The following is a 72,089-nucleotide window of genomic DNA, read 5'->3' on the forward strand; positions in this document are numbered from 1 at the left end:
GTGATTTACTCAGAGGTTAGTGATTTACTCAGAAGGTAATGATTCACTCAGAGGGTTGTGTTTCACTAAGATGGTAGTCATTCACTCAGAGGGTGGTGATTTACTCAGAGGGTAGTGATTCAATCAGAGGGTAGTGACTTACTCAGAGGGTAGTGATTCACTCAGAGGGTAGTGATTCACTCAGAGGGTGATGATTCAATCAGAGTGTCGTGATTTACTCAGAGGGTGGTGATTCACTCAGATGGTAGTGATGCACTCAGAGGGTAGTGATTCACTCAAAGGGTGGTGATGCACTCAGCGGGTAGTGATTCACTCAGAGGATAGTGATTCATTCAGAGGGTGGTGATTCACTCAGAGGGTGCTGATTCACTCAGAGGGTGGTGATTCATTCAGAGGGTGGTGATTCGCTCAGAGGGTAGTGATTCACTCAGAGAATGGTGATTCACTCAGAGGGTGGTGATTCAGTCAGAGGGTAGTGATTTACTCAGAGGGTGCTGATTCACTCAGAGGGTAGTGATTCACTCAGAGGGTGGTGATCTACTCAGAGAGTCGTGATTCACTCAGAGGGTGGTGATTTGCTCAGAAGCTAGTGATTCACTCAGAGGGTAGTGATTCACTCAGAATGTAGTGATTCACTCAGAGGGTAGTGCTTCACTCAGAGAGTGGTGATTTACTCAGAGGTTAGTGATTTACTCAGAAGGTAATGATTCACTCAGAGGGTTGTGTTTCACTAAGATGGTAGTCATTCACTCAGAGGGTGGTGATTTACTCAGAGGGTAGTGATTCAATCAGAGGGTAGTGACTTACTCAGAGGGTAGTGATTCACTCAGAGGGTAGTGATTTACTCAGAGGGTAGTGATTTACTCGGAGGGCGGTGATTTACTCAGATGGTAGTGATTCACTCAGGGAGGATAGAGTTTTACTCAGAGGGAAAGTGATTTACTTGGAGGGTGGTGATGCACTAAGAGGGTAGTGAGTCACTCAGAGGGTGATGGTCACTCAGAGCGTAGTGATTCACACAAACCGTAGTGATTCACTCAGAGGGTAGTGAGTCACTCACAGGGTGGTGATTCACTCAGAGCGTAGTGATTCACTCAGTCCGTAATGATTCACTCAGAGGGTGGTGATTCACTCAGACGGTAGTGATTCACTCAGAGGGTGCTGATTTACTCAGAGGGTGGTGATTCACTAAGAGGGTAGTGATTCACTCAGCAGGTAGTGATTCACTCACAGGGTAGTGATTCACTCACAGGGTAGTGATTCACTCACAGGGTGCTGATTCACTCACAGGGTGCTGATTCACTCAGAGGGTAGTGATTTACTCGGAGGGTGTTGATTTACTCAGAGGGAAGTGATTCACTCAGAGGGTAGTCATTTACTCAGAGGGTAGTGATTCACTCAGAGGGTAGTGATTTACTCGGAGTGTGGTGTTTTAATCAGAGGGCGGTGATTTACTCAGAGGGTAGTGATTCATTCAGGGAGGATAGCGATTTACTCAGAGAGTGGTGATCACTCAGAGCGTAGTGATTCACTCAGAGGGTGGTGATTCACTCAGAGGGTGGTGATTCACTCAGAAGGTAGTGATTCACTCAGAAGGTAGTGATTCACTCAGAGGGTAGTGATTCACTCAGAGGGTAGTGATTTACTCGGAGTGTGGTGTTTTAATCAGAGGGCGGTGATTCACTAAGAGGGTAGTGATTCACTCAGAGGATAGTGAGTCACTCAGAGGGTGGTGATCACTCAGAGCGTAGTGATTCACACAGACAGTAGTGATTCACTCAGAGGGTGGTGATTCACTCAGAGTGTAGTGATTCACTCAGAAGGTAGTGATTCACTCAGAGGATAGTGAGTCAGTCAGAGGGTGGTGATCACTCAGAGCGTAGTGATTCACACAGACAGTACTGATTCACTCAGAGGGTGGTGATTCACTCAGAGGGTAGTGATTCACTCAGAGGGTAGTCATTTACTCAGAGGGTAGTGATTCACTCAGAGGGTAGTGATTTACTCGGAGTGTGGTGATTTAATCAGAGGGCGGTGATTTACTCAGAGGGTAGTGATTCACTCAGGGAGGATAGCGATTCACTCAGGGAGGATAGCGATTTACTCAGAGAGTGGTGATTCACTGAGAGATTGGTGCTTCACTCAGAGGGTAGTGTTTCACGCAGACGGTAGTGATTCACTCAGAGGGTGGTTATTCACTCAGAGTTTAGTGATTCACTCTGAGGGTAGTGCTTCACTCAGAGGGTGGTGATTTACTCAGCGGGTAGTGATTCACTCAGAGAGTGGTGATTCACTCAGAGGGTGTTGATTCACTCAGAGGGTAGTGATTCACTCAGAGGATGCTGATTTACTCAGAGGGTGGTGATTCACTCAGAGGGTGCTGATTTACTCAGAGGGTGGTGATTCACTAAGAGGGTAGTGATTCACTCAGAGGATAGTGAGTCACTCAGAGGGTGGTGATCACTCAGAGCGTAGTGATTCACTCAGAGCATAGTGAGTCACTCAGAGGGTGGTGATTCACTCAGACCGTAGTGATTCACTCAGAGCGTATTGAGTCACTCAGAGGGTGGTGATTCACTCAGACCGTAGTGATTCACTCAGAGGTTAGTGATTCACTCAGTGGGTAGTGATTCACTCAGTGGGTAGTGATTCACTCAGACGGTCGTGATTCACTCAGAGGGTGGTGATTCACTCAGAGGGTAGTGATTCACTCAGAGAATGCTGATTCACTCAGAGTGTGGTGATTCACTCAGAGGGTGGTGATTCACTCAGAGGGTAGTTATTTACTCAGAGGGTGGTGATTCACTAAGTGATTAGTGATTCACTCAGAGCGTAGTGAGTCACTCAGAGGGTGGTGATTCAGTCAGAGCGCAGTGATTCACTCAGAGGGTAGTGATTCACTCAGAGGATGGTGATTCACTCAGAGGGTAGTGATTCACTTAGAGGGTAGTTATTTACTCAGAGGGTGGTGATTCACGAAGAGATTAGTGACTCACTCAGAGCGTAGTGAGTCACTCAGAGGGTGGTGATCACTCAGAGCGTAGTGATGCACACAGACAGTAGTGATTCACTCAGAGGGTGGTGATTCACTCAGAGGGTAGTGATTCACTCAGACGGTAGTGATTCACTCAGAGGGTGGTGATTCACTCAGAGGATGGTGATTTACTCAGAGTGTGGTGATTCACTCAGAGAGTGGTGATTCACTCAGAGGGTGGTGAATCACTCAGAGGGTAGTGATTTACTCGGAGGGTGGTGATTCACTCAGCGGGTAGTGATTCACTCACAGGGTAGTGATTCACTCACAGGGTGCTGATTCACTCAGAGGGTAGTGATTCACTCAGAGGGTAGTGATTCACTCAGATGGTGGTGATTTACTCAGTGGGTGGTGATTCACTAAGAGGGTAGTGATTCACTCAGACGTTGGTGATTTACTCGGAGGGTAGTGATTCACTCAGAGGGTAGTGATTTACTCGGAGTGTGGTGATTTAATCAGAGGGTGGTGATTTACTCAGAGGGTAGTGATTCACGCAGGGCGGATAGCGATTTACTCAGAGAGTGGTGATTCACTCAGAAATTGGTGATTCACTCAGAGGGTAGTGATTCACTCAGAGGGTGGTGATTCACTCAGAAGTTAGTGATTCACACAGAGGTTGGTGATTCACTCAGAAGTGAAGTGATTTACTTGGAGGGTAGTGATTCACTCAGAGGGTAGTGATTCATTCAGACGGTACTGATTCACTCAGAGGATGGTGATGCACTCAGAGGGTAGTGATTCACTTAGAGGGTAGTTATTTACTCAGAGGGTGGTGATTCACTGAGAGATTAGTGATTCACTCAGAGCGTAGTGAGTCACTCAGAGGGTGGTGATCACTCAGAGCGTAGTGATGCACACAGACAGTAGTGACTCACTCAGAGGGTGGTGATTCACTCAGAGGGTAGTGATTCACTCAGACGGTAGTGATTCACTCAGAGGGTGGTGATTCACTCAGAGGATGGTGATTCACTCAGAGTGTGGTGATTCAATCAGAGGGTCGTGATTCACTCAGAGGGTGGTGATTTACTCAGTGGGTGGTGATTCACTAAGAGGGTAGTGATTCACTCAGAGGTTAGTGATTTACTCGGAGGGTAGTGATTCACTCGGAGGGTAGTGATTCACTCAGATGGTAGTCATTCACAGAGGGTGGTGATTCACTCAGTGGGTAGTGATTCACTCAGAGGGTGGTGATTCACTCAGAGGGTAGTGATTCACTCAGAGGGTAGTGATTTACTTGGAGGGTGGTGATTTACTCAGAGGGTAGTGATTCACTCAAGGGTAGTGATTTACTCAGAGGGTAGTGATTCACTCAGTGGGTAGTGATTCACTCAGACGGTCGTGATTCACTCAGGGGTGGTGATTCACTCAGAGGGTAGTGATTCACTCAGAGCGTAGTGAGTCACTCAGAGGGTGGTGATTCACTCAGAGCGCAGTGATTCACTCAGAGGGTAGTGATTCACTCAGAGGATGGTGATTCACTCAGAGGGTAGTGATTCACTTAGAGGGTAGTTATTTACTCAGAGGGTGGTGATTCACGAAGAGATTAGTGACTCACTCAGAGCGTAGTGAGTCACTCAGAGGGTGGTGATCACTCAGAGCGTAGTGATGCACACAGACAGTAGTGATTCACTCAGAGGGTGGTGATTCACTCAGAGGGTAGTGATTCACTCAGACGGTAGTGATTCACTCAGAGGGTGGTGATTCACTCAGAGGATGGTGATTTACTCAGAGTGTGGTGATTCACTCAGAGGGTGGTGATTCACTCAGAGGGTGGTGAATCACTCAGAGGGTAGTGATTTACTCGGAGGGTGGTGATTCACTCAGCGGGTAGTGATTCACTCACAGGGTAGTGATTCACTCACAGGGTGCTGATTCACTCAGAGGGTAGTGATTCACTCAGAGGGTAGTGATTCACTCAGAGGGTGGTGATTTACTCAGTGGGTGGTGATTCACTAAGAGGGTAGTGATTAACTCAGACGTTGGTGATTTACTCGGAGGGTAGTGATTCACTCAGAGGGTAGTGATTTACTCGGAGTGTGGTGATTTAATCAGAGGGTGGTGATTTACTCAGAGGGTAGTGATTCACGCAGGGCGGATAGCGATTTACTCAGAGAGTGGTGATTCACTCAGAAATTGGTGATTCACTCAGAGGGTAGTGATTCACTCAGAGGGTGGTGATTCACTCAGAAGTTAGTGATTCACACAGAGGTTGGTGATTCACTCAGAGTGAAGTGATTTACTTGGAGGGTAGTGATTCACTCAGAGGGTAGTGATTCATTCAGACGGTACTGATTCACTCAGAGGATGGTGATGCACTCAGAGGGTAGTGATTCACTTAGAGGGTAGTTATTTACTCAGAGGGTGGTGATTCACTGAGAGATTAGTGATTCACTCAGAGCGTAGTGAGTCACTCAGAGGGTGGTGATCACTCAGAGCGTAGTGATGCACACAGACAGTAGTGACTCACTCAGAGGGTGGTGATTCACTCAGAGGGTAGTGATTCACTCAGACGGTAGTGATTCACTCAGAGGGTGGTGATTCACTCAGAGGATGGTGATTCACTCAGAGTGTGGTGATTCAATCAGAGGGTCGTGATTCACTCAGAGGGTGGTGATTTACTCAGTGGGTGGTGATTCACTAAGAGGGTAGTGATTCACTCAGAGGTTAGTGATTTACTCGGAGGGTAGTGATTCACTCGGAGGGTAGTGATTCACTCAGATGGTAGTCATTCACTCAGAGGGTGGTGATTCACTCAGTGGGTAGTGATTCACTCAGAGGGTGGTGATTCACTCAGAGGGTAGTGATTCACTCAGAGGGTAGTGATTTACTTGGAGGGTGGTGATTTACTCAGAGGGTGGTGAATCACTCAGAGGGTAGTGATTTACTCGGAGGGTGGTGATTCACTCAGCGGGTAGTGATTCACTCACAGGGTAGTGATTCACTCACAGGGTGCTGATTCACTCAGAGGGTAGTGATTCACTCAGAGGGTAGTGATTCACTCAGAGGGTGGTGATTTACTCAGTGGGTGGTGATTCACTAAGAGGATAGTGATTCACTCAGACGTTGGTGATTTACTCGGAGGGTAGTGATTCACTCAGAGGGTAGTGATTTACTCGGAGTGTGGTGATTTAATCAGACGGTGGTGATTTACTCAGAGGGTAGTGATTCACGCAGGGCGGATAGCGATTTACTCAGAGAGTGGTGATTCACTCAGAAATTGGTGATTCACTCAGAGGGTAGTGATTCACTCAGAGGGTGGTGATTCACTCAGAAGTTAGTGATTCACACAGAGGTTGGTGATTCACTCAGAAGTGAAGTGATTTACTTGGAGGGTAGTGATTCACTCAGAGGGTAGTGATTCATTCAGACGGTACTGATTCACTCAGAGGATGGTGATGCACTCAGAGGGTAGTGATTCACTTAGAGGGTAGTTATTTACTCAGAGGGTGGTGATTCACTGAGAGATTAGTGATTCACTCAGAGCGTAGTGAGTCACTCAGAGGGTGGTGATCACTCAGAGCGTAGTGATGCACACAGACAGTAGTGACTCACTCAGAGGGTGGTGATTCACTCAGAGGGTAGTGATTCACTCAGACGGTAGTGATTCACTCAGAGGGTGGTGATTCACTCAGAGGATGGTGATTCACTCAGAGTGTGGTGATTCAATCAGAGGGTCGTGATTCACTCAGAGGGTGGTGATTTACTCAGTGGGTGGTGATTCACTAAGAGGGTAGTGATTCACTCAGAGGTTAGTGATTTACTCGGAGGGTAGTGATTCACTCGGAGGGTAGTGATTCACTCAGATGGTAGTCATTCACAGAGGGTGGTGATTCACTCAGTGGGTAGTGATTCACTCAGAGGGTGGTGATTCACTCAGAGGGTAGTGATTCACTCAGAGGGTAGTGATTTACTTGGAGGGTGGTGATTTACTCAGAGGGTAGTGATTCACTCAAGGGTAGTGATTTACTCAGAGGGTAGTGATTCACTCAGTGGGTAGTGATTCACTCAGACGGTCGTGATTCACTCAGGGGTGGTGATTCACTCAGAAGGTAGTGATTCACTCAGAGCGTAGTGAGTCACTCAGAGGGTGGTGATTCACTCAGAGCGCAGTGATTCACTCAGAGGGTAGTGATTCACTCAGAGGATGGTGATTCACTCAGAGGGTAGTGATTCACTTAGAGGGTAGTTATTTACTCAGCGGGTGGTGATTCACGAAGAGATTAGTGACTCACTCAGAGCGTAGTGAGTCACTCAGAGGGTGGTGATCACTCAGAGCGTAGTGATGCACACAGACAGTAGTGATTCACTCAGAGGGTGGTGATTCACTCAGGGATATTACTGATTTACTCAGAGGGAGGTGATTCACTCAGAGGGTGGTGATTCACTCAGAGGGTAGTGATTCACTGAGAGGGCAGTGATTCACTCAGAGGTTAGTGATTCACTCAGAGGGTGGTGAATCTCTCAGAGGGTAATGATTCACTCAGAGGGCAGTGATTTACTCGGAAGGTGGTGATTTACTCAGATGGTAGTGATTCACTCAGAGGGTAGCGAGTTACTCAGAGGGTAGTGATTCACTCAGAGGGTAGTGATTCACTCAGAGGGTGATGATTCAATCAGAGTGTCGTGATTTACTCAGAGGGTGGTGATTCACTCAGATGGTAGTGATGCACTCAGAGGGTAGTGATTCACTCAAAGGGTGGTGATGCACTCAGCGGGTAGTGATTCACTCAGAGGATAGTGATTCATTCAGAGGGTGGTGATTCACTCAGAGGGTGCTGATTCACTCAGAGGGTGGTGATTCATTCAGAGGGTGGTGATTCGCTCAGAGGGTAGTGATTCACTCAGAGAATGGTGATTCACTCAGAGGGTGGTGATTCAGTCAGAGGGTAGTGATTTACTCAGAGGGTGCTGATTCACTCAGAGGGTAGTGATTCACTCAGAGGGTGGTGATCTACTCAGAGAGTCGTGATTCACTCAGAGGGTGGTGATTTGCTCAGAAGCTAGTGATTCACTCAGAGGGTAGTGATTCACTCAGAATGTAGTGATTCACTCAGAGGGTAGTGCTTCACTCAGAGAGTGGTGATTTACTCAGAGGTTAGTGATTTACTCAGAAGGTAATGATTCACTCAGAGGGTTGTGTTTCACTAAGATGGTAGTCATTCACTCAGAGGGTGGTGATTTACTCAGAGGGTAGTGATTCAATCAGAGGGTAGTGACTTACTCAGAGGGTAGTGATTCACTCAGAGGGTAGTGATTCACTCAGAGCGTGATGATTCAATCAGAGTGTCGTGATTTACTCAGAGGGTGGTGATTCACTCAGATGGTAGTGATGCACTCAGAGGGTAGTGATTCACTCAAAGGGTGGTGATGCACTCAGCGGGTAGTGATTCACTCAGAGGATAGTGATTCATTCAGAGGGTGGTGATTCACTCAGAGGGTGCTGATTCACTCAGAGGGTGGTGATTCATTCAGAGGGTGGTGATTCGCTCAGAGGGTAGTGATTCACTCAGAGAATGGTGATTCACTCAGAGGGTGGTGATTCAGTCAGAGGGTAGTGATTTACTCAGAGGGTGCTGATTCACTCAGAGGGTAGTGATTCACTCAGAGGGTGGTGATCTACTCAGAGAGTCGTGATTCACTCAGAGGGTGGTGATTTGCTCAGAAGCTAGTGATTCACTCAGAGGGTAGTGATTCACTCAGAATGTAGTGATTCACTCAGAGGGTAGTGCTTCACTCAGAGAGTGGTTATTTACTCAGAGGTTAGTGATTTACTCAGAAGGTAATGATTCACTCAGAGAGTTGTGTTTCACTAAGATGGTAGTCATTCACTCAGAGGGTGGTGATTTACTCAGAGGGTAGTGATTCAATCAGAGGGTAGTGACTTACTCAGAGGGTAGTGATTCACTCAGAGGGTAGTGATTTACTCAGAGGGTAGTGATTTACTCGGAGGGCGGTGATTTACTCAGATGGTAGTGATTCACTCAGGGAGGATAGAGTTTTACTCAGAGGGAAAGTGATTTACTTGGAGGGTGGTGATGCACTAAGAGGGTAGTGAGTCACTCAGAGGGTGATGGTCACTCAGAGCGTAGTGATTCACACAAACCGTAGTGATTCACTCAGAGGGTAGTGAGTCACTCACAGGGTGGTGATTCACTCAGAGCGTAGTGATTCACTCAGTCCGTAATGATTCACTCAGAGGGTGGTGATTCACTCAGACGGTAGTGATTCACTCAGAGGGTGCTGATTTACTCAGAGGGTGGTGATTCACTAAGAGGGTTGTGATTCACTCAGCAGGTAGTGATTCACTCACAGGGTAGTGATTCACTCACAGGGTAGTGATTCACTCACAGGGTGCTGATTCACTCACAGGGTGCTGATTCACTCAGAGGGTAGTGATTTACTCGGAGGGTGTTGATTTACTCAGAGGGAAGTGATTCACTCAGAGGGTAGTCATTTACTCAGAGGGTAGTGATTCACTCAGAGGGTAGTGATTTACTCGGAGTGTGGTGTTTTAATCAGAGGGCGGTGATTTACTCAGAGGGTAGTGATTCATTCAGGGAGGATAGCGATTTACTCAGAGAGTGGTGATCACTCAGAGCGTAGTGATTCACTCAGAGGGTGGTGATTCACTCAGAGGGTGGTGATTCACTCAGAAGGTAGTGATTCACTCAGAAGGTAGTGATTCACTCAGAGGGTAGTGATTCACTCAGAGGGTAGTGATTTACTCGGAGTGTGGTGTTTTAATCAGAGGGCGGTGATTCACTAAGAGGGTAGTGATTCACTCAGAGGATAGTGAGTCACTCAGAGGGTGGTGATCACTCAGAGCGTAGTGATTCACACAGACAGTAGTGATTCACTCAGAGGGTGGTGATTCACTCAGAGTGTAGTGATTCACTCAGAAGGTAGTGATTCACTCAGAGGATAGTGAGTCAGTCAGAGGGTGGTGATCACTCAGAGCGTAGTGATTCACACAGACAGTAGTGATTCACTCAGAGGGTGGTGATTCACTCAGAGGGTAGTGATTCACTCAGAGGGTAGTCATTTACTCAGAGGGTAGTGATTCACTCAGAGGGTAGTGATTTACTCGGAGTGTGGTGATTTAATCAGAGGGCGGTGATTTACTCAGAGGGTAGTGATTCACTCAGGGAGGATAGCGATTCACTCAGGGAGGATAGCGATTTACTCAGAGAGTGGTGATTCACTGAGAGATTGGTGCTTCACTCAGAGGGTAGTGTTTCACGCAGACGGTAGTGATTCACTCAGAGGGTGGTTATTCACTCAGAGTTTAGTGATTCACTCTGAGGGTAGTGCTTCACTCAGAGGGTGGTGATTTACTCAGCGGGTAGTGATTCACTCAGAGAGTGGTGATTCACTCAGAGGGTGTTGATTCACTCAGAGGGTAGTGATTCACTCAGAGGATGCTGATTTACTCAGAGGGTGGTGATTCACTCAGAGGGTGCTGATTTACTCAGAGGGTGGTGATTCACTAAGAGGGTAGTGATTCACTCAGAGGATAGTGAGTCACTCAGAGGGTGGTGATCACTCAGAGCGTAGTGATTCACTCAGAGCATAGTGAGTCACTCAGAGGGTGGTGATTCACTCAGACCGTAGTGATTCACTCAGAGCGTATTGAGTCACTCAGAGGGTGGTGATTCACTCAGACCGTAGTGATTCACTCAGAGGTTAGTGATTCACTCAGTGGGTAGTGATTCACTCAGTGGGTAGTGATTCACTCAGACGGTCGTGATTCACTCAGAGGGTGGTGATTCACTCAGAGGGTAGTGATTCACTCAGAGAATGCTGATTCACTCAGAGTGTGGTGATTCACTCAGAGGGTGGTGATTCACTCAGAGGGTAGTTATTTACTCAGAGGGTGGTGATTCACTAAGTGATTAGTGATTCACTCAGAGCGTAGTGAGTCACTCAGAGGGTGGTGATTCAGTCAGAGCGCAGTGATTCACTCAGAGGGTAGTGATTCACTCAGAGGATGGTGATTCACTCAGAGGGTAGTGATTCACTTAGAGGGTAGTTATTTACTCAGAGGGTGGTGATTCACGAAGAGATTAGTGACTCACTCAGAGCGTAGTGAGTCACTCAGAGGGTGGTGATCACTCAGAGCGTAGTGATGCACACAGACAGTAGTGATTCACTCAGAGGGTGGTGATTCACTCAGAGGGTAGTGATTCACTCAGACGGTAGTGATTCACTCAGAGGGTGGTGATTCACTCAGAGGATGGTGATTTACTCAGAGTGTGGTGATTCACTCAGAGAGTGGTGATTCGCTCAGAGGGTGGTGAATCACTCAGAGGGTAGTGATTTACTCGGAGGGTGGTGATTCACTCAGCGGGTAGTGATTCACTCACAGGGTAGTGATTCACTCACAGGGTGCTGATTCACTCAGAGGGTAGTGATTCACTCAGAGTGTAGTGATTCACTCAGAGGGTGGTGATTTACTCAGTGGGTGGTGATTCACTAAGAGGGTAGTGATTCACTCAGACGTTGGTGATTTACTCGGAGGGTAGTGATTCACTCAGAGGGTAGTGATTTACTCGGAGTGTGGTGATTTAATCAGAGGGTGGTGATTTACTCAGAGGGTAGTGATTCACGCAGGGCGGATAGCGATTTACTCAGAGAGTGGTGATTCACTCAGAAATTGGTGATTCACTCAGAGGGTAGTGATTCACTCAGAGGGTGGTGATTCACTCAGAAGTTAGTGATTCACACAGAGGTTGGTGATTCACTCAGAAGTGAAGTGATTTACTTGGAGGGTAGTGATTCACTCAGAGGGTAGTGATTCATTCAGACGGTACTGATTCACTCAGAGGATGGTGATGCACTCAGAGGGTAGTGATTCACTTAGAGGGTAGTTATTTACTCAGAGGGTGGTGATTCACTGAGAGATTAGTGATTCACTCAGAGCGTAGTGAGTCACTCAGAGGGTGGTGATCACTCAGAGCGTAGTGATGCACACAGACAGTAGTGACTCACTCAGAGGGTGGTGATTCACTCAGAGGGTAGTGATTCACTCAGACGGTAGTGATTCACTCAGAGGGTGGTGATTCACTCAGAGGATGGTGATTCACTCAGAGTGTGGTGATTCAATCAGAGGGTCGTGATTCACTCAGAGGGTGGTGATTTACTCAGTGGGTGGTGATTCACTAAGAGGGTAGTGATTCACTCAGAGGTTAGTGATTTACTCGGAGGGTAGTGATTCACTCGGAGGGTAGTGATTCACTCAGATGGTAGTCATTCACAGAGGGTGGTGATTCACTCAGTGGGTAGTGATTCACTCAGAGGGTGGTGATTCACTCAGAGGGTAGTGATTCACTCAGAGGGTAGTGATTTACTTGGAGGGTGGTGATTTACTCAGAGGGTAGTGATTCACTCAAGGGTAGTGATTTACTCAGAGGGTAGTGATTCACTCAGTGGGTAGTGATTCACTCAGACGGTCGTGATTCACTCAGGGGTGGTGATTCACTCAGAGGGTAGTGATTCACTCAGAGCGTAGTGAGTCACTCAGAGGGTGGTGATTCACTCAGAGCGCAGTGATTCACTCAGAGGGTAGTGATTCACTCAGAGGATGGTGATTCACTCAGAGGGTAGTGATTCACTTAGAGGGTAGTTATTTACTCAGAGGGTGGTGATTCACGAAGAGATTAGTGACTCACTCAGAGCGTAGTGAGTCACTCAGAGGGTGGTGATCACTCAGAGCGTAGTGATGCACACAGACAGTAGTGATTCACTCAGAGGGTGGTGATTCACTCAGAGGGTAGTGATTCACTCAGACGGTAGTGATTCACTCAGAGGGTGGTGATTCACTCAGAGGATGGTGATTTACTCAGAGTGTGGTGATTCACTCAGAGGGTGGTGATTCACTCAGAGGGTGGTGAATCACTCAGAGGGTAGTGATTTACTCGGAGGGTGGTGATTCACTCAGCGGGTAGTGATTCACTCACAGGGTAGTGATTCACTCACAGGGTGCTGATTCACTCAGAGGGTAGTGATTCACTCAGAGGGTAGTGATTCACTCAGAGGGTGGTGATTTACTCAGTGGGTGGTGATTCACTAAGAGGGTAGTGATTAACTCAGACGTTGGTGATTTACTCGGAGGGTAGTGATTCACTCAGAGGGTAGTGATTTACTCGGAGTGTGGTGATTTAATCAGAGGGTGGTGATTTACTCAGAGGGTAGTGATTCACGCAGGGCGGATAGCGATTTACTCAGAGAGTGGTGATTCACTCAGAAATTGGTGATTCACTCAGAGGGTAGTGATTCACTCAGAGGGTGGTGATTCACTCAGAAGTTAGTGATTCACACAGAGGTTGGTGATTCACTCAGAGTGAAGTGATTTACTTGGAGGGTAGTGATTCACTCAGAGGGTAGTGATTCATTCAGACGGTACTGATTCACTCAGAGGATGGTGATGCACTCAGAGGGTAGTGATTCACTTAGAGGGTAGTTATTTACTCAGAGGGTGGTGATTCACTGAGAGATTAGTGATTCACTCAGAGCGTAGTGAGTCACTCAGAGGGTGGTGATCACTCAGAGCGTAGTATGCACACAGACAGTAGTGACTCACTCAGAGGGTGGTGATTCACTCAGAGGGTAGTGATTCACTCAGACGGTAGTGATTCACTCAGAGGGTGGTGATTCACTCAGAGGATGGTGATTCACTCAGAGTGTGGTGATTCAATCAGAGGGTCGTGATTCACTCAGAGGGTGGTGATTTACTCAGTGGGTGGTGATTCACTAAGAGGGTAGTGATTCACTCAGAGGTTAGTGATTTACTCGGAGGGTAGTGATTCACTCGGAGGGTAGTGATTCACTCAGATGGTAGTCATTCACTCAGAGGGTGGTGATTCACTCAGTGGGTAGTGATTCACTCAGAGGGTGGTGATTCACTCAGAGGGTAGTGATTCACTCAGAGGGTAGTGATTTACTTGGAGGGTGGTGATTTACTCAGAGGGTGGTGAATCACTCAGAGGGTAGTGATTTACTCGGAGGGTGGTGATTCACTCAGCGGGTAGTGATTCACTCACAGGGTAGTGATTCACTCACAGGGTGCTGATTCACTCAGAGGGTAGTGATTCACTCAGAGGGTAGTGATTCACTCAGAGGGTGGTGATTTACTCAGTGGGTGGTGATTCACTAAGAGGGTAGTGATTCACTCAGACGTTGGTGATTTACTCGGAGGGTAGTGATTCACTCAGAGGGTAGTGATTTACTCGGAGTGTGGTGATTTAATCAGACGGTGGTGATTTACTCAGAGGGTAGTGATTCACGCAGGGCGGATAGCGATTTACTCAGAGAGTGGTGATTCACTCAGAAATTGGTGATTCACTCAGAGGGTAGTGATTCACTCAGAGGGTGGTGATTCACTCAGAAGTTAGTGATTCACACAGAGGTTGGTGATTCACTCAGAAGTGAAGTGATTTACTTGGAGGGTAGTGATTCACTCAGAGGGTAGTGATTCATTCAGACGGTACTGATTCACTCAGAGGATGGTGATGCACTCAGAGGGTAGTGATTCACTTAGAGGGTAGTTATTTACTCAGAGGGTGGTGATTCACTGAGAGATTAGTGATTCACTCAGAGCGTAGTGAGTCACTCAGAGGGTGGTGATCACTCAGAGCGTAGTGATGCACACAGACAGTAGTGACTCACTCAGAGGGTGGTGATTCACTCAGAGGGTAGTGATTCACTCAGACGGTAGTGATTCACTCAGAGGGTGGTGATTCACTCAGAGGATGGTGATTCACTCAGAGTGTGGTGATTCAATCAGAGGGTCGTGATTCACTCAGAGGGTGGTGATTTACTCAGTGGGTGGTGATTCACTAAGAGGGTAGTGATTCACTCAGAGGTTAGTGATTTACTCGGAGGGTAGTGATTCACTCGGAGGGTAGTGATTCACTCAGATGGTAGTCATTCACAGAGGGTGGTGATTCACTCAGTGGGTAGTGATTCACTCAGAGGGTGGTGATTCACTCAGAGGGTAGTGATTCACTCAGAGGGTAGTGATTTACTTGGAGGGTGGTGATTTACTCAGAGGGTAGTGATTCACTCAAGGGTAGTGATTTACTCAGAGGGTAGTGATTCACTCAGTGGGTAGTGATTCACTCAGACGGTCGTGATTCACTCAGGGGTGGTGATTCACTCAGAGGGCAGTGATTTACTCAGAGGGTGGTGATTCACTCAGATGGTAGTGATGCACTCAGAGGGTAGTGATTCACTCAAAGGGTGGTGATGCACTCAGCGGGTAGTGATTCACTCAGAGGATAGTGATTCATTCAGAGGGTGGTGATTCACTCAGAGGGTGCTGATTCACTCAGAGGGTGGTGATTCATTCAGAGGGTGGTGATTCGCTGAGAGGGTAGTGATTCACTCAGAGAATGGTGATTCACTCAGAGGGTGGTGATTCAGTCAGAGGGTAGTGATTTACTCAGAGGGTGCTGATTCACTCAGAGGGTAGTGATTCACTCAGAGGGTGGTGATCTACTCAGAATGTAGTGATTCACTCAGAGGGTAGTGATTCACTCAGAGAGTGGTGATTTACTCAGATGTTAGTGATTTACTCAGAAGGTAATGATTCACTCAGAGGGTTGTGTTTCACTAAGATGGTAGTCATTCACTCAGAGGGTGGTGATTTACTCAGAGGGTAGTGATTCAATCAGAGGGTAGTGACTTACTCAGAGGGTAGTGATTCACTCAGAGGGTAGTGATTCACTCAGAGGGTGATGATTCAATCAGAGTGTCGTGATTTACTCAGAGGGTGGTGATTCACTCAGATGGTAGTGATGCACTCAGAGGGTAGTGATTCACTCAAAGGGTGGTGATGCACTCAGCGGGTAGTGATTCACTCAGAGGATAGTGATTCATTCAGAGGGTGGTGATTCACTCAGAGGGTGCTGATTCACTCAGAGGGTGGTGATTCATTCAGAGGGTGGTGATTCGCTCAGAGGGTAGTGATTCACTCAGAGAATGGTGATTCACTCAGAGGGTGGTGATTCAGTCAGAGGGTAGTGATTTACTCAGAGGGTGCTGATTCACTCAGAGGGTAGTGATTCACTCAGAGGGTGGTGATCTACTCAGAGAGTAGTGATTCACTCAGAGGGTGGTGATTTGCTCAGAAGCTAGTGATTCACTCAGAGGGTAGTGATTCACTCAGAATGTAGTGATTCACTCAGAGGGTAGTGCTTCACTCAGAGAGTGGTGATTTACTCAGAGGTTAGTGATTTACTCAGAAGGTAATGATTCACTCAGAGGGTTGTGTTTCACTAAGATGGTAGTCATTCACTCAGAGGGTGGTGATTTACTCAGAGGGTAGTGATTCAATCAGAGGGTAGTGACTTACTCAGAGGGTAGTGATTCACTCAGAGGGTAGTGATTTACTCAGAGGGTAGTGATTTACTCGGAGGGCGGTGATTTACTCAGATGGTAGTGATTCACTCAGGGAGGATAGAGTTTTACTCAGAGGGAAAGTGATTTACTTGGAGGGTGGTGATGCACTAAGAGGGTAGTGAGTCACTCAGAGGGTGATGGTCACTCAGAGCGTAGTGATTCACACAAACCGTAGTGATTCACTCAGAGGGTAGTGAGTCACTCACAGGGTGGTGATTCACTCAGAGCGTAGTGATTCACTCAGTCCGTAATGATTCACTCAGAGGGTGGTGATTCACTCAGACGGTAGTGATTCACTCAGAGGGTGCTGATTTACTCAGAGGGTGGTGATTCACTAAGAGGGTTGTGATTCACTCAGCAGGTAGTGATTCACTCACAGGGTAGTGATTCACTCACAGGGTAGTGATTCACTCACAGGGTGCTGATTCACTCACAGGGTGCTGATTCACTCAGAGGGTAGTGATTTACTCGGAGGGTGTTGATTTACTCAGAGGGAAGTGATTCACTCAGAGGGTAGTCATTTACTCAGAGGGTAGTGATTCACTCAGAGGGTAGTGATTTACTCGGAGTGTGGTGTTTTAATCAGAGGGCGGTGATTTACTCAGAGGGTAGTGATTCATTCAGGGAGGATAGCGATTTACTCAGAGAGTGGTGATCACTCAGAGCGTAGTGATTCACTCAGAGGGTGGTGATTCACTCAGAGGGTGGTGATTCACTCAGAAGGTAGTGATTCACTCAGAGGGTAGTGATTCACTCAGAGGGTAGTGATTTACTCGGAGTGTGCTGTTTTAATCAGAGGGCGGTGATTCACTAAGAGGGTAGTGATTCACTCAGAGGATAGTGAGTCACTCAGAGGGTGGTGATCACTCAGAGCGTAGTGATTCACACAGACAGTAGTGATTCACTCAGAGGGTGGTGATTCACTCAGAGTGTAGTGATTCACTCAGAAGGTAGTGATTCACTCAGAGGATAGTGAGTCAGTCAGAGGGTGGTGATCACTCAGAGCGTAGTGATTCACACAGACAGTAGTGATTCACTCAGAGGGTGGTGATTCACTCAGAGGGTAGTGATTCACTCAGAGGGTAGTCATTTACTCAGAGGGTAGTGATTCACTCAGAGGGTAGTGATTTACTCGGAGTGTGGTGATTTAATCAGAGGGCGGTGATTTACTCAGAGGGTAGTGATTCACTCAGGGAGGATAGCGATTCACTCAGGGAGGATAGCGATTTACTCAGAGAGTGGTGATTCACTGAGAGATTGGTGCTTCACTCAGAGGGTAGTGTTTCACGCAGACGGTAGTGATTCACTCAGAGGGTGGTTATTCACTCAGAGTTTAGTGATTCACTCTGAGGGTAGTGCTTCACTCAGAGGGTGGTGATTTACTCAGCGGGTAGTGATTCACTCAGAGAGTGGTGATTCACTCAGAGGGTGTTGATTCACTCAGAGGGTAGTGATTCACTCAGAGGATGCTGATTTACTCAGAGGGTGGTGATTCACTCAGAGGGTGCTGATTTACTCAGAGGGTGGTGATTCACTAAGAGGGTAGTGATTCACTCAGAGGATAGTGAGTCACTCAGAGGGTGGTGATCACTCAGAGCGTAGTGATTCACTCAGAGCATAGTGAGTCACTCAGAGGGTGGTGATTCACTCAGACCGTAGTGATTCACTCAGAGCGTATTGAGTCACTCAGAGGGTGGTGATTCACTCAGACCGTAGTGATTCACTCAGAGGTTAGTGATTCACTCAGTGGGTAGTGATTCACTCAGTGGGTAGTGATTCACTCAGACGGTCGTGATTCACTCAGAGGGTGGTGATTCACTCAGAGGGTAGTGATTCACTCAGAGAATGCTGATTCACTCAGAGTGTGGTGATTCACTCAGAGGGTGGTGATTCACTCAGAGGGTAGTTATTTACTCAGAGGGTGGTGATTCACTAAGTGATTAGTGATTCACTCAGAGCGTAGTGAGTCACTCAGAGGGTGGTGATTCAGTCAGAGCGCAGTGATTCACTCAGAGGGTAGTGATTCACTCAGAGGATGGTGATTCACTCAGAGGGTAGTGATTCACTTAGAGGGTAGTTATTTACTCAGAGGGTGGTGATTCACGAAGAGATTAGTGACTCACTCAGAGCGTAGTGAGTCACTCAGAGGGTGGTGATCACTCAGAGCGTAGTGATGCACACAGACAGTAGTGATTCACTCAGAGGGTGGTGATTCACTCAGAGGGTAGTGATTCACTCAGACGGTAGTGATTCACTCAGAGGGTGGTGATTCACTCAGAGGATGGTGATTTACTCAGAGTGTGGTGATTCACTCAGAGAGTGGTGATTCACTCAGAGGGTGGTGAATCACTCAGAGGGTAGTGATTTACTCGGAGGGTGGTGATTCACTCAGCGGGTAGTGATTCACTCACAGGGTAGTGATTCACTCACAGGGTGCTGATTCACTCAGAGGGTAGTGATTCACTCAGAGGGTAGTGATTCACTCAGAGGGTGGTGATTTACTCAGTGGGTGGTGATTCACTAAGAGGGTAGTGATTCACTCAGACGTTGGTGATTTACTCGGAGGGTAGTGATTCACTCAGAGGGTAGTGATTTACTCGGAGTGTGGTGATTTAATCAGAGGGTGGTGATTTACTCAGAGGGTAGTGATTCACGCAGGGCGGATAGCGATTTACTCAGAGAGTGGTGATTCACTCAGAAATTGGTGATTCACTCAGAGGGTAGTGATTCACTCAGAGGGTGGTGATTCACTCAGAAGTTAGTGATTCACACAGAGGTTGGTGATTCACTCAGAAGTGAAGTGATTTACTTGGAGGGTAGTGATTCACTCAGAGGGTAGTGATTCATTCAGACGGTACTGATTCACTCAGAGGATGGTGATGCACTCAGAGGGTAGTGATTCACTTAGAGGGTAGTTATTTACTCAGAGGGTGGTGATTCACTGAGAGATTAGTGATTCACTCAGAGCGTAGTGAGTCACTCAGAGGGTGGTGATCACTCAGAGCGTAGTGATGCACACAGACAGTAGTGACTCACTCAGAGGGTGGTGATTCACTCAGAGGGTAGTGATTCACTCAGACGGTAGTGATTCACTCAGAGGGTGGTGATTCACTCAGAGGATGGTGATTCACTCAGAGTGTGGTGATTCAATCAGAGGGTCGTGATTCACTCAGAGGGTGGTGATTTACTCAGTGGGTGGTGATTCACTAAGAGGGTAGTGATTCACTCAGAGGTTAGTGATTTACTCGGAGGGTAGTGATTCACTCGGAGGGTAGTGATTCACTCAGATGGTAGTCATTCACAGAGGGTGGTGATTCACTCAGTGGGTAGTGATTCACTCAGAGGGTGGTGATTCACTCAGAGGGTAGTGATTCACTCAGAGGGTAGTGATTTACTTGGAGGGTGGTGATTTACTCAGAGGGTAGTGATTCACTCAAGGGTAGTGATTTACTCAGAGGGTAGTGATTCACTCAGTGGGTAGTGATTCACTCAGACGGTCGTGATTCACTCAGGGGTGGTGATTCACTCAGAGGGTAGTGATTCACTCAGAGCGTAGTGAGTCACTCAGAGGGTGGTGATTCACTCAGAGCGCAGTGATTCACTCAGAGGGTAGTGATTCACTCAGAGGATGGTGATTCACTCAGAGGGTAGTGATTCACTTAGAGGGTAGTTATTTACTCAGAGGGTGGTGATTCACGAAGAGATTAGTGACTCACTCAGAGCGTAGTGAGTCACTCAGAGGGTGGTGATCACTCAGAGCGTAGTGATGCACACAGACAGTAGTGATTCACTCAGAGGGTGGTGATTCACTCAGAGGGTAGTGATTCACTCAGACGGTAGTGATTCACTCAGAGGGTGGTGATTCACTCAGAGGATGGTGATTTACTCAGAGTGTGGTGATTCACTCAGAGGGTGGTGATTCACTCAGAGGGTGGTGAATCACTCAGAGGGTAGTGATTTACTCGGAGGGTGGTGATTCACTCAGCGGGTAGTGATTCACTCACAGGGTAGTGATTCACTCACAGGGTGCTGATTCACTCAGAGGGTAGTGATTCACTCAGAGGGTAGTGATTCACTCAGAGGGTGGTGATTTACTCAGTGGGTGGTGATTCACTAAGAGGGTAGTGATTAACTCAGACGTTGGTGATTTACTCGGAGGGTAGTGATTCACTCAGAGGGTAGTGATTTACTCGGAGTGTGGTGATTTAATCAGAGGGTGGTGATTTACTCAGAGGGTAGTGATTCACGCAGGGCGGATAGCGATTTACTCAGAGAGTGGTGATTCACTCAGAAATTGGTGATTCACTCAGAGGGTAGTGATTCACTCAGAGGGTGGTGATTCACTCAGAAGTTAGTGATTCACACAGAGGTTGGTGATTCACTCAGAGTGAAGTGATTTACTTGGAGGGTAGTGATTCACTCAGAGGGTAGTGATTCATTCAGACGGTACTGATTCACTCAGAGGATGGTGATGCACTCAGAGGGTAGTGATTCACTTAGAGGGTAGTTATTTACTCAGAGGGTGGTGATTCACTGAGAGATTAGTGATTCACTCAGAGCGTAGTGAGTCACTCAGAGGGTGGTGATCACTCAGAGCGTAGTGATGCACACAGACAGTAGTGACTCACTCAGAGGGTGGTGATTCACTCAGAGGGTAGTGATTCACTCAGACGGTAGTGATTCACTCAGAGGGTGGTGATTCACTCAGAGGATGGTGATTCACTCAGAGTGTGGTGATTCAATCAGAGGGTCGTGATTCACTCAGAGGGTGGTGATTTACTCAGTGGGTGGTGATTCACTAAGAGGGTAGTGATTCACTCAGAGGTTAGTGATTTACTCGGAGGGTAGTGATTCACTCGGAGGGTAGTGATTCACTCAGATGGTAGTCATTCACTCAGAGGGTGGTGATTCACTCAGTGGGTAGTGATTCACTCAGAGGGTGGTGATTCACTCAGAGGGTAGTGATTCACTCAGAGGGTAGTGATTTACTTGGAGGGTGGTGATTTACTCAGAGGGTGGTGAATCACTCAGAGGGTAGTGATTTACTCGGAGGGTGGTGATTCACTCAGCGGGTAGTGATTCACTCACAGGGTAGTGATTCACTCACAGGGTGCTGATTCACTCAGAGGGTAGTGATTCACTCAGAGGGTAGTGATTCACTCAGAGGGTGGTGATTTACTCAGTGGGTGGTGATTCACTAAGAGGGTAGTGATTCACTCAGACGTTGGTGATTTACTCGGAGGGTAGTGATTCACTCAGAGGGTAGTGATTTACTCGGAGTGTGGTGATTTAATCAGAGGGTGGTGATTTACTCAGAGGGTAGTGATTCACGCAGGGCGGATAGCGATTTACTCAGAGAGTGGTGATTCACTCAGAAATTGGTGATTCACTCAGAGGGTAGTGATTCACTCAGAGGGTGGTGATTCACTCAGAAGTTAGTGATTCACACAGAGGTTGGTGATTCACTCAGAAGTGAAGTGATTTACTTGGAGGGTAGTGATTCACTCAGAGGGTAGTGATTCATTCAGACGGTACTGATTCACTCAGAGGATGGTGATGCACTCAGAGGGTAGTGATTCACTTAGAGGGTAGTTATTTACTCAGAGGGTGGTGATTCACTGAGAGATTAGTGATTCACTCAGAGCGTAGTGAGTCACTCAGAGGGTGGTGATCACTCAGAGCGTAGTGATGCACACAGACAGTAGTGACTCACTCAGAGGGTGGTGATTTACTCAGAGGGTAGTGATTCACTCAGACGGTAGTGATTCACTCAGAGGGTGGTGATTCACTCAGAGGATGGTGATTCACTCAGAGTGTGGTGATTCAATCAGAGGGTCGTGATTCACTCAGAGGGTGGTGATTTACTCAGTGGGTGGTGATTCACTAAGAGGGTAGTGATTCACTCAGAGGTTAGTGATTTACTCGGAGGGTAGTGATTCACTCGGAGGGTAGTGATTCACTCAGATGGTAGTCATTCACAGAGGGTGGTGATTCACTCAGTGGGTAGTGATTCACTCAGAGGGTGGTGATTCACTCAGAGGGTAGTGATTCACTCAGAGGGTAGTGATTTACTTGGAGGGTGGTGATTTACTCAGAGGGTAGTGATTCACTCAAGGGTAGTGATTTACTCAGAGGGTAGTGATTCACTCAGTGGGTAGTGATTCACTCAGACGGTCGTGATTCACTCAGGGGTGGTGATTCACTCAGAGGGTAGTGATTCACTCAGAGCGTAGTGAGTCACTCAGAGGGTGGTGATTCACTCAGAGCGCAGTGATTCACTCAGAGGGTAGTGATTCACTCAGAGGATGGTGATTCACTCAGAGGGTAGTGATTCACTTAGAGGGTAGTTATTTACTCAGAGGGTGGTGATTCACGAAGAGATTAGTGACTCACTCAGAGCGTAGTGAGTCACTCAGAGGGTGGTGATCACTCAGAGCGTAGTGATGCACACAGACAGTAGTGATTCACTCAGAGGGTGGTGATTCACTCAGAGGGTAGTGATTCACTCAGACGGTAGTGATTCACTCAGAGGGTGGTGATTCACTCAGAGGATGGTGATTTACTCAGAGTGTGGTGATTCACTCAGAGGGTGGTGATTCACTCAGAGGGTGGTGAATCACTCAGAGGGTAGTGATTTACTCGGAGGGTGGTGATTCACTCAGCGGGTAGTGATTCACTCACAGGGTAGTGATTCACTCACAGGGTGCTGATTCACTCAGAGGGTAGTGATTCACTCAGAGGGTAGTGATTCACTCAGAGGGTGGTGATTTACTCAGTGGGTAGTGATTCACTAAGAGGGTAGTGATTAACTCAGACGTTGGTGATTTACTCGGAGGGTAGTGATTCACTCAGAGGGTAGTGATTTACTCGGAGTGTGGTGATTTAATCAGAGGGTGGTGATTTACTCAGAGGGTAGTGATTCACGCAGGGCGGATAGCGATTTACTCAGAGAGTGGTGATTCACTCAGAAATTGGTGATTCACTCAGAGGGTAGTGATTCACTCAGAGGGTGGTGATTCACTCAGAAGTTAGTGATTCACACAGAGGTTGGTGATTCACTCAGAGTGAAGTGATTTACTTGGAGGGTAGTGATTCACTCAGAGGGTAGTGATTCATTCAGACGGTACTGATTCACTCAGAGGATGGTGATGCACTCAGAGGGTAGTGATTCACTTAGAGGGTAGTTATTTACTCAGAGGGTGGTGATTCACTGAGAGATTAGTGATTCACTCAGAGCGTAGTGAGTCACTCAGAGGGTGGTGATCACTCAGAGCGTAGTGATGCACACAGACAGTAGTGACTCACTCAGAGGGTGGTGATTCACTCAGAGGGTAGTGATTCACTCAGACGGTAGTGATTCACTCAGAGGGTGGTGATTCACTCAGAGGATGGTGATTCACTCAGAGTGTGGTGATTCAATCAGAGGGTCGTGATTCACTCAGAGGGTGGTGATTTACTCAGTGGGTGGTGATTCACTAAGAGGGTAGTGATTCACTCAGAGGTTAGTGATTTACTCGGAGGGTAGTGATTCACTCGGAGGGTAGTGATTCACTCAGATGGTAGTCATTCACTCAGAGGGTGGTGATTCACTCAGTGGGTGCTGATTTACTCAGAGGGTGGTGATTCACTAAGAGGGTAGTGATTCACTCAGAGGATAGTGAGTCACTCAGAGGGTGGTGATCACTCAGAGCGTAGTGATTCACACAGACAGTAGTGATTCACTCAGAGGGTGGTGATTCACTCAGAGGGTAGTGATTCACTCAGAGGGTAGTGATTCACTCAGAGGGTGGTGATTCACTCAGAGGGTAGTGATTCACTCAGAGGGTAGTGATTTACTCAGAGGGTAGTGATTCACTCAGAGGGTAGTGATTCACTCAGATGGTAGTCATTCACTCAGAGGGTGGTGATCACTCAGAGCGTAGTGATGCACACAGACAGTAGTGACTCACTCAGAGGGTGGTGATTCACTCAGAGGGTAGTGATTCACTCAGACGGTAGTGATTCACTCAGAGGGTGGTGATTCACTCAGAGGATGGTGATTCACTCAGAGTGTGGTGATTCAATCAGAGGGTCGTGATTCACTCAGAGGGTGGTGATTTACTCAGTGGGTGGTGATTCACTAAGAGGGTAGTGATTCACTCAGAGGTTAGTGATTTACTCGGAGGGTAGTGATTCACTCGGAGGGTAGTGATTCACTCAGATGGTAGTCATTCACTCAGAGGGTAGTGATTCACTCAGAGGGTGCTGATTTACTCAGAGGGTGGTGATTCACTAAGAGGGTAGTGATTCACTCAGAGGATAGTGAGTCACTCAGAGGGTGGTGATCACTCAGAGCGTAGTGATTCACACAAACAGTAGTGATTCACTCAGAGGGTGGTGATTCACTCAGAGGGTAGTGATTCACTCAGAGGGTAGTGATTCACTCAGAGGGTGGTGATTCACTCAGAGGGTAGTGATTCACTCAGAGGGTAGTGATTTACTCAGAGGGTAGTGATTCACTCAGAGGGTAGTGATTCACTCAGATGGTAGTCATTCACTCAGAGGGTGGTGATTCACTCAGTGGGTAGTGATTCACTCACAGGGTAGTGATTCACTCACAGGGTGCTGATTCACTCAGAGTGTGTTGTATCACTCAGAGGGCAGTGATTCACTCAGAGGGTGGTGATTTACTCAGAGGGTGGTGTTTCACTAAGAGGGTAGTGATTCACTCAGAGGTTAATGATTTACTCGGAGGGTGTTGATTTACTCAGAGGGTAGTGATTCACTCAGAGGGTAGTCATTTACTCAGAGGGTAGTGATTCACTCAGAGGGTAGTGATTCACTCGGAGTGTGGTGTTTTAATCAGAGGGCGGTGATTTACTCAGAGGGTAGTGATTCAGTCAGGGAGGATAGCAATTTACTCAGAGAGTGGTGATTCACTGAGAGATTGGTGCTTCACTCAGAGGGTAGTGTTTCACGCAGACGGTAGTGATTCACTCAGAGGGTGGTTATTCACTCAGAGTTTAGTGATTCACTCTGAGGGTAGTGCTTCACTCAGAGGGTGGTGATTTACTCAGAGGGTAGTGATTCACTCAGAGAGTGGTGATTCACTCAGAGGGTGTTGATTCACTCAGAGGGTGTTGATTCACTCAGAGGGTAGTGATTCACTCAGAGGGTGCTGATTTACTCAGAGGGTGGTGATTCACTAAGAGAGTAGTGATTCACTCAGGGGATAGTGAGTCACTCAGAGGGTGGTGATCACTCAGAGCGTAGTGAGTCACTCAGAGGGTGGTGATACACTCAGAGCGTAGTGATTTACTCGGAGGGTGGTGATTCACTCAGCGGGTAGTGATTCACTCACAGGGTAGTGATTCACTCACAGGGTAGTGATTCACTCAGAGGGTAGTGATTTACTCAGAGTGTGGTGATTCACTCAGAGGGTGGTGATTCACTCAGAGGGTAGTTATTTACTCAGAGGGTGGTGATTCATTAAGTGATTAGTGATTCACTCAGAGCGTAGTGAGTCACTCAGCGGGTGGTGATTCACGAAGAGATTAGTGATTCACTCAGAGCGTAGTGAGTCACTCAGAGGGTGGTGATCACTCAGAGCGTAGTGATGCACACAGACAGTAGTGATTCACTCAGAGGGCGGTGATCTACTCAGAGGGTACTGATTCACGCAGGGAGGATAGCGATTTACTCAGAGAGTGGTGATTCACTCAGAGTGTGGTGATTCACTCAGGTAGTGATTCACTCAGAGGGTGGTGATTCACTCAGAAGTTAGTGATTCACACAGAGGTTGGTGATTCACTCAGAGGGAAGTGATTTACTCGGAGGGTAGTGATTCACTCAGAGGGTAGTGATTCATTCAGACGGTACTGATTCACTCAGAGGATGGTGATGCACTCAGAGGGAAGTGATTCACTTAGAGGATAGTTATTTACTGAGAGGGTGGTGATTCATTAAGAGATTAGTGATTCACTCAGAGCGTAGTGAGTCACTCAGAGGGTGGTGATCACTCAGAGCGTAGTGATGCACACAGACAGTAGTGATTCACTCAGAGGGTGGTGATTCACTCAGAGGGTAGTGATTCACTCAGACGGTAGTGATTCACTCAGAGGGTGGTGATTCACTCAGAGGATGGTGATTCACTCAGAGTGTGGTGATTCAATCAGAGGGTAGTGATTCACTCAGAGGGTGGTGATTCACTCAGAGGGTAGTGAATTACTCGGAGTGTGGTGATTCACTCAGCGGGTAGTGATTCACTCACAGGGTAGTGATTCACTCACAGGGTGCTGATTCACTCAGAGTGTGTTGATTCACTCAGAGGGTCGTGATTCACTCAGAGGGTGGTGATTTACTCAGTGGGTGATGATTCACTAAGAGGGTAGTGATTCACTCAGAGGTTAGTGATTTACTCGGAGGGTAGTGATTGACTCGGAGGGTAGTGATTTACTCAGAAGGTCGTGATTCACTCAGAGGGTAGTGATTTACTCAGAGGGTAGTGATTCACTCAGAGGGTAGTGATTTACTCAGATGGTAGTCATTCACTCAGAGGGTGGTGATTCACTCAGTGGGTAGTGATTCACTCAGAGGGTTGTGATTCACTCAGAGGATAGTGATTCACTCAGAGGGTAGTCATTTACTCGGAGGGTGGTGATTTACTCAGAGGGTAGTGATTTACTCAGAGGGTAGTGATTCACTCAGTGGGTAGTGATTCACTCAGACGGTCGTGATTCACTCAGGGCTGGTGATTCACTCAGAGGGTAGTGATTCACTCAGAGAATGCTGATTCACTCAGAGGGTAGTGATTCACTCAGAGGGTGCTGATTTACTCAGAGGGTGGTGATTCACTAAGAGGGTAGTGATTCACTCAGAGGATAGTGAGTCACTCAGAGGGTGGTGATCATTCAGAGCGTAGTGATTCACACAGACAGTAGTGATTCACTCAGAGGGTGGTGATTCACTCAGAGGGTAGTGATTCACTCAGACGGTATTGATTCACTCAGAGGGTGGTTATTCACTCAGAGGGTAGTGATTCACTCAGAGTGTGGTGATTCCATCAGGGGGTAGTGATTCACTCAGAGGGTGGTGATTAACTCAGAGGGTAGAGATTTACTCAGAGGGTGATGATTCACTCAGCGGGTAGTGATTCACTCACACGGTAGTGATTCACTCACAGGGTGCTGATTCACTAAGTGTGTGTTGATTCACTCAGAGGGTAGTGATTCACTCAGAGGGTGGTGATATACTCAGAGGGTGGTGATTCACTAAGAGGGTAGTGATTCACTCAGAGGTTAGTGATTTACTCGGAGGGTGTTGATTTACTCAGAGGGTAGTGATTCACTCAGAGGGTAGTCATTTAATCAGAGGGTAGATTCACTCAGAGGGTAGTGATTTACTCGGAGGGTGGTGATTCACTCAGCGGGTAGTGATTCACTCACAGGATAGTGATTCACTCACAGGGTGCTGATTCACTCAGAGTGTGTTGATTCACTCAGAGGGTAGTGATTCACTCAGAGGGTGGTGATTTACTCAGTGGGTGGTGATTCACTAAGAGGGTAGTGATTCACTCAGAGGTTAGTGATTTACTCGGAGGGTAGTGATTCACTCAGAGGGTAGTGATTTACTCAGAAGGTAGTGATTCACTCAGAGGGTAGTGATTCACTCAGAGGGTAGTGATACACTCAGAGGGTAGTGATTCATTCAGATGGTAGTCATTCACTCAGAGGGTGGTGATTCACTCAGAGGGTAGTGATTCACTCAGAGGGTAGTGATTTACTCGGAGGGTGGTGATTTACTCAGAGGGTAGTGATTCACTCAGAGGTTAGTGATTCACTCAGAGGGTAGTGATTTACTCAGAGGGTAGTGATTCACTCAGTGGGTAGTGATTCCCTCAGACGGTCGTGATTCAATCAGGGGTGGTGATTCACTCAGACGGTAGTGATTCACTCAGAGAATGCTGATTCACTCAGAGGGTGTTGATTCACTCATAGGGTAGTGATTCACTCAGAGGGTGCTGATGTACTCAGAGGGTGGTGATTCACTAAGAGGGTAGTGATTCACTCAGAGAATAGTGAGTCACTCAGAGGGTGGTGATCACTCAGAGCGTAGTGATTCATACAGACAGTAGTGATTCACTCAGAGGGTGGTGATTCACTCAGAGGGTATTGATTCACTCAGACGGTAGTGATTCACTCAGAGGGTGGTTATTCACTCAGAGGGTAGTGATTCACTCAGAGGGTAGTGATTCACTCAGAGGGTAGTGATTCAATCAGAGGGTAGTGATTCACTCAGAGGGTGGTGATTCACTCAGAGGGTAGTGATTTACTCGGAGGGTGGTGATTCACTCAGCGGGTAGTGATTCACTCACAGGATAGTGATTCACTCACAGGGTGATGATTCACTCAGAGTGTGTTGATTCACTCAGAGGGTAGTGATTCACTCAGAGGGTGGTGATATACTCAGAGGGTGGTGATTCACTAAGAGGGTAGTGATTCACTCAGAGGTTAGTGATTTACTCGGAGGGTGTTGATTTACTCAGAGGGTAGTGATTCACTCAGAGGGTAGTCGTTTACTCAGAGGGTAGTGATTCACTCAGAGGGTAGTGATTTACTCGGAGTGTGGTGTTTTAATCAGAGGGCGGTGATTTACTCAGAGGGTAGTGATTCACTCAGGGAGGATAGCGATTTACTCAGAGAGTGGTGATTCACTCAGAGATTGGTGCTTCACTCAGAGGGTAGTGATTCACTCAGAGGGTGGTGATTTACTCAGAGGGTAGTGATTCACTCAGAGAGTGGTGATTCACTCAGAGGGTGTTGATTCACTCAGAGGGTAGTGATTCACTCAGAGGGTAGTGATTTACTCAGAGGGTGGTGATTCACTCAGACCGTAGTGATTCACTCAGAGGTTAGTGATTCACTCAGTGGGTAGTGATTCACTCAGACGCTCGTGATTCACTCAGAGGGTGGTGATTCACTCAGAGGGTAGTGATTCACTCAGAGAATGCTGATTCACTCAGAGGGTGGTGATTCACTCAGAGGGTGGTGATTCACTCAGAGGGTGGTGATTCACTCAGAGGGTAGTGATTCACTCAGATGGTAGTGATTCACTCAGCGGATGGTGATTCACTCAGAGGGTAGTGATTCACTTCGAGGGTTATTATTTACTCAGAGGTTGGTGATTCACTAAGAGATTCGTGATTCACTCAGAGCATAGTGAGTCACTCAGAGGGTGGTGATCACTCAGAGCGTAGTGATGCACACAGACAGTAGTGATTCACTCAGAGGGTGGTGATTCACTCAGAGGGTGGTGATTCACTCAGACGGTAGTGATTCACTCAGAGGGTGGTGATTCACTCAGAGGATGGTGATTCACTCAGAGTGTGGTGATTCAATCAGAGGGTAGTGATTCACTCAGAGGGTGGTGATTCACTCAGAGGGTAGTGATTTACTCGGAGGGTGTTGATTCACTCAGCGGGCAGTGATTCACTCACAGGGTAGTGATTCACTCACAGGGTGCTGATTCACTCAGAGTGTGTTGATTCACTCAGAGGGTCGTGATTCACTCAGAGGGTGGTGATTCACTCAGTGGGTGATGATTCACTAAGAGGGTAGTGATTCACTCAGAGGTTAGTGATTTACTCGGAGGGTAGTGATTCACTCAGAGGGTAGTGATTTACTCAGAAGGTCGTGATTCACTCAGAGGGTAGTGATTCACTCAGAGGGTAGTGATTCACTCAGTGGGTAGTGATTCCCTCAGAGGGTAGTGATTCACTCAGATGGTAGTCATTCACTCAGAGGGTGGTGATTCACTCAGTGGGTAGTGATTCACTCAGAGGGTTGTGATTCACTCAGAGGGTAGTGATTCACTCAGAGGGTAGTCATTTACTCGGAGGGTGGTGATTTACTCAGAGGGTAGTGATTCACTCAGTGGGTAGTGATTCAATCAGACGGTCGTGATTCACTCAGGGCTGGTGATTCACTCAGAGGGTAGTGATTCACTCAGAGAATGCTGATTCACTCAGAGGGTAGTGATTCACTCAGAGGGTGCTGATTTACTCAGAGGGTGGTGATTCACTAAGAGGGTAGTGATTCACTCAGAGGATAGTGAGTCACTCAGAGGGTGGTGATCATTCAGAGCGTAGTGATTCACACAGACAGTAGTGATTCACTCAGAGGGTGGTGATTCACTCAGAGGGTAGTGATTCACTCAGACGGTAGTGATTCACTCAGAGGGTGGTTATTCACTCAGAGGGTAGTGATTCACTCAGAGTGTGGTGATTCCATCAGAGGGTAGTGATTCACTCAGAGGGTGGTGATTCACTCAGAGGGTAGTGATTTACTCAGAGGGTGATGATTCACTCAGCGGGTAGTGATTCACTCACACGGTAGTGATTCACTCACAGGGTGCTGATTCACTAAGAGTGTGTTGATTCACTCAGAGGGTAGTGATTCACTCAGAGGGTGGTGATATACTCAGAGGGTGGTGATTCACTAAGAGGGTAGTGATTCACTCAGAGGGTAGTCGTTTACTCAGAGGGTAGTGATTCACTCAGAGGGTAGTGATTTACTCGGAGTGTGGTGTTTTAATCAGAGGGCGGTGATTTACTCAGAGGGTAGTGATTCACTCAGGGAGGATAGCGATTTACTCAGAGAGTGGTGATTCACTCAGAGATTGGTGCTTCACTCAGAGGGTAGTGATTCACTCAGAGGGTGGTGATTTACTCAGAGGGTAGTGATTCACTCAGAGAGTGGTGATTCACTCAGAGGGTGTTGATTCACTCAGAGGGTAGTGATTCACTCAGAGGGTAGTGATTTACTCAGAGGGTGGTGATTCACTCAGACCGTAGTGATTCACTCAGAGGTTAGTGATTCACTCAGTGGGTAGTGATTCACTCAGACGCTCGTGATTCACTCAGAGGGTGGTGATTCACTCAGAGGGTAGTGATTCACTCAGAGAATGCTGATTCACTCAGAGGGTGGTGATTCACTCAGAGGGTGGTGATTCACTCAGAGGGTGGTGATTCACTCAGAGGGTGGTGATTCACTCAGAGGGTAGTGATTCACTCAGATGGTAGTGATTCACTCAGCGGATGGAGATTCACTCAGAGGGTAGTGATTCACTTCGAGGGTTATTATTTACTCAGAGGTTGGTGATTCACTAAGAGATTCGTGATTCACTCAGAGCATAGTGAGTCACTCAGAGGGTGGTGATCACTCAGAGCGTAGTGATGCACACAGACAGTAGTGATTCACTCAGAGGGTGGTGATTCACTCAGAGGGTGGTGATTCACTCAGACGGTAGTGATTCACTCAGAGGGTGGTGATTCACTCAGAGGATGGTGATTCACTCAGAGTGTGGTGATTCAATCAGAGGGTAGTGATTCACTCAGAGGGTGGTGATTCACTCAGAGGGTAGTGATTTACTCGGAGGGTGTTGATTCACTCAGCGGGCAGTGATTCACTCACAGGGTAGTGATTCACTCACAGGGTGCTGATTCACTCAGTGTGTTGATTCACTCAGAGGGTCGTGATTCACTCAGAGGGTGGTGATTCACTCAGTGGGTGATGATTCACTAAGAGGGTAGTGATTCACTCAGAGGTTAGTGATTTACTCGGAGGGTGTTGATTTACTCAGAGGGTAGTGATTCACTCAGAGGGTAGTCATTTAATCAGAGGGTAGTGATTCACTCAGAGGGTAGTGATTTACTCGGAGGGTGGTGATTCACTCAGCGGGTAGTGATTCACTCACAGGGTAGTGATTCACTCACAGGGTGCTGATTCACTCAGAGTGTGTTGATTCACTCAGAGGGTAGTGATTCACTCAGAGGGTGGTGATATACTCAGAGGGTGGTGATTCACTAAGAGGGTAGTGATTCACTCAGAGGTTAGTGATTCACTCAGAGGTTAGTGATTCACTCAGAGGGTAGTGATTTACTCAGAGGGTAGTGATTCACTCAGTGGGTAGTGATTCCCTCAGACGGTCGTGATTCAATCAGGGGTGGTGATTCACTCAGACGGTAGTGATTCACTCAGAGAATGCTGATTCACTCAGAGGGTGTTGATTCACTCATAGGGTAGTGATTCACTCAGAGGGTGCTGATTTACTCAGAGGGTGGTGATTCACTAAGAGGGTAGTGATTCACTCAGAGGATAGTGAGTCACTCAGAGGGTGGTGATCACTCAGAGCGTAGTGATTCATACAGACAGTAGTGATTCACTCAGAGGGTGGTGATTCACTCAGAGGGTATTGATTCACTCAGACGGTAGTGATTCACTCAGAGGGTGGTTATTCACTCAGAGGGTAGTGATTCACTCAGAGGGTAGTGATTCACTCAGAGGGTAGTGATTCAATCAGAGGGTAGTGATTCACTCAGAGGGTGGTGATTCACTCAGAGGGTAGTGATTTACTCGGAGGGTGGTGATTCACTCAGCGGGTAGTGATTCACTCACAGGATAGTGATTCACTCACAGGGTGATGATTCACTCAGAGTGTGTTGATTCACTCAGAGGGTAGTGATTCACTCAGAGGGTGGTGATATACTCAGAGGGTGGTGATTCACTAAGAGGGTAGTGATTCACTCAGAGGTTAGTGATTTACTCGGAGGGTGTTGATTTACTCAGAGGGTAGTGATTCACTCAGAGGGTAGTCATTTACTCAGAGGGTAGTGATTCACTCAGAGGGTAGTGATTTACTCGGAGTGTGGTGTTTTAATCAGAGGGCGGTGATTTACTCAGAGGGTAGTGATTCACTCAGGGAGGATAGCGATTTACTCAGAGAGTGGTGATTCACTCAGAGATTGGTGCTTCACTCAGAGGGTAGTGTTTCACGCAGACGGTAATGATTCACTCAGAGGGTGGTGATTCACTCAGAGTTTAGTGATTCATTCAGAGGGTAGTGCTTCACTCAGAGGGTGGTGATTTACTCAGAGGGTAGTGATTCACTCAGAGAGTGGTGATTCACTCAGAGGGTGTTGATTCACTCAGAGGGTAGTGATTCACTCAGAGGGTAGTGATTTACTCAGAGGGTGGTGATTCACTCAGACCGTAGTGATTCACTCAGAGGTTAGTGATTCACTCAGTGGGTAGTGATTCACTCAGACGCTCGTGATTCACTCAGAGGGTGGTGATTCACTCAGAGGGTAGTGATTCACTCAGAGAATGCTGATTCACTCAGAGGGTGGTGATTCACTCAGAGGGTGGTGATTCACTCAGAGGGTGGTGATTCACTCAGAGGGTAGTGATTCACTCAGCGGATGGTGATTCACTCAGAGGGTAGTGATTCACTTCGAGGGTAGTTATTTACTCAGAGGTTGGTGATTCACTAAGAGATTCGTGATTCACTCAGAGCATAGTGAGTCACTCAGAGGGTGGTGATCACTCAGAGCGTAGTGATGCACACAGACAGTAGTGATTCACTCAGAGGGTGGTGATTCACTCAGAGTGTGGTGATTCAATCAGAGGGTAGTGATTCACTCTGAGGGTGGTGATTTACTCAGAGGGTAGTGATTTACTCGGAGGGTGGTGATTCACTCAGCGGGTAGTGATTCACTCACAGGGTAGTGATTCACTCACAGGGTGCTGATTCACTCAGAGTGTGTTGATTCACTCAGAGGGAAGTGATTCACTCAGAGGGTGGTGATTTACTCAGTGGGTGGTGATTCACTAAGAGGGTAGTGATTCACTCAGAGGTTAGTGATTTACTCGGAGGGTAGTGATTCACTCAGAGGGTAGTGATTCACTCGGCGATATTACTGATTTACTCAGAGGGAGGTGATTCACTCAGAGGGTGGTGATTCACTCAGAGGGTAGTGATTCACTCAGAGGTCAGTGATTCACTCAGAGGGTGGTGAATCTCTCAGAGGGTAATGATTCACTCAGAGGGTAGTGATTCACTCAGAGTGTCGTGATTTACTCAGAGGGTGGTGATTCACTCAGAGGGTAGTGATTTACTCGGAGGGTGGTGATTCATTCAGAGGGTAGTGATTCACTCAGAGGGTAGTGATTCACTCAGAGGGTAGTGATTGACTCAGAGGATGGTGATTCACTCAGAGGGCATTGATTCACTCAGAGGGTCGTTATTTACTCAGAGGGTGGTGATTCACTAAGAGGTTAGTGATTCACTCAGAGGGTGGTGATTCACTCAGAGCGTAGTGATTCACTCAGACCGTAGTGATTCACTCAGAGGGTAGTGATTCACTCAGAGGATGGTGATTCACTCAGAGGGCATTGATTCACTCAGAGGGTCGTTATTTACTCAGAGGGTGGTGATTCACTAAGAGGTTAGTGATTCACTCAGAGGGTGGTGATTCACTCAGAGGGTGTTGATTCACTCAGAGGGTGGTGATTCACTAAGAGAGTAGTGATTCACTCAGAGGATAGTGAGTCACTCAGAGGGTATTGATTCACTCAGACGGTAATGATTCACTCAGAGGGTGGTTATTCACTCAGAGGGTAGTGATTCACTCAGAGTGTGGTGATTCAATCAGAGGGTAGTGATTCACTCAGAGGGTGGTGATTCACTCAGAGGGTGGTGATATACTCAAAGGGTGGTGATTCACTAAGAGGGTAGTGATTCACTCAGAGGTCAGTGATTTACTCGGAGGGTGTTGATTTACTCAGAGTGTAGTGATTCACTCAGAGGGTAGTGCTTCACTCAGAGGTTTGTGATTCACTCAGTGGGTAGTGATTCACTCAGACGGTCGTGATTCACTCAGAGGGTGGTGATTCACTCAGAGGGTAGTGATTCACTCAGAGAATGCTGATTCACTCAGAGGGTGGTGATTCACTCAGAGGGTAGTGATTCACTCAGACGGTAGTGATTCACTCAGTGGGTGGTGATTCACTCAGAGGATGGTGATTCACTCAGAGTGTGGTGATTCAATCAGAGGGTAGTGATTCACTCTGAGGGTGGTGATTCACTCAGAGGGTAGTGATTTACTCGGAGGGTGGTGATTCACTCAGCGGGTAGTGATTCACTCACAGGGTAGTGATTCACTCACAGGGTGCTGATTCACTCAGAGTGTGTTGATTCACTCAGAGGGTAGTGATTCACTCAGAGGGTGGTGATTTACTCAGTGGGTGGTGATTCACGAAGAGGGTAGTGATTCACTCAGAGGTTAGTGATTTACTCGGAGGGTAGTGATTCACTCAGAGGGTAGTGATTCACTCGGCGATATTACTGATTTACTCAGAGGGAGGTGATTCACTCAGAGGGTGGTGATTCACTCAGAGGGTAGTGATTCACTCAGAGGGCAGTGATTCACTCAGAGGTCAGTGATTCACTCAGAGGGTGGTGAATCTCTCAGAGGGTAATGATTCACTCAGAGGGTAGTGATTCACTCAGAGTGTCGTGATTTACTCAGAGGGTGGTGATTCACTCAGAGGGTAGTGATTCACTCAGAGCGTGGTGATTCACTCAGAGCGTGGTGATTCATTCAGAGGGTGGTGATTCACTGAGAGGGTAGTGATTCACTCAGAGGGTGGTGATTCACTCGGAGGGTGGTGATTCACTCAGAGAGTGGTGATTCATTCAGAGCGTAGATTTACTCAGAGGGTAGTGATTCACTCAGAGAGTGGTGATTCATTCAGAGGGTAGTGATTCACTCAGAGGGTAGTGATTCACTCAGAGGGTAGTGATTCACTCAGAGGATGGTGATTCACTCAGAGGATGGTGATTCACTCAGAGGGCATTGATTCACTCAGAGGGTGGTGATTCACTAAGAGGTTAGTGATTCACTCAGACGGTGGTGATTCACTCAGAGCGTAGTGATTCACTCAGACCGTAGTGATTCACTCAGAGGGTAGTGATTCACTCAGAGGATGGTGATTCACTCAGAGGGCATTGATTCACTCAGAGGGTCGTTATTTACTCAGAGGGTGGTGATTCACTAAGAGGTTAGTGATTCACTCAGAGGGTGGTGATTCACTCAGAGGGTGTTGATTCACTCAGAGGGTGGTGATTCACTAAGAGAGTAGTGATTCACTCAGAGCGTAGTGAGTCACTCAGAGGGTGGTGAATCACTCAGAGCGTAGTGATTCACTCAGACCGTAGTGATTCACTCAGAGGTTAGTGATTCACTCAGTGGGTAGTGATTCACTCAGACGGTCGTGATTCACTCAGAGGGTATTGATTCACTCAGACGGTAATGATTCACTCAGAGGGTAGTGATTCACTCAGAGTGTGGTGATTCAATCAGAGGGTAGTAATTCACTCAGAGGGTGGTGATTCACTCAGAGGATAGTGAGTCACTCAGAGGGTGGTGATCACTCAGAGCGTAGTGATTCACTCAGAGCGTAGTGATTCACTCAGAGGGTGGTGATATACTCAAAGGGTGGTGATTCACTAAGAGGGTAGTGATTCACTCAGAAGTTAGTGATTTACTCGGAGGGTGTTGATTTACTCAGAGGATAGTGATTCACTCAGAGGGTAGTGATTCACTCAGAGGGTAGTGATTAACTCAGAGGGTAGTGATTTACTCGGAGTGTGGTGTTTTAATCAGAGGGCGGTGATTTACTCAGAGGGTAGTAATTCACTCAGGGAGGATAGCGATTTACTCAGAGAGTGGTGATTCACTCAGAGATTGGTGCTTCACTCAGAGGGTAGTGTTTCACGCAGACGGTAGTGATTCACTCAGAGGGTGGTGATTCACTCAGAGTTTAGTGATTCACTCAGAGGGTAGTGCTTCACTCAGAGGGTGGTGATTTACTCAGAGGGTAGTGATTCACTCAGAGAGTGGTGATTCACTCAGAGGGTGTTGATTCACTCAGACCGTAGTGATTCACTCAGAGGTTTGTGATTCACTCAGTGGGTAGTGATTCACTCAGACGGTCGTGATTCACTCAGAGGGTGGTGATTCACTCAGAGGGTAGTGATTCACTCAGAGAATGCTGATTCACTCAGAGGGTGGTGATTCACTCAGAGGGTGGTGATTCACTCAGAGGGTGGTGATTCACTCAGAGGGTGGTGATTCACTCAGAGGGTAGTGATTCACTCAGAGGGTAGTGATTCATTCAGAGGTTGGTGATTCACTAAGTGATTAGTGATTCACTCAGAGCGTAGTGAGTCAGTCAGAGGGTGGTGATTCACTCAGAGCGTAGTGATTCACTCAGAGGGTAGTGATTCACTCAGAGCTGGTGATTCACTCAGAGGGTAGTGATTCACTCAGAGGGTAGTTATTTACTCAGAGGGTGGTGATTCACTAAGAGATTCGTGATTCACTCAGAGCATAGTGAGTCACTCAGAGGGTGGTGATCACTCAGAGCGTAGTGATGCACACAGACAGTAGTGATTCACTCAGAGGGTGGTGATTCACTCAGAGGGTGGTGATTCACTCAGACGGTAGTGATTCACTCAGAGGGTGGTGATTCACTCAGAGGATGGTGATTCACTCAGAGTGTGGTGATTCAATCAGAGGGTAGTGATTCACTCAGAGGGTGGTGATTCACTCAGAGGGTAGTGATTTACTCGGAGGGTGTTGATTCACTCAGCGGGCAGTGATTCACTCACAGGGTAGTGATTCACTCACAGGGTGCTGATTCACTCAGAGTGTGTTGATTCACTCAGAGGGTCGTGATTCACTCAGAGGGTGGTGATTCACTCAGTGGGTGATGATTCACTAAGAGGGTAGTGATTCACTCAGAGGTTAGTGATTTACTCGGAGGGTAGTGATTCACTCAGAGGGTAGTGATTTACTCAGAAGGTCGTGATTCACTCAGAGGGTAGTGATTCACTCAGAGGGTAGTGATTCACTCAGTGGGTAGTCATTCCCTCAGAGGGTAGTGATTCACTCAGATGGTAGTCATTCACTCAGAGGGTGGTGATTCACTCAGTGGGTAGTGATTCACTCAGAGGGTTGTGATTCACTCAGAGGGTAGTGATTCACTCAGAGGGTAGTCATTTACTCGGAGGGTGGTGATTTACTCAGAGGGTAGTGATTCACTCAGTGGGTAGTGATTCAATCAGACGGTCGTGATTCACTCAGGGCTGGTGATTCACTCAGAGGGTAGTGATTCACTCAGAGAATGCTGATTCACTCAGAGGGTAGTGATTCACTCAGAGGGTGCTGATTTACTCAGAGGGTGGTGATTCACTAAGAGGGTAGTGATTCACTCAGAGGATAGTGAGTCACTCAGAGGGTGGTGATCATTCAGAGCGTAGTGATTCACACAGACAGTAGTGATTCACTCAGAGGGTGGTGATTCACTCAGAGGGTAGTGATTCACTCAGACGGTAGTGATTCACTCAGAGGGTGGTTATTCACTCAGAGGGTAGTGATTCACTCAGAGTGTGGTGATTCCATCAGAGGGTAGTGATTCACTCAGAGGGTGGTGATTCACTCAGAGGGTAGTGATTTACTCAGAGGGTGATGATTCACTCAGCGGGTAGTGATTCACTCACACGGTAGTGATTCACTCACAGGGTGCTGATTCACTAAGAGTGTGTTGATTCACTCAGAGGGTAGTGATTCACTCAGAGGGTGGTGATATACTCAGAGGGTGGTGATTCACTAAGAGGGTAGTGATTCACTCAGAGGGTAGTCGTTTACTCAGAGGGTAGTGATTCACTCAGAGGGTAGTGATTTACTCGGAGTGTGGTGTTTTAATCAGAGGGCGGTGATTTACTCAGAGGGTAGTGATTCACTCAGGGAGGATAGCGATTTACTCAGAGAGTGGTGATTCACTCAGAGATTGGTGCTTCACTCAGAGGGTAGTGATTCACTCAGAGGGTGGTGATTTACTCAGAGGGTAGTGATTCACTCAGAGAGTGGTGATTCACTCAGAGGGTGTTGATTCACTCAGAGGGTAGTGATTCACTCAGAGGGTAGTGATTTACTCAGAGGGTGGTGATTCACTCAGACCGTAGTGATTCACTCAGAGGTTAGTGATTCACTCAGTGGGTAGTGATTCACTCAGACGCTCGTGATTCACTCAGAGGGTGGTGATTCACTCAGAGGGTAGTGATTCACTCAGAGAATGCTGATTCACTCAGAGGGTGGTGATTCACTCAGAGGGTGGTGATTCACTCAGAGGGTGGTGATTCACTCAGAGGGTAGTGATTCACTCAGATGGTAGTGATTCACTCAGCGGATGGAGATTCACTCAGAGGGTAGTGATTCACTTCGAGGGTTATTATTTACTCAGAGGTTGGTGATTCACTAAGAGATTCGTGATTCACTCAGAGCATAGTGAGTCACTCAGAGGGTGGTGATCACTCAGAGCGTAGTGATGCACACAGACAGTAGTGATTCACTCAGAGGGTGGTGATTCACTCAGAGGGTGGTGATTCACTCAGACGGTAGTGATTCACTCAGAGTGTGGTGATTCACTCAGAGGATGGTGATTCACTCAGAGTGTGGTGATTCAATCAGAGGGTAGTGATTCACTCAGAGGGTGGTGATTCACTCAGAGGGTAGTGATTTACTCGGAGGGTGTTGATTCACTCAGCGGGCAGTGATTCACTCACAGGGTAGTGATTCACTCACAGGGTGCTGATTCACTCAGAGTGTGTTGATTCACTCAGAGGGTCGTGATTCACTCAGAGGGTGGTGATTCACTCAGTGGGTGATGATTCACTAAGAGGGTAGTGATTCACTCAGAGGTTAGTGATTTACTCGGAGGGTGTTGATTTACCCAGAGGGTAGTGATTCACTCAGAGGGTAGTCATTTAATCAGAGGGTAGTGATTCACTCAGAGGGTAGTGATTTACTCGGAGGGTGGTGATTCACTCAGCGGGTAGTGATTCACTCACAGGGTAGTGATTCACTCACAGGGTGCTGATTCACTCAGAGTGTGTTGATTCACTCAGAGGGTAGTGATTCACTCAGAGGGTGGTGATATACTCAGAGGGTGGTGATTCACTAAGAGGGTAGTGATTCACTCAGAGGTTAGTGATTCACTCAGAGGTTAGTGATTCACTCAGAGGGTAGTGATTTACTCAGAGGGTAGTGATTCACTCAGTGGGTAGTGATTCCCTCAGACGGTCGTGATTCAATCAGGGGTGGTGATTCACTCAGACGGTAGTGATTCACTCAGAGAATGCTGATTCACTCAGAGGGTGTTGATTCACTCATAGGGTAGTGATTCACTCAGAGGGTGCTGATTTACTCAGAGGGTGGTGATTCACTAAGAGGGTAGTGATTCACTCAGAGGATAGTGAGTCACTCAGAGGGTGGTGATCACTCAGAGCGTAGTGATTCATACAGACAGTAGTGATTCACTCAGAGGGTGGTGATTCACTCAGAGGGTATTGATTCACTCAGACGGTAGTGATTCACTCAGAGGGTGGTTATTCACTCAGAGGGTAGTGATTCACTCAGAGGGTAGTGATTCACTCAGAGGGTAGTGATTCAATCAGAGGGTAGTGATTCACTCAGAGGGTGGTGATTCACTCAGAGGGTAGTGATTTACTCGGAGGGTGGTGATTCACTCAGCGGGTAGTGATTCACTCACAGGATAGTGATTCACTCACAGGGTGATGATTCACTCAGAGTGTGTTGATTCACTCAGAGGGTAGTGATTCACTCAGAGGGTGGTGATATACTCAGAGGGTGGTGATACACTAAGAGGGTAGTGATTCACTCAGAGGTTAGTGATTTACTCGGAGGGTGTTGATTTACTCAGAGGGTAGTGATTCACTCAGAGGGTAGTCATTTACTCAGAGGGTAGTGATTCACTCAGAGGGTAGTGATTTACTCGGAGTGTGGTGTTTTAATCAGAGGGCGGTGATTTACTCAGAGGGTAGTGATTCACTCAGGGAGGATAGCGATTTACTCAGAGAGTGGTGATTCACTCAGAGATTGGTGCTTCACTCAGAGGGTAGTGTTTCACGCAGACGGTAATGATTCACTCAGAGGGTGGTGATTCACTCAGAGTTTCGTGATTCATTCAGAGGGTAGTGCTTCACTCAGAGGGTGGTGATTTACTCAGAGGGTAGTGATTCACTCAGAGAGTGGTGATTCACTCAGAGGGTGTTGATTCACTCAGAGGGTAGTGATTCACTCAGAGGGTAGTGATTTACTCAGAGGGTGGTGATTCACTCAGACCGTAGTGATTCACTCAGAGGTTAGTGATTCACTCAGTGGGTAGTGATTCACTCAGACGCTCGTGATTCACTCAGAGGGTGGTGATTCACTCAGAGGGTAGTGATTCACTCAGAGAATGCTGATTCACTCAGAGGGTGGTGATTCACTCAGAGGGTGGTGATTCACTCAGAGGGTGGTGATTCACTCAGAGGGTAGTGATTCACTCAGCGGATGGTGATTCACTCAGAGGGTAGTGATTCACTTCGAGGGTAGTTATTTACTCAGAGGTTGGTGATTCACTAAGAGATTCGTGATTCACTCAGAGCATAGTGAGTCACTCAGAGGGTGGTGATCACTCAGAGCGTAGTGATGCACACAGACAGTAGTGATTCACTCAGAGGGTGGTGATTCACTCAGAGTGTGGTGATTCAATCAGAGGGTAGTGATTCACTCTGAGGGTGGTGATTTACTCAGAGGGTAGTGATTTACTCGGAGGGTGGTGATTCACTCAGCGGGTAGTGATTCACTCACAGGGTAGTGATTCACTCACAGGGTGCTGATTCACTCAGAGTGTGTTGATTCACTCAGAGGGTAGTGATTCACTCAGAGGGTGGTGATTTACTCAGTGGGTGGTGATTCACTAAGAGGGTAGTGATTCACTCAGAGGTTAGTGATTTACTCGGAGGGTAGTGATTCACTCAGAGGGTAGTGATTCACTCGGCGATATTACTGATTTACTCAGAGGGAGGTGATTCACTCAGAGGGTGGTGATTCACTCAGAGGGTAGTGATTCACTCAGAGGTCAGTGATTCACTCAGAGGGTGGTGAATCTCTCAGAGGGTAATGATTCACTCAGAGGGTAGTGATTCACTCAGAGTGTCGTGATTTACTCAGAGGGTGGTGATTCACTCAGAGGGTAGTGATTCACTCAGAGGGTGGTGATTCACTCAGAGGGTGGTGATTCACTCAGAGGGCAGTGATTCACTCAGAGGGTAGTGATTTACTCGGAGGGTGGTGATTCATTCAGAGGGTAGTGATTCACTCAGAGGGTAGTGATTCACTCAGAGGGTAGTGATTGACTCAGAGGATGGTGATTCACTCAGAGGGCATTGATTCACTCAGAGGGTCGTTATTTACTCAGAGGGTGGTGATTCACTAAGAGGTTAGTGATTCACTCAGAGGGTGGTGATTCACTCAGAGCGTAGTGATTCACTCAGACCGTAGTGATTCACTCAGAGGGTAGTGATTCACTCAGAGGATGGTGATTCACTCAGAGGGCATTGATTCACTCAGAGGGTCGTTATTTACTCAGAGGGTGGTGATTCACTAAGAGGTTAGTGATTCACTCAGAGAATGCTGATTCACTCAGAGGGTAGTGATTCACTCAGAGGGTGCTGATTTACTCAGAGGGTGGTGATTCACTAAGAGGGTAGTGATTCACTCAGAGGATAGTGAGTCACTCAGAGGGTGGTGATCATTCAGAGCGTAGTGATTCACACAGACAGTAGTGATTCACTCAGAGGGTGGTGATTCACTCAGAGGGTAGTGATTCACTCAGACGGTAGTGATTCACTCAGAGGGTGGTTATTCACTCAGAGGGTAGTGATTCACTCAGAGTGTGGTGATTCCATCAGAGGGTAGTGATTCACTCAGAGGGTGGTGATTCACTCAGAGGGTAGTGATTTACTCAGAGGGTGATGATTCACTCAGCGGGTAGTGATTCACTCACACGGTAGTGATTCACTCACAGGGTGCTGATTCACTAAGAGTGTGTTGATTCACTCAGAGGGTAGTGATTCACTCAGAGGGTGGTGATATACTCAGAGGGTGATGATTCACTAAGAGGGTAGTGATTCACTCAGAGGGTAGTCGTTTACTCAGAGGGTAGTGATTCACTCAGAGGGTAGTGATTTACTCGGAGTGTGGTGTTTTAATCAGAGGGCGGTGATTTACTCAGAGGGTAGTGATTCACTCAGGGAGGATAGCGATTTACTCAGAGAGTGGTGATTCACTCAGAGATTGGTGCTTCACTCAGAGGGTAGTGATTCACTCAGAGGGTGGTGATTTACTCAGAGGGTAGTGATTCACTCAGAGAGTGGTGATTCACTCAGAGGGTGTTGATTCACTCAGAGGGTAGTGATTCACTCAGAGGGTAGTGATTTACTCAGAGGGTGGTGATTCACTCAGACCGTAGTGATTCACTCAGAGGTTAGTGATTCACTCAGTGGGTAGTGATTCACTCAGACGCTCGTGATTCACTCAGAGGGTGGTGATTCACTCAGAGTGTAGTGATTCACTCAGAGAATGCTGATTCACTCAGAGGGTGGTGATTCACTCAGAGGGTGGTGATTCACTCAGAGGGTGGTGATTCACTCAGAGGGTAGTGATTCACTCAGATGGTAGTGATTCACTCAGCGGATGGAGATTCACTCAGAGGGTAGTGATTCACTTCGAGGGTTATTATTTACTCAGAGGTTGGTGATTCACTAAGAGATTCGTGATTCACTCAGAGCATAGTGAGTCACTCAGAGGGTGGTGATCACTCAGAGCGTAGTGATGCACACAGACAGTAGTGATTCACTCAGAGGGTGGTGATTCACTCAGAGGGTGGTGATTCACTCAGACGGTAGTGATTCACTCAGAGTGTGGTGATTCACTCAGAGGATGGTGATTCACTCAGAGTGTGGTGATTCAATCAGAGGGTAGTGATTCACTCAGAGGGTGGTGATTCACTCAGAGGGTAGTGATTTACTCGGAGGGTGTTGATTCACTCAGCGGGCAGTGATTCACTCACAGGGTAGTGATTCACTCACAGGGTGCTGATTCACTCAGAGTGTGTTGATTCACTCAGAGGGTCGTGATTCACTCAGAGGGTGGTGATTCACTCAGTGGGTGATGATTCACTAAGAGGGTAGTGATTCACTCAGAGGTTAGTGATTTACTCGGAGGGTGTTGATTTACCCAGAGGGTAGTGATTCACTCAGAGGGTAGTCATTTAATCAGAGGGTAGTGATTCACTCAGAGGGTAGTGATTTACTCGGAGGGTGGTGATTCACTCAGCGGGTAGTGATTCACTCACAGGGTAGTGATTCACTCACAGGGTGCTGATTCACTCAGAGTGTGTTGATTCACTCAGAGGGTAGTGATTCACTCAGAGGGTGGTGATATACTCAGAGGGTGGTGATTCACTAAGAGGGTAGTGATTCACTCAGAGGTTAGTGATTCACTCAGAGGTTAGTGATTCACTCAGAGGGTAGTGATTTACTCAGAGGGTAGTGATTCACTCAGTGGGTAGTGATTCCCTCAGACGGTCGTGATTCACTCAGACGGTAGTGATTCACTCAGAGGGTGGTTATTCACTCAGAGGGTAGTGATTCACTCAGAGGGTAGTGATTCACTCAGAGGGTAGTGATTCAATCAGAGGGTAGTGATTCACTCAGAGGGTGGTGATTCACTCAGAGGGTAGTGATTTACTCGGAGGGTGGTGATTCACTCAGCGGGTAGTGATTCACTCACAGGATAGTGATTCACTCACAGGGTGATGATTCACTCAGAGTGTGTTGATTCACTCAGAGGGTAGTGATTCACTCAGAGGGTGGTGATATACTCAGAGGGTGGTGATACACTAAGAGGGTAGTGATTCACTCAGAGGTTAGTGATTTACTCGGAGGGTGTTGATTTACTCAGAGGGTAGTGATTCACTCAGAGGGTAGTCATTTACTCAGAGGGTAGTGATTCACTCAGAGGGTAGTGATTTACTCGGAGTGTGGTGTTTTAATCAGAGGGCGGTGATTTACTCAGAGGGTAGTGATTCACTCAGGGAGGATAGCGATTTACTCAGAGAGTGGTGATTCACTCAGAGATTGGTGCTTCACTCAGAGGGTAGTGTTTCACGCAGACGGTAATGATTCACTCAGAGGGTGGTGATTCACTCAGAGTTTAGTGATTCATTCAGAGGGTAGTGCTTCACTCAGAGGGTGGTGATTTACTCAGAGGGTAGTGATTCACTCAGAGAGTGGTGATTCACTCAGAGGGTGTTGATTCACTCAGAGGGTAGTGATTCACTCAGAGGGTAGTGATTTACTCAGAGGGTGGTGATTCACTCAGACCGTAGTGATTCACTCAGAGGTTAGTGATTCACTCAGTGGGTAGTGATTCACTCAGACGCTCGTGATTCACTCAGAGGGTGGTGATTCACTCAGAGGGTAGTGATTCACTCAGAGAATGCTGATTCACTCAGAGGGTGGTGATTCACTCAGAGGGTGGTGATTCACTCAGAGGGTGGTGATTCACTCAGAGGGTAGTGATTCACTCAGCGGATGGTGATTCACTCAGAGGGTAGTGATTCACTTCGAGGGTAGTTATTTACTCAGAGGTTGGTGATTCACTAAGAGATTCGTGATTCACTCAGAGCATAGTGAGTCACTCAGAGGGTGGTGATCACTCAGAGCGTAGTGATGCACACAGACAGTAGTGATTCACTCAGAGGGTGGTGATTCACTCAGAGTGTGGTGATTCAATCAGAGGGTAGTGATTCACTCTGAGGGTGGTGATTTACTCAGAGGGTAGCGATTTACTCGGAGGGTGGTGATTCACTCAGCGGGTAGTGATTCACTCACAGGGTAGTGATTCACTCACAGGGTGCTGATTCACTCAGAGTGTGTTGATTCACTCAGAGGGTAGTGATTCACTCAGAGGGTGGTGATTTACTCAGTGGGTGGTGATTCACTAAGAGGGTAGTGATTCACTCAGAGGTTAGTGATTTACTCGGAGGGTAGTGATTCACTCAGAGGGTAGTGATTCACTCGGCGATATTACTGATTTACTCAGAGGGAGGTGATTCACTCAGAGGGTGGTGATTCACTCAGAGGGTAGTGATTCACTCAGAGGTCAGTGATTCACTCAGAGGGTGGTGAATCTCTCAGAGGGTAATGATTCACTCAGAGGGTAGTGATTCACTCAGAGTGTCGTGATTTACTCAGAGGGTGGTGATTCACTCAGAGGGTAGTGATTCACTCAGAGGGTGGTGATTCACTCAGAGGGTGGTGATTCACTCAGAGGGCAGTGATTCACTCAGAGGGTAGTGATTTACTCGGAGGGTGGTGATTCATTCAGAGGGTAGTGATTCACTCAGAGGGTAGTGATTCACTCAGAGGGTAGTGATTGACTCAGAGGATGGTGATTCACTCAGAGGGCATTGATTCACTCAGAGGGTCGTTATTTACTCAGAGGGTGGTGATTCACTAAGAGGTTAGTGATTCACTCAGAGGGTGGTGATTCACTCAGAGCGTAGTGATTCACTCAGACCGTAGTGATTCACTCAGAGGGTAGTGATTCACTCAGAGGATGGTGATTCACTCAGAGGGCATTGATTCACTCAGAGGGTCGTTATTTACTCAGAGGGTGGTGATTCACTAAGAGGTTAGTGATTCACTCAGAGGGTGGTGATTCACTCAGAGGGTGTTGATTCACTCAGAGGGTGGTGATTCACTAAGAGAGTAGTGATTCACTCAGAGGATAGTGAGTCACTCAGAGGGTGGTGATCACTCAGAGCGTAGTGATTCACTCAGAGCGTAGTGAGTCACTCAGAGGGTGGTGAATCACTCAGAGCGTAGTGATTCACTCAGACCGTAGTGATTCACTCAGAGGTTAGTGATTCACTCAGTGGGTAGTGATTCACTCAGACGGTCGTGATTCACTCAGAGGGTATTGATTCACTCAGACGGTAATGATTCACTCAGAGTGTGGTTATTCACTCAGAGGGTAGTGATTCACTCAGAGTGTGGTGATTCAATCAGAGGGTAGTGATTCACTCAGAGGGTGGTGATTCACTCAGAGGGTGGTGATATACTCAAAGGGTGGTGATTCACTAAGAGGGTAGTGATTCACTCAGAGGTCAGTGATTTACTCGGAGGGTGTTGATTTACTCAGAGTGTAGTGATTCACTCAGAGGGTAGTGATTCACTCAGAGGGTAGTGATTCACTCGGAGTGAGGTGTTTTAATCAGAGGGCGGTGATTTACTCAGAGGGTAGTGATTCACTCAGGGAGGATAGCGATTTACTCAGAGAGTGGTGATTCACTTAGAGATTGGTGCTTCACTCAGAGGGTAGTGTTTCACGCAGACGGTAGTGATTCACTCAGAGGGTGGTGATTCACTCAGAGTTTAGTGATTCACTCAGAGGGTAGTGCTTCACTCAGAGGTTTGTGATTCACTCAGTGGGTAGTGATTCACTCAGACGGTCGTGATTCACTCAGAGGGTGGTGATTCACTCAGAGGGTAGTGATTCACTCAGAGAATGCTGATTCTCTCAGAGGGTGGTGATTCACTCAGAGGGTAGTGATTCACTCAGACGGTAGTGATTCACTCAGTGGGTGGTGATTCACTCAGAGGATGGTGATTCACTCAGAGTGTGGTGATTCAATCAGAGGGTAGTGATTCACTCTGAGGGTGGTGATTCACTCAGAGGGTAGTGATTTACTCGGAGGGTGGTGATTCACTCAGCGGGTAGTGATTCACTCACAGGGTAGTGATTCACTCACAGGGTGCTGATTCACTCAGAGTGTGTTGATTCACTCAGAGGGTAGTGATTCACTCAGAGGGTGGTGATTTACTCAGTGGGTGGTGATTCACGAAGAGGGTAGTGATTCACTCAGAGGTTAGTGATTTACTCGGAGGGTAGTGATTCACTCAGAGGGTAGTGATTCACTCGGCGATATTACTGATTTACTCAGAGGGAGGTGATTCACTCAGAGGGTGGTGATTCACTCAGAGGGTAGTGATTCACTCAGAGGGCAGTGATTCACTCAGAGGTCAGTGATTCACTCAGAGGGTGGTGAATCTCTCAGAGGGTAATGATTCACTCAGAGGGTAGTGATTCACTCAGAGTGTCGTGATTTACTCAGAGGGTGGTGATTCACTCAGAGGGTAGTGATTCACTCAGAGCGTGGTGATTCACTCAGAGCGTGGTGATTCACTCAGAGGGTGGTGATTCACTCAGAGGGCAGTGATTCACTCAGAGGGTAGTGATTTACTCGGAGGGTGGTAATTTACTCAGATGGTAGTGATTCATTCAGAGGGTGGTGATTCACTGAGAGGGTAGTGATTCACTCAGAGGGTGGTGATTCACTCGGAGGGTGGTGATTCACTCAGAGAGTGGTGATTTATTCAGAGCGTAGATTTACTCAGAGGGTCGTGATTCACTCAGAGATTGGTGATTCATTCAGAGGGTAGTGATTCACTCAGAGGGTAGTGATTCACTCAGAGGGTAGTGATTCACTCAGAGGATGGTGATTCACTCAGAGGATGGTGATTCACTCAGAGGGCATTGATTCACTCAGAGGGTGGTGATTCACTAAGAGGTTAGTGATTCACTCAGAGGGTGGTGATTCACTCAGAGCGTAGTGATTCACTCAGACCGTAGTGATTCACTCAGAGGGTAGTGATTCACTCAGAGGATGGTGATTCACTCAGAGGGCATGATTCACTCAGAGGGTCGTTATTTACTCAGAGGGTGGTGATTCACTAAGAGGTTAGTGATTCACTCAGAGGGTGGTGATTCACTCAGAGGGTGTTGATTCACTCAGAGGGTGGTGATTCACTAAGAGAGTAGTGATTCACTCAGAGCGTAGTGAGTCACTCAGAGGGTGGTGAATCACTCAGAGCGTAGTGATTCACTCAGACCGTAGTGATTCACTCAGAGGTTAGTGATTCACTCAGTGGGTAGTGATTCACTCAGACGGTCGTGATTCACTCAGAGGGTATTGATTCACTCAGACGGTAATGATTCACTCAGAGGGTAGTGATTCACTCAGAGTGTGGTGATTCAATCAGAGGGTAGTAATTCACTCAGAGGGTGGTGATTCACTCAGAGGATAGTGAGTCACTCAGAGGGTGGTGATCACTCAGAGCGTAGTGATTCACTCAGAGCGTAGTGATTCACTCAGAGGGTGGTGATATACTCAAAGGGTGGTGATTCACTAAGAGGGTAGTGATTCACTCAGAAGTTAGTGATTTACTCGGAGGGTGTTGATTTACTCAGAGGGTAGGGATTCACTCAGAGGTTAGTGATTCACTCAGAGGGTAGTGATTAACTCAAAGGGTAGTGATTTACTCGGAGTGTGGTGTTTTAATCAGAGGGCGGTGATTTACTCAGAGGGTAGTAATTCACTCAGGGAGGATAGCGATTTACTCAGAGAGTGGTGATTCACTCAGAGATTGGTGCTTCACTCAGAGGGTAGTGTTTCACGCAGACGGTAGTGATTCACTCAGAGGGTGGTGATTCACTCAGAGTTTAGTGATTCACTCAGAGGGTAGTGCTTCACTCAGAGGGTGGTGATTTACTCAGAGGGTAGTGATTCACTCAGAGAGTGGTGATTCACTCAGAGGGTGTTGATTCACTCAGACCGTAGTGATTCACTCAGAGGTTTGTGATTCACTCAGTGGGTAGTGATTCACTCAGACGGTCGTGATTCACTCAGAGGGTGGTGATTCACTCAGAGGGTAGTGATTCACTCAGAGAATGCTGATTCACTCAGAGGGTGGTGATTCACTCAGAGGGTGGTGATTCACTCAGAGGGTGGTGATTCACTCAGAGGGTGGTGATTCACTCAGAGGGTAGTGATTCACTCAGAGGGTAGTGATTCATTCAGAGGGTGGTGATTCACTAAGTGATTAGTGATTCACTCAGAGCGTAGTGAGTCACTCAGAGGGTGGTGAATCACTCAGAGCGTAGTGATTCACTCAGAGGGTAGTGATTTACTCGGAGGGTGGTGATTTACTCAGATGGTAGTGATTCACTCAGAGGGTAGCGATTTACTCAGAGGGTAGTGAGTCACTCAGAGGGTAGTGATTCACTCAGAGGGTGGTGATTCAATCAGAGTGTCGTGATTTACTCAGAGGGTGGTGATTCACTCAGCGGGTCGTGATTCACTCAGAGAGTGGTGATTCACTCAGAGGGTGTTGATTCACTCAGAGGGTAGTGATTCACTCAGAGGGTGCTGATTTACTCAGAGGGTGGTGATTCACTAAGAGAGTAGTGATTCACTCAGAGGATAGTGAGTCACTCAGAGGGTGGTGATCACTCAGAGCGTAGTGATTCACTCAGAGCGTAGTGAGTCACTCAGAGGGTGGTGATTCACTCAGAGCGTAGTGATTCACTCAGACCGTAGTGATTCACTCAGAGGTTAGTGATTCACTCAGTGGGTAGTGATTCACTCAGACGGTCGTGATTCACTCAGAGGGTGGTGATTCACTCAGAGGGTAGTGATTCACTCAGAGAATGCTGATTCACTCAGAGGGTGGTGATTCACTAAGAGATTAGTGATTCACAGAGCGTAGTGAGTCACTCTGAGGGTGGTGATCACTCAGAGCGTAGTGATGCACACAGACAGTAGTGATTCACTCAGAGGGTGGTGATTCACTCAGAGGGTAGTGATTCACTCAGACGGTAGTGATTCACTCAGAGGGTGGTGATTCACTCAGGATGGTGATTCACTCAGAGTGTGGTGATTCAATCAGAGGGTAGTGATTCACTCAGAGGGTGGTGATTCACTCAGAGGGTAGTGATTTACTCGGAGGGTGGTGATTCACTCAGCGGGTAGTGATTCACTCACAGGGTAGTGATTCACTCACAGGGTGCTGATTCACTCAGAGTGTGTTGATTCACTCAGAGGGTAGTGATTCACTCAGATGGTGGTGATTTACTCAGTGGGTGGTGATTCACTAAGAGGGTAGTGATTCACTCAGAGGTTGGTGATTTACTCGGAGGGTAGTGATTCACTCAGAGGGTAGTGATTTACTCGGAGTGTGGTGATTTAATCAGAGGGTGGTGATTCACTTAGAGGGTAGTTATTTACTCAGAGGGTGGTGATTCACTAAGAGATTAGTGATTCACTCAGAGAGTGGTGATTCACTTAGAGATTGGTGCTTCACTCAGAGGGTAGTGTTTCACGCAGACGGTAGTGATTCACTCAGAGGGTGGTGATTCACTCAGAGTTTAGTGATTCACTCAGAGGGTAGTGCTTCACTCAGAGGTTTGTGATTCACTCAGTGGGTAGTGATTCACTCAGACGGTCGTGATTCACTCAGAGGGTGGTGATTCACTCAGAGGGTAGTGATTCACTCAGAGAATGCTGATTCACTCAGAGGGTGGTGATTCACTCAGAGGATAGTGATTCACTCAGACGGTAGTGATTCACTCAGTGGGTGGTGATTCACTCAGAGGATGGTGATTCACTCAGAGTGTGGTGATTCAATCAGAGGGTAGTGATTCACTCTGAGGGTGGTGATTCACTCAGAGGGTAGTGATTTACTCGGAGGGTGGTGATTCACTCAGCGGGTAGTGATTCACTCACAGGGTAGTGATTCACTCACAGGGTGCTGATTCACTCAGAGTGTGTTGATTCACTCAGAGGGTAGTGATTCACTCAGAGGGTGGTGATTTACTCAGTGGGTGGTGATTCACGAAGAGGGTAGTGATTCACTCAGAGGTTAGTGATTTACTCGGAGGGTAGTGATTCACTCAGAGGGTAGTGATTCACTCGGCGATATTACTGATTTACTCAGAGGGAGGTGATTCACTCAGAGGGTGGTGATTCACTCAGAGGGTAGTGATTCACTCAGAGGGCAGTGATTCACTCAGATGTCAGTGATTCACTCAGAGGGTGGTGAATCTCTCAGAGGGTAATGATTCACTCAGAGGGTAGTGATTCACTCAGAGTGTCGTGATTTACTCAGAGGGTGGTGATTCACTCAGAGGGTAGTGATTCACTCAGAGCGTGGTGATTCACTCAGAGCGTGGTGATTCACTCAGAGGGTGGTGATTCACTCAGAGGGCAGTGATTCACTCAGAGGGTAGTGATTTACTCGGAGGGTGGTAATTTACTCAGATGGTAGTGATTCACTCAGAGGGTAGCGATTTACTCAGAGGGTAGTGAGTCACTCAGAGGGTAGTGATTCACTCAGAGGTTGGTGATTTACTCAGAGGGTGTTGATTCACTCAGAGGGTAGTGATTCACTCAGAGGGTGGTGATGCACTCAGAGGGTGGTGATGCACTCAGAGGGTAGTGATTCACTCAGAGGATAGTGATTCATTCAGAGGGTGGTGATTCACTGAGAGGGTAGTGATTCACTCAGAGGGTGGTGATTCACTCGGAGGGTGGTGATTCACTCAGAGAGTGGTGATTCATTCAGAGCGTAGTGATTTACTCAGAGGGTAGTGATTCACTCAGAGAGTGGTGATTCATTCAGAGGGTAGTGATTCACTCAGAGGGTAGTGATTCACTCAGAGGGTAGTGATTCACTCAGAGGATGGTGATTCACTCAGAGGATGGTGATTCACTCAGAGGGCATTGATTCACTCAGAGGGCATTGATTCACTCAGAGGGTGGTGATTCACTAAGAGGTTAGTGATTCACTCAGAGGGTGGTGATTCACTCAGAGCGTAGTGATTCACTCAGACCGTAGTGATTCACTCAGAGGGTAGTGATTCACTCAGAGGATGGTGATTCACTCAGAGGGCATTGATTCACTCAGAGGGTCGTTATTTACTCAGAGGGTGGTGATTCACTAAGAGGTTAGTGATTCACTAAGAGGGTGGTGATTCACTCAGAGGGTGTTGATTCACTCAGAGGGTGGTGATTCACTAAGAGAGTAGTGATTCACTGAGAGCGTAGTGAGTCACTCAGAGGGTGGTGAATCACTCAGAGCGTAGTGATTCACTCAGACCGTAGTGATTCACTCAGAGGTTAGTGATTCACTCAGTGGGTAGTGATTCACTCAGACGGTCGTGATTCACTCAGAGGGTATTGATTCACTCAGACGGTAATGATTCACTCAGAGGGTGGTTATTCACTCAGAGGGTAGTGATTCACTCAGAGTGTGGTGATTCAATCAGAGGGTAGTAATTCACTCAGAGGGTGGTGATTCACTCAGAGAATAGTGAGTCACTCAGAGGGTGGTGATCACTCAGAGCGTAGTGATTCACTCAGAGCGTAGTGATTCACTCAGAGGGTGGTGATATACTCAAAGGGTGGTGATTCACTAAGAGGGTAGTGATTCACTCAGAAGTTAGTGATTTACTCGGAGGGTGTTGATTTACTCAGAGGGTAGTGATTCACTCAGAGGGTAGTGATTCACTCAGAGGGTAGTGATTAACTCAGAGGGTAGTGATTTACTCGGAGTGTGGTGTTTTAATCAGAGGGCGGTGATTTACTCAGAGGGTAGTAATTCACTCAGGGAGGATAGCGATTTACTCAGAGAGTGGTGATTCACTCAGAGATTGGTGCTTCACTCAGAGGGTAGTGTTTCACGCAGACGGTAGTGATTCACTCAGAGGGTGGTGATTCACTCAGAGTTTAGTGATTCACTCAGAGGGTAGTGCTTCACTCAGAGGGTGGTGATTTACTCAGAGGGTAGTGATTCACTCAGAGAGTGGTGATTCACTCAGAGGGTGTTGATTCACTCAGACCGTAGTGATTCACTCAGAGGTTTGTGATTCACTCAGTGGGTAGTGATTCACTCAGACGGTCGTGATTCACTCAGAGGGTGGTGATTCACTCAGAGGGTAGTGATTCACTCAGAGAATGCTGATTCACTCAGAGGGTGGTGATTCACTCAGAGGGTGGTGATTCACTCAGAGGGTGGTGATTCACTCAGAGGGTAGTGATTCACTCAGAGGGTGGTGATTCACTCAGAGTTTAGTGATTCACTCAGAGGGTAGTGCTTCACTCAGAGGGTGGTGATTTACTCAGAGGGTAGTGATTCACTCAGAGAGTGGTGATTCACTCAGAGGGTGTTGATTCACTCAGACCGTAGTGATTCACTCAGAGGTTTGTGATTCACTCAGTGGGTAGTGATTCACTCAGACGGTCGTGATTCACTCAGAGGGTGGTGATTCACTCAGAGGGTAGTGATTCACTCAGAGAATGCTGATTCACTCAGAGGGTGGTGATTCACTCAGAGGGTGGTGATTCACTCAGAGGGTGGTGATTCACTCAGAGGGTGGTGATTCACTCAGAGGGTAGTGATTCACTCAGAGGGTAGTGATTCACTCAGAGGGTAGTGATTCACTTCGAGGGTAGTTATTTACTCAGAGGTTGGTGATTCACTAAGTGATTAGTGATTCACTCAGAGCGTAGTGAGTCAATCAGAGGGTGGTGATTCACTCAGAGCGTAGTGATTCACTCAGAGGGTAGTGATTCACTCAGAGATGGTGATTCACTCAGAGGGTAGTGATTCACTCAGAGGGTAGTTATTTACTCAGAGGGTGGTGATTCACTAAGAGATTCGTGATTCACTCAGAGCATAGTGAGTCACTCAGAGGGTGGTGATCACTCAGAGCGTAGTGATGCACACAGACAGTAGTGATTCACTCAGAGGGTGGTGATTCACTCAGAGGGTAGTGATTCACTCAGACGGTAGTGATTCACTCAGAGGGTAGTGATTTACTCGGAGGGTGGTGATTCACTCAGCGGGTAGTGATTCACTCAGAGGGTAGTGATTCACTCAGAGGGTGGTGATTCACTCAGAGGGTAGTGATTCACTCAGAGGGTAGTGATTTACTCGGAGGGTGGTGATTTACTCAGAGGGTAGTGATTCACTCAGAGGTTAGTGATTCACTCAGAGGGTAGTGATTTACTCAGAGGGTAGTGATTCACTCAGTGGGTAGCGATTCCCTCAGACGGTCGTGATTCAATCAGGGGTGGTGTTTCACTCAGAGGGTAGTGATTCACTCACAGGGTGCTGATTCACTCAGAGTGTGTTGATTCACTCAGAGGGCAGTGATTCACTCAGAGGGTGGTGATTTACTCAGTGGGTGGTGATTCACTAAGAGGGTAGTGATTCACTAAGAGGTTGGTGATTTACTCGGAGGGTAGTGATTCACTCAGAGGGTAGTGATTCACTCGGGGATATTACTGATTTACTCAGAGGGAGGTAATTCACTCAGAGGGTGGTGATTCACTCAGAGGGTAGTGATTCACTCAGAGGATAGTGATTCACTCAGAGGGTGGTGATTCAATCAGAGTGTCGTGATTTACTCAGAGGGTGGTGATTCACTCAGAGGGTAGTGATTCACTCAGAGGGTAGTGATTCATTCAGAGGGTGGTGATTCACTGAGAGGGTAGTGATTCACTCAGAGGGTGGTGATTTACTCGGAGGGTGGTGATTCACTCAGCGGGTAGTGATTCACTCACAGGGTAGTGATTCACTCACAGGGTGCTGATTCACTCAGAGTGTGTTGATTCACTCAGAGGGTAGTGATTCACTCAGAGGGTGGTGATTTACTCAGTGGGTGGTGATTCACTAAGAGGGTAGTGATTCACTCAGAGGTTGGTGATTTACTCGGAGGGTAGTGATTCACTCAGTGGGTAGTGATTCACTCGGGGATATTACTGATTTACTCAGAGGGAGGTGATTCACTCAGAGGGTGGTGATTCACTCAGAGGGTAGTGATTCACTAAGAGGATAGTGATTCACTCAGAGGGTGGTGATTCAATCAGAGTGTCGTGATTTACTCAGAGGGTGGTGATTCACTCAGAGGGTAGTGATTCACTCAGAGGATAATGATTCATTCAGAGGGTGGTGATTCACTGAGAGGGTAGTGATTCACTCAGAGGGTGGTGATTCACTCGGAGGGTGGTGATTCACTCAGAGAGTGGTGATTCATTCAGAGGGTAGTGATTTACTCAGAGGGTAGTGATTCACTCAGAGGGTGCTGATTCACTCAGAGGGTAGTGATTCACTCAGAGGGTAGTGATTCACTCAGAGGGTCGTTATTTACTCAGAGGGTGGTGATTCACTAAGAGGTTAGTGATTCACTCAGAGGGTGGTGATTCACTCAGAGCGCAGTGATTCACTCAGACCGTAGTGATTCACTCAGCGGTTGGTGATTCACTCAGTAGGTAGTGATTCACTCAGACGGTCGTGATTCACTCAGAGCGTAGTTATTTACTCAGAGGGTGGTGATTCACTAAGTGATTAGTGATTCACTCAGAGCGTAGTGAGTCACTCAGAGGGTGGTGATTCACTCAGAGCGTAGTGATTCACTCAGAGGGTAGTGATTTACTCGGAGGGTGGTGATTTACTCAGATGGTAGTGATTCACTCAGAGGGTAGCGATTTACTCAGAGGGTAGTGAGTCACTCAGAGGGTAGTGATTCACTCAGAGGGTGGTGATTCAATCAGAGTGTCGTGATTTACTCAGAGGGTGTTGATTCACTCAGAGGGTAGTGATTCACTCAGATGGTGGTGATTTACTCAGTGGGTGGTGATTCACTAAGAGGGTAGTGATTCACTCAGAGGTTGGTGATTTACTCGGAGGGTAGTGATTCACTCAGAGGGTAGTGATTTACTCGGAGTGTGGTGATTTAATCAGAGGGTGGTGATTCACTTAGAGGGTAGTTATTTACTCAGAGGGTGGTGATTCACTAAGAGATTAGTGATTCACTCAGAGAGTGATGATTCACTTAGAGATTGGTGCTTCACTCAGAGGGTAGTGTTTCACGCAGACGGTAGTGATTCACTCAGAGGGTGGTGATTCACTCAGAGTTTAGTGATTCACTCAGAGGGTAGTGCTTCACTCAGAGGTTTGTGATTCACTCAGTGGGTAGTGATTCACTCAGACGGTCGTGATTCACTCAGAGGGTGGTGATTCACTCAGAGGGTAGTGATTCACTCAGAGAATGCTGATTCACTCAGAGGGTGGTGATTCACTCAGAGGATAGTGATTCACTCAGACGGTAGTGATTCACTCAGTGGGTGGTGATTCACTCAGAGGATGGTGATTCACTCAGAGTGTGGTGATTCAATCAGAGGGTAGTGATTCACTCTGAGGGTGGTGATTCACTCAGAGGGTAGTGATTTACTCGGAGGGTGGTGATTCACTCAGCGGGTAGTGATTCACTCACAGGGTAGTGATTCACTCACAGGGTGCTGATTCACTCAGAGTGTGTTGATTCACTCAGAGGGTAGTGATTCACTCAGAGGGTGGTGATTTACTCAGTGGGTGGTGATTCACGAAGAGGGTAGTGATTCACTCAGAGGTTAGTGATTTACTCGGAGGGTAGTGATTCACTCAGAGGGTAGTGATTCACTCGGCGATATTACTGATTTACTCAGAGGGAGGTGATTCACTCAGAGGGTGGTGATTCACTCAGAGGGTAGTGATTCACTCAGAGGGCAGTGATTCACTCAGATGTCAGTGATTCACTCAGAGGGTGGTGAATCTCTCAGAGGGTAATGATTCACTCAGAGGGTAGTGATTCACTCAGAGTGTCGTGATTTACTCAGAGGGTGGTGATTCACTCAGAGGGTAGTGATTCACTCAGAGCGTGGTGATTCACTCAGAGCGTGGTGATTCACTCAGAGGGTGGTGATTCACTCAGAGGGCAGTGATTCACTCAGAGGGTAGTGATTTACTCGGAGGGTGGTAATTTACTCAGATGGTAGTGATTCACTCAGAGGGTAGCGATTTACTCAGAGGGTAGTGAGTCACTCAGAGGGTAGTGATTCACTCAGAGGTTGGTGATTTACTCAGAGGGTGTTGATTCACTCAGAGGGTAGTGATTCACTCAGAGGGTGGTGATGCACTCAGAGGGTGGTGATGCACTCAGAGGGTAGTGATTCACTCAGAGGATAGTGATTCATTCAGAGGGTGGTGATTCACTGAGAGGGTAGTGATTCACTCAGAGGGTGGTGATTCACTCGGAGGGTGGTGATTCACTCAGAGAGTGGTGATTCATTCAGAGCGTAGTGATTTACTCAGAGGGTAGTGATTCACTCAGAGAGTGGTGATTCATTCAGAGGGTAGTGATTCACTCAGAGGGTAGTGATTCACTCAGAGGGTAGTGATTCACTCAGAGGATGGTGATTCACTCAGAGGATGGTGATTCACTCAGAGGGCATTGATTCACTCAGAGGGCATTGATTCACTCAGAGGGTGGTGATTCACTAAGAGGTTAGTGATTCACTCAGAGGGTGGTGATTCACTCAGAGCGTAGTGATTCACTCAGACCGTAGTGATTCACTCAGAGGGTAGTGATTCACTCAGAGGATGGTGATTCACTCAGAGGGCATTGATTCACTCAGAGGGTCGTTATTTACTCAGAGGGTGGTGATTCACTAAGAGGTTAGTGATTCACTAAGAGGGTGGTGATTCACTCAGAGGGTGTTGATTCACTCAGAGGGTGGTGATTCACTAAGAGAGTAGTGATTCACTGAGAGCGTAGTGAGTCACTCAGAGGGTGGTGAATCACTCAGAGCGTAGTGATTCACTCAGACCGTAGTGATTCACTCAGAGGTTAGTGATTCACTCAGTGGGTAGTGATTCACTCAGACGGTCGTGATTCACTCAGAGGGTATTGATTCACTCAGACGGTAATGATTCACTCAGAGGGTGGTTATTCACTCAGAGGGTAGTGATTCACTCAGAGTGTGGTGATTCAATCAGAGGGTAGTAATTCACTCAGAGGGTGGTGATTCACTCAGAGGATAGTGAGTCACTCAGAGGGTGGTGATCACTCAGAGCGTAGTGATTCACTCAGAGCGTAGTGATTCACTCAGAGGGTGGTGATATACTCAAAGGGTGGTGATTCACTAAGAGGGTAGTGATTCACTCAGAAGTTAGTGATTTACTCGGAGGGTGTTGATTTACTCAGAGGGTAGTGATTCACTCAGAGGGTAGTGATTCACTCAGAGGGTAGTGATTAACTCAGAGGGTAGTGATTTACTCGGAGTGTGGTGTTTTAATCAGAGGGCGGTGATTTACTCAGAGGGTAGTAATTCACTCAGGGAGGATAGCGATTTACTCAGAGAGTGGTGATTCACTCAGAGATTGGTGCTTCACTCAGAGGGTAGTGTTTCACGCAGACGGTAGTGATTCACTCAGAGGGTGGTGATTCACTCAGAGTTTAGTGATTCACTCAGAGGGTAGTGCTTCACTCAGAGGGTGGTGATTTACTCAGAGGGTAGTGATTCACTCAGAGAGTGGTGATTCACTCAGAGGGTGTTGATTCACTCAGACCGTAGTCATTCACTCAGAGGTTTGTGATTCACTCAGTGGGTAGTGATTCACTCAGACGGTCGTGATTCACTCAGAGGGTGGTGATTCACTCAGAGGGTAGTGATTCACTCAGAGAATGCTGATTCACTCAGAGGGTGGTGATTCACTCAGAGGGTGGTGATTCACTCAGAGGGTGGTGATTCACTCAGAGGGTAGTGATTCACTCAGAGGGTGGTGATTCACTCAGAGTTTAGTGATTCACTCAGAGGGTAGTGCTTCACTCAGAGGGTGGTGATTTACTCAGAGGGTAGTGATTCACTCAGAGAGTGGTGATTCACTCAGAGGGTGTTGATTCACTCAGACCGTAGTGATTCACTCAGAGGTTTGTGATTCACTCAGTGGGTAGTGATTCACTCAGACGGTCGTGATTCACTCAGAGGGTGGTGATTCACTCAGAGGGTAGTGATTCACTCAGAGAATGCTGATTCACTCAGAGGGTGGTGATTCACTCAGAGGGTGGTGATTCACTCAGAGGGTGGTGATTCACTCAGAGGGTGGTGATTCACTCAGAGGGTAGTGATTCACTCAGAGGGTAGTGATTCACTCAGAGGGTAGTGATTCACTTCGAGGGTAGTTATTTACTCAGAGGTTGGTGATTCACTAAGTGATTAGTGATTCACTCAGAGCGTAGTGAGTCAATCAGAGGGTGGTGATTCACTCAGAGCGTAGTGATTCACTCAGAGGGTAGTGATTCACTCAGAGATGGTGATTCACTCAGAGGGTAGTGATTCACTCAGAGGGTAGTTATTTTCTCAGAGGGTGGTGATTCACTAAGAGATTCGTGATTCACTCAGAGCATAGTGAGTCACTCAGAGGGTGGTGATCACTCAGAGCGTAGTGATGCACACAGACAGTAGTGATTCACTCAGAGGGTGGTGATTCACTCAGAGGGTAGTGATTCACTCAGACGGTAGTGATTCACTCAGAGGGTAGTGATTTACTCGGAGGGTGGTGATTCACTCAGCGGGTAGTGATTCACTCAGAGGGTAGTGATTCACTCAGAGGGTAGTGATTCACTCACAGGGTGCTGATTCACTCAGAGTGTGTTGATTCACTCAGAGGGTAGTGATTCACTCAGAGGGTGGTGATTTACTCAGTGGGTGGTGATTCACGAAGAGGGTAGTGATTCACTCAGAGGTTAGTGATTTACTCGGAGGGTAGTGATTCACTCAGAGGGTAGTGATTCACTCGGCGATATTACTGATTTACTCAGAGGGAGGTGATTCACTCAGAGGGTGGTGATTCACTCAGAGGGTAGTGATTCACTCAGAGGGCAGTGATTCACTCAGATGTCAGTGATTCACTCAGAGGGTGGTGAATCTCTCAGAGGGTAATGATTCACTCAGAGGGTAGTGATTCACTCAGAGTGTCGTGATTTACTCAGAGGGTGGTGATTCACTCAGAGGGTAGTGATTCACTCAGAGCGTGGTGATTCACTCAGAGCGTGGTGATTCACTCAGAGGGTGGTGATTCACTCAGAGGGCAGTGATTCACTCAGAGGGTAGTGATTTACTCGGAGGGTGGTAATTTACTCAGATGGTAGTGATTCACTCAGAGGGTAGCGATTTACTCAGAGGGTAGTGAGTCACTCAGAGGGTAGTGATTCACTCAGAGGTTGGTGATTTACTCAGAGGGTGTTGATTCACTCAGAGGGTAGTGATTCACTCAGAGGGTGGTGATGCACTCAGAGGGTGGTGATGCACTCAGAGGGTAGTGATTCACTCAGAGGATAGTGATTCATTCAGAGGGTGGTGATTCACTGAGAGGGTAGTTATTCACTCAGAGGGTGGTGATTCACTCGGAGGGTGGTGATTCACTCAGAGCGTGGTGATTCACTCAGAGCGTGGTGATTCACTCAGAGGGTGGTGATTCACTCAGAGTTTAGTGATTCACTCAGAGGGTAGTGCTTCACTCAGAGGGTGGTGATTTACTCAGAGAGTAGTGATTCACTCAGAGAGTGGTGATTCACTCAGAGGGTGTTGATTCACTCAGACCGTAGTGATTCACTCAGAGGTTTGTGATTCACTCAGTGGGTAGTGATTCACTCAGACGGTCGTGATTCACTCAGAGGGTGGTGATTCACTCAGAGGGTAGTGATTCACTCAGAGAATGCTGATTCACTCAGAGGGTGGTGATTCACTCAGAGGGTGGTGATTCACTCAGAGGGTGGTGATTCACTCAGAGGGTGGTGATTCACTCAGAGGGTAGTGATTCACTCAGAGGGTAGTGATTCACTCAGAGGGTAGTGATTCACTTCGAGGGTAGTTATTTACTCAGAGGTTGGTGATTCACTAAGTGATTAGTGATTCACTCAGAGCGTAGTGAGTCAATCAGAGGGTGGTGATTCACTCAGAGCGTAGTGATTCACTCAGAGGGTAGTGATTCACTCAGAGATGGTGATTCACTCAGAGGGTAGTGATTCACTCAGAGGGTAGTTATTTACTCAGAGGGTGGTGATTCACTAAGTGATTAGTGATTCACTCAGAGCGTAGTGAGTCACTCAGAGGGGGGTGATTCACTCAGAGCGTAGTGATTCACTCAGAGGGTAGTGATTTACTCGGAGGGTGGTGATTTACTCAGATGGTAGTGATTCACTCAGAGGGTAGCGATTTACTCAGAGGGTAGTGAGTCACTCAGAGGGTAGTGATTCACTCAGAGGGTGGTGATTCAATCAGAGTGTCGTGATTTACTCAGAGGGTGGTGATTCACTCAGAGGGTAGTGATTCACTCAGAGGGTGGTGATGCACTCAGCGGGTCGTGATTCACTCAGAGAGTGGTGATTCACTCAGAGGGTGTTGATTCACTCAGAGGGTAGTGATTCACTCAGAGGGTGCTGATTTACTCAGAGGGTGGTGATTCACTAAGAGAGTAGTGATTCACTCAGAGGATAGTGAGTCACTCAGAGGGTGGTGATCACTCAGAGCGTAGTGATTCACTCAGAGCGTAGTGAGTCACTCAGAGGGTGGTGATTCACTCAGAGCGTAGTGATTCACTCAGACCGTAGTGATTCACTCAGAGGTTAGTGATTCACTCAGTGGGTAGTGATTCACTCAGACGGTCGTGATTCACTCAGAGGGTGGTGATTCACTCAGAGGGTAGTGATTCACTCAGAGAATGCTGATTCACTCAGAGTGTGGTGATTCACTCAGAGGGTGGTGATTCACTTAGAGGGTAGTTATTTACTCAGAGGGTGGTGATTCACTAAGAGATTAGTGATTCACTCAGAGCGTAGTGAGTCACTCAGAGGGTGGTGATCACTCAGAACGTAGTGATGCACACAGACAGTAGTGATTCACTCAGAGGGTGGTGATTCACTCAGAGGGTAGTGATTCTCTCAGACGGTAGTGATTCACTCAGAGGGTGGTGATTCACTCAGAGGATGGTGATTCACTCAGAGGGTGTTGATTCACTCAGACCGTAGTGATTCACTCAGAGGTTTGTGATTCACTCAGTGGGTAGTGATTCACTCAGACGGTCGTGATTCACTCAGAGGGTGGTGATTCACTCAGTGGGTGGTGATTCACGAAGAGGGTAGTGATTCACTCAGAGGTTAGTGATTTACTCGGAGGGTAGTGATTCACTCAGAGGGTAGTGATTCACTCGGCGATATTACTGATTTACTCAGAGGGAGGTGATTCACTCAGAGGGTGGTGATTCACTCAGAGGGTAGTGATTCACTCAGAGGGCAGTGATTCACTCAGAGGTCAGTGATTCACTCAGAGGGTGGTGAATCTCTCAGAGGGTAATGATTCACTCAGAGGGTAGTGATTCACTCAGTGTGTCGTGATTTACTCAGAGGGTGGTGATTCACTCAGAGGGTAGTGATTCACTCAGAGCGTGGTGATTCACTCAGAGCGTGGTGATTCACTCAGAGGGTGGTGATTCACTCAGAGGGCAGTGATTCACTCAGAGGGTAGTGATTTACTCGGAGGGTGGTAATTTACTCAGATGGTAGTGATTCACTCAGAGGGTAGCGATTTACTCAGAGGGTAGTGAGTCACTCAGAGGGTAGTGATTCACTCAGAGGGTGGTGATTTACTCAGAGGGTGTTGATTCACTCAGAGGGTAGTGATTCACTCAGAGGGTGGTGATGCACTCAGAGGGTGGTGATGCACTCAGAGGGTAGTGATTCACTCAGAGGATAGTGATTCATTCAGAGGGTGGTGATTCACTGAGAGGGTAGTGATTCACTCAGAGGGTGGTGATTCACTCGGAGGGTGGTGATTCACTCAGAGAGTGGTGATTCATTCAGAGCGTAGTGATTTACTCAGAGGGTAGTGATTCACTCAGAGAGTGGTGATTCATTCAGAGGGTAGTGATTCACTCAGAGGGTAGTGATTCACTCAGAGGGTAGTGATTCACTCAGAGGATGGTGATTCACTCAGAGGATGGTGATTCACTCAGAGGGCATTGATTCACTCAGAGGGCATTGATTCACTCAGAGGGTGGTGATTCACTAAGAGGTTAGTGATTCACTCAGAGGGTGGTGATTCACTCAGAGCGTAGTGATTCACTCAGACCGTAGTGATTCACTCAGAGGGTAGTGATTCACTCAGAGGATGGTGATTCACTCAGAGGGCATTGATTCACTCAGAGGGTCGTTATTTACTCAGAGGGTGGTGATTCACTAAGAGGTTAGTGATTCACTAAGAGGGTGGTGATTCACTCAGAGGGTGTTGATTCACTCAGAGGGTGGTGATTCACTAAGAGAGTAGTGATTCACTGAGAGCGTAGTGAGTCACTCAGAGGGTGGTGAATCACTCAGAGCGTAGTGATTCACTCAGACCGTAGTGATTCACTCAGAGGTTAGTGATTCACTCAGTGGGTAGTGATTCACTCAGACGGTCGTGATTCACTCAGAGGGTATTGATTCACTCAGACGGTAATGATTCACTCAGAGGGTGGTTATTCACTCAGAGGGTAGTGATTCACTCAGAGTGTGGTGATTCAATCAGAGGGTAGTAATTCACTCAGAGGGTGGTGATTCACTCAGAGGATAGTGAGTCACTCAGAGGGTGGTGATCACTCAGAGCGTAGTGATTCACTCAGAGCGTAGTGATTCACTCAGAGGGTGGTGATATACTCAAAGGGTGGTGATTCACTAAGAGGGTAGTGATTCACTCAGAAGTTAGTGATTTACTCGGAGGGTGTTGATTTACTCAGAGGGTAGTGATTCACTCAGAGGGTAGTGATTCACTCAGAGGGTAGTGATTAACTCAGAGGGTAGTGATTTACTCGGAGTGTGGTGTTTTAATCAGAGGGCGGTGATTTACTCAGAGGGTAGTAATTCACTCAGGGAGGATAGCGATTTACTCAGAGAGTGGTGATTCACTCAGAGATTGGTGCTTCACTCAGAGGGTAGTGTTTCACGCAGACGGTAGTGATTCACTCAGAGGGTGGTGATTCACTCAGAGTTTAGTGATTCACTCAGAGGGTAGTGCTTCACTCAGAGGGTGGTGATTTACTCAGAGGGTAGTGATTCACTCAGAGAGTGGTGATTCACTCAGAGGGTGTTGATTCACTCAGACCGTAGTGATTCACTCAGAGGTTTGTGATTCACTCAGTGGGTAGTGATTCACTCAGACGGTCGTGATTCACTCAGAGGGTGGTGATTCACTCAGAGGGTAGTGATTCACTCAGAGAATGCTGATTCACTCAGAGGGTGGTGATTCACTCAGAGGGTGGTGATTCACTCAGAGGGTGGTGATTCACTCAGAGGGTAGTGATTCACTCAGAGGGTGGTGATTCACTCAGAGTTTAGTGATTCACTCAGAGGGTAGTGCTTCACTCAGAGGGTGGTGATTTACTCAGAGGGTAGTGATTCACTCAGAGAGTGGTGATTCACTCAGAGGGTGTTGATTCACTCAGACCGTAGTGATTCACTCAGAGGTTTGTGATTCACTCAGTGGGTAGTGATTCACTCAGACGGTCGTGATTCACTCAGAGGGTGGTGATTCACTCAGAGGGTAGTGATTCACTCAGAGAATGCTGATTCACTCAGAGGGTGGTGATTCACTCAGAGGGTGGTGATTCACTCAGAGGGTGGTGATTCACTCAGAGGGTGGTGATTCACTCAGAGGGTAGTGATTCACTCAGAGGGTAGTGATTCACTCAGAGGGTAGTGATTCACTTCGAGGGTAGTTATTTACTCAGAGGTTGGTGATTCACTAAGTGATTAGTGATTCACTCAGAGCGTAGTGAGTCAATCAGAGGGTGGTGATTCACTCAGAGCGTAGTGATTCACTCAGAGGGTAGTGATTCACTCAGAGATGGTGATTCACTCAGAGGGTAGTGATTCACTCAGAGGGTAGTTATTTACTCAGAGGGTGGTGATTCACTAAGAGATTCGTGATTCACTCAGAGCATAGTGAGTCACTCAGAGGGTGGTGATCACTCAGAGCGTAGTGATGCACACAGACAGTAGTGATTCACTCAGAGGGTGGTGATTCACTCAGAGGGTAGTGATTCACTCAGACGGTAGTGATTCACTCAGAGGGTAGTGATTTACTCGGAGGGTGGTGATTCACTCAGCGGGTAGTGATTCACTCAGAGGGTAGTGATTCACTCAGAGGGTGGTGATTCACTCAGAGGGTAGTGATTCACTCAGAGGGTAGTGATTTACTCGGAGGGTGGTGATTTACTCAGAGGGTAGTGATTCACTCAGAGGTTAGTGATTCACTCAGAGGGTAGTGATTTACTCAGAGGGTAGTGATTCACTCAGTGGGTAGCGATTCCCTCAGACGGTCGTGATTCAATCAGGGGTGGTGTTTCACTCAGAGGGTAGTGATTCACTCACAGGGTGCTGATTCACTCAGAGTGTGTTGATTCACTCAGAGGGCAGTGATTCACTCAGAGGGTGGTGATTTACTCAGTGGGTGGTGATTCACTAAGAGGGTAGTGATTCACTAAGAGGTTGGTGATTTACTCGGAGGGTAGTGATTCACTCAGAGGGTAGTGATTCACTCGGGGATATTACTGATTTACTCAGAGGGAGGTAATTCACTCAGAGGGTGGTGATTCACTCAGAGGGTAGTGATTCACTCAGAGGATAGTGATTCACTCAGAGGGTGGTGATTCAATCAGAGTGTCGTGATTTACTCAGAGGGTGGTGATTCACTCAGAGGGTAGTGATTCACTCAGAGGGTAGTGATTCATTCAGAGGGTGGTGATTCACTGAGAGGGTAGTGATTCACTCAGAGGGTGGTGATTTACTCGGAGGGTGGTGATTCACTCAGCGGGTAGTGATTCACTCACAGGGTAGTGATTCACTCACAGGGTGCTGATTCACTCAGAGTGTGTTGATTCACTCAGAGGGTAGTGATTCACTCAGAGGGTGGTGATTTACTCAGTGGGTGGTGATTCACTAAGAGGGTAGTGATTCACTCAGAGGTTGGTGATTTACTCGGAGGGTAGTGATTCACTCAGTGGGTAGTGATTCACTCGGGGATATTACTGATTTACTCAGAGGGAGGTGATTCACTCAGAGGGTGGTGATTCACTCAGAGGGTAGTGATTCACTAAGAGGATAGTGATTCACTCAGAGGGTGGTGATTCAATCAGAGTGTCGTGATTTACTCAGAGGGTGGTGATTCACTCAGAGGGTAGTGATTCACTCAGAGGATAATGATTCATTCAGAGGGTGGTGATTCACTGAGAGGGTAGTGATTCACTCAGAGGGTGGTGATTCACTCGGAGGGTGGTGATTCACTCAGAGAGTGGTGATTCATTCAGAGGGTAGTGATTTACTCAGAGGGTAGTGATTCACTCAGAGGGTGCTGATTCACTCAGAGGGTAGTGATTCACTCAGAGGGTAGTGATTCACTCAGAGGGTCGTTATTTACTCAGAGGGTGGTGATTCACTCAGAGGGTAGCGATTTACTCAGAGGGTAGTGAGTCACTCAGAGGGTAGTGATTCACTCAGAGGTTGGTGATTTACTCAGAGGGTGTTGATTCACTCAGAGGGTAGTGATTCACTCAGAGGGTGGTGATGCACTCAGAGGGTGGTGATGCACTCAGAGGGTAGTGATTCACTCAGAGGATAGTGATTCATTCAGAGGGTGGTGATTCACTGAGAGGGTAGTTATTCACTCAGAGGGTGGTGATTCACTCGGAGGGTGGTGATTCACTCAGAGCGTGGTGATTCACTCAGAGCGTGGTGATTCACTCAGAGGGTGGTGATTCACTCAGAGTTTAGTGATTCACTCAGAGGGTAGTGCTTCACTCAGAGGGTGGTGATTTACTCAGAGAGTAGTGATTCACTCAGAGAGTGGTGATTCACTCAGAGGGTGTTGATTCACTCAGACCGTAGTGATTCACTCAGAGGTTTGTGATTCACTCAGTGGGTAGTGATTCACTCAGACGGTCGTGATTCACTCAGAGGGTGGTGATTCACTCAGAGGGTAGTGATTCACTCAGAGAATGCTGATTCACTCAGAGGGTGGTGATTCACTCAGAGGGTGGTGATTCACTCAGAGGGTGGTGATTCACTCAGAGGGTGGTGATTCACTCAGAGGGTAGTGATTCACTCAGAGGGTAGTGATTCACTCAGAGGGTAGTGATTCACTTCGAGGGTAGTTATTTACTCAGAGGTTGGTGATTCACTAAGTGATTAGTGATTCACTCAGAGCGTAGTGAGTCAATCAGAGGGTGGTGATTCACTCAGAGCGTAGTGATTCACTCAGAGGGTAGTGATTCACTCAGAGATGGTGATTCACTCAGAGGGTAGTGATTCACTCAGAGGGTAGTTATTTACTCAGAGGGTGGTGATTCACTAAGTGATTAGTGATTCACTCAGAGCGTAGTGAGTCACTCAGAGGGGGGTGATTCACTCAGAGCGTAGTGATTCACTCAGAGGGTAGTGATTTACTCGGAGGGTGGTGATTTACTCAGATGGTAGTGATTCACTCAGAGGGTAGCGATTTACTCAGAGGGTAGTGAGTCACTCAGAGGGTAGTGATTCACTCAGAGGGTGGTGATTCAATCAGAGTGTCGTGATTTACTCAGAGGGTGGTGATTCACTCAGAGGGTAGTGATTCACTCAGAGGGTGGTGATGCACTCAGCGGGTCGTGATTCACTCAGAGAGTGGTGATTCACTCAGAGGGTGTTGATTCACTCAGAGGGTAGTGATTCACTCAGAGGGTGCTGATTTACTCAGAGGGTGGTGATTCACTAAGAGAGTAGTGATTCACTCAGAGGATAGTGAGTCACTCAGAGGGTGGTGATCACTCAGAGCGTAGTGATTCACTCAGAGCGTAGTGAGTCACTCAGAGGGTGGTGATTCACTCAGAGCGTAGTGATTCACTCAGACCGTAGTGATTCACTCAGAGGTTAGTGATTCACTCAGTGGGTAGTGATTCACTCAGACGGTCGTGATTCACTCAGAGGGTGGTGATTCACTCAGAGGGTAGTGATTCACTCAGAGAATGCTGATTCACTCAGAGTGTGGTGATTCACTCAGAGGGTGGTGATTCACTTAGAGGGTAGTTATTTACTCAGAGGGTGGTGATTCACTAAGAGATTAGTGATTCACTCAGAGCGTAGTGAGTCACTCAGAGGGTGGTGATCACTCAGAACGTAGTGATGCACACAGACAGTAGTGATTCACTCAGAGGGTGGTGATTCACTCAGAGGGTAGTGATTCTCTCAGACGGTAGTGATTCACTCAGAGGGTGGTGATTCACTCAGAGGATGGTGATTCACTCAGAGGGTGTTGATTCACTCAGACCGTAGTGATTCACTCAGAGGTTTGTGATTCACTCAGTGGGTAGTGATTCACTCAGACGGTCGTGATTCACTCAGAGGGTGGTGATTCACTCAGTGGGTGGTGATTCACGAAGAGGGTAGTGATTCACTCAGAGGTTAGTGATTTACTCGGAGGGTAGTGATTCACTCAGAGGGTAGTGATTCACTCGGCGATATTACTGATTTACTCAGAGGGAGGTGATTCACTCAGAGGGTGGTGATTCACTCAGAGGGTAGTGATTCACTCAGAGGGCAGTGATTCACTCAGAGGTCAGTGATTCACTCAGAGGGTGGTGAATCTCTCAGAGGGTAATGATTCACTCAGAGGGTAGTGATTCACTCAGTGTGTCGTGATTTACTCAGAGGGTGGTGATTCACTCAGAGGGTAGTGATTCACTCAGAGCGTGGTGATTCACTCAGAGCGTGGTGATTCACTCAGAGGGTGGTGATTCACTCAGAGGGCAGTGATTCACTCAGAGGGTAGTGATTTACTCGGAGGGTGGTAATTTACTCAGATGGTAGTGATTCACTCAGAGGGTAGCGATTTACTCAGAGGGTAGTGAGTCACTCAGAGGGTAGTGATTCACTCAGAGGGTGGTGATTTACTCAGAGGGTGTTGATTCACTCAGAGGGTAGTGATTCACTCAGAGGGTGGTGATGCACTCAGAGGATGGTGATGCACTCAGAGGGTAGTGATTCACTCAGAGGATAGTGATTCATTCAGAGGGTGGTGATTCACTGAGAGGGTAGTGATTCACTCAGAGGGTGGTGATTCACTCGGAGGGTGGTGATTCACTCAGAGAGTGGTGATTCATTCAGAGCGTAGTGATTTACTCAGAGGGTAGTGATTCACTCAGAGAGTGGTGATTCATTCAGAGGGTAGTGATTCACTCAGAGGGTAGTGATTCACTCAGAGGGTAGTGATTCACTCAGAGGATGGTGATTCACTCAGAGGATGGTGATTCACTCAGAGGGCATTGATTCACTCAGAGGGCATTGATTCACTCAGAGGGTGGTGATTCACTAAGAGGTTAGTGATTCACTCAGAGGGTGGTGATTCACTCAGAGCGTAGTGATTCACTCAGACCGTAGTGATTCACTCAGAGGGTAGTGATTCACTCAGAGGATGGTGATTCACTCAGAGGGCATTGATTCACTCAGAGGGTCGTTATTTACTCAGAGGGTGGTGATTCACTAAGAGGTTAGTGATTCACTAAGAGGGTGGTGATTCACTCAGAGGGTGTTGATTCACTCAGAGGGTGGTGATTCACTAAGAGAGTAGTGATTCACTGAGAGCGTAGTGAGTCACTCAGAGGGTGGTGAATCACTCAGAGCGTAGTGATTCACTCAGACCGTAGTGATTCACTCAGAGGTTAGTGATTCACTCAGTGGGTAGTGATTCACTCAGACGGTCGTGATTCACTCAGAGGGTATTGATTCACTCAGACGGTAATGATTCACTCAGAGGGTGGTTATTCACTCAGAGGGTAGTGATTCACTCAGAGTGTGGTGATTCAATCAGAGGGTAGTAATTCACTCAGAGGGTGGTGATTCACTCAGAGGATAGTGAGTCACTCAGAGGGTGGTGATCACTCAGAGCGTAGTGATTCACTCAGAGCGTAGTGATTCACTCAGAGGGTGGTGATATACTCAAAGGGTGGTGATTCACTAAGAGGGTAGTGATTCACTCAGAAGTTAGTGATTTACTCGGAGGGTGTTGATTTACTCAGAGGGTAGTGATTCACTCAGAGGGTAGTGATTCACTCAGAGGGTAGTGATTAACTCAGAGGGTAGTGATTTACTCGGAGTGTGGTGTTTTAATCAGAGGGCGGTGATTTACTCAGAGGGTAGTAATTCACTCAGGGAGGATAGCGATTTACTCAGAGAGTGGTGATTCACTCAGAGATTGGTGCTTCACTCAGAGGGTAGTGTTTCACGCAGACGGTAGTGATTCACTCAGAGGGTGGTGATTCACTCAGAGTTTAGTGATTCACTCAGAGGGTAGTGCTTCACTCAGAGGGTGGTGATTTACTCAGAGGGTAGTGATTCACTCAGAGAGTGGTGATTCACTCAGAGGGTGTTGATTCACTCAGACCGTAGTGATTCACTCAGAGGTTTGTGATTCACTCAGTGGGTAGTGATTCACTCAGACGGTCGTGATTCACTCAGAGGGTGGTGATTCACTCAGAGGGTAGTGATTCACTCAGAGAATGCTGATTCACTCAGAGGGTGGTGATTCACTCAGAGGGTGGTGATTCACTCAGAGGGTGGTGATTCACTCAGAGGGTAGTGATTCACTCAGAGGGTGGTGATTCACTCAGAGTTTAGTGATTCACTCAGAGGGTAGTGCTTCACTCAGAGGGTGGTGATTTACTCAGAGGGTAGTGATTCACTCAGAGAGTGGTGATTCACTCAGAGGGTGTTGATTCACTCAGACCGTAGTGATTCACTCAGAGGTTTGTGATTCACTCAGTGGGTAGTGATTCACTCAGACGGTCGTGATTCACTCAGAGGGTGGTGATTCACTCAGAGGGTAGTGATTCACTCAGAGAATGCTGATTCACTCAGAGGGTGGTGATTCACTCAGAGGGTGGTGATTCACTCAGAGGGTGGTGATTCACTCAGAGGGTGGTGATTCACTCAGAGGGTAGTGATTCACTCAGAGGGTAGTGATTCACTCAGAGGGTAGTGATTCACTTCGAGGGTAGTTATTTACTCAGAGGTTGGTGATTCACTAAGTGATTAGTGATTCACTCAGAGCGTAGTGAGTCAATCAGAGGGTGGTGATTCACTCAGAGCGTAGTGATTCACTCAGAGGGTAGTGATTCACTCAGAGATGGTGATTCACTCAGA

This window comes from Pristiophorus japonicus, chromosome 14, assembly GCF_044704955.1.
Source record: "Pristiophorus japonicus isolate sPriJap1 chromosome 14, sPriJap1.hap1, whole genome shotgun sequence".
NCBI classification, from domain to species: Eukaryota; Metazoa; Chordata; class Chondrichthyes; family Pristiophoridae; genus Pristiophorus; species Pristiophorus japonicus.